The sequence below is a fragment of the Vitis riparia genome, chromosome 19, assembly GCF_004353265.1.
Source record: "Vitis riparia cultivar Riparia Gloire de Montpellier isolate 1030 chromosome 19, EGFV_Vit.rip_1.0, whole genome shotgun sequence".
Taxonomy (NCBI): Eukaryota; Viridiplantae; Streptophyta; class Magnoliopsida; order Vitales; family Vitaceae; genus Vitis; species Vitis riparia.
In genome coordinates, this window is record NC_048449.1 from 10173064 (window position 1) to 10245152 (window position 72089).

Sequence of the window (72089 nt, forward strand, 5' to 3'; positions counted from 1 at the left end):
AAATAATATGCCAAACACCCTTATTTTTCATAAAATATTAAAAGACTAATATTTATTTTTTAACTTAAAAACAACTTTCAAAAACAAATATCACAAAACATGGCCAAACAAGACCAACTTATTTAATATATTGTTCTCATTTGTGTTCTAGTTTTTATAATTGAAAATAGAAAAACTAATAGCATCTTTGTTCTTAAAAAAATTAAAAAAAAAAAAAAAAACTATATTTAAGATTCAAAAACCCGTCCGATAATGTGTTTTTATATATAGAAAATAATTTTTTGAAAACTTGTCCTAAAATAGAGTATTTTTTATAATATATTTTAATTATTTTCACTTATTTTGAGGACCATTTTAAAAATAATAATAATTGTATAAATATAAAAAAATTATTTAAAATAATATATATATATATATATATATATATATATATATATATATATATATATATATATATATATATATGAAAGTTATTTTTAGAAAATACTTAGAAATATTAAAAATAAATTGAGAATATTTTTTATTTCAAAACATACCCCTTTATTCTTAAAAACATTAGGGAAGTACTTTCAAAATAGTTTTGAGAAATATTTCAAAAGTGTTCCCAAACATGCCCTATGGATTAGTTTGAGACCTTTTTAACTTTAAAAATAAGTTTGTAATTTTTTTTTTATTGAAAGGAGTTTTTGGAGAATTTGTTTTTAAAATATATTTTTTTCTAGTAAAATTGAGGTGTTTGTAAGTGTTTTTTTTTATGGAATATTTCAAGAAACAATTGAATACATGCAGAATACTTTGACAAATTTTATAAATATTTCATATTTGAGATTTTAAATAAAATTCTACTCTTAAAAATAATTGAAATCAGTTAAGAATGGATATAAAAAAAATGTTTTAAGAAAAGTAATCAAAGAAGTTGTAAAATTATATTTCATTTTCGTTTCATTTTGGAAGTGCTTTCAAAATCTTCTAAGTACTTTCCTTTCAAAAATTAAGGTCCTAATTGGTAACTGTTTTTTAAAACAATTTTAAAAAGTAGTTTTTTTCATAACTATTTTTTTAAATTGTTCTTTAATATTTTATAAAAACAAAAGTTTGCTTGAAAATCTAAAATATTTTTAACATATTTTAAATATTTTTAAAAATAGTTTTTATGTCTAGAACTTTTTTTTAATCATTATACATGTTTGTATAATTATTTTTTAAAACAAGTGAAAACAACTTAACACAACTAAAAAAAAAATTAAATATCTCGTTTTCTATTCTTGAGAACAAAAAACAAAAAACAATTTTCTTATTATCAAATATATTTTTTAATTTTTTTATTATAGAAAATAAAAAATTGTTCTAGAAAACAGTTCGAACAAGCCCCAAAAGTAGACCAAAATTTTTACTTTAAAATGATTCTTTCACTAACACTTGATTGGTATTCTTTCTAAAAATCCTTTTTTAATCATTTCTAATCATGTTACATTTTAGTACAAATTAAATTTATATCCAAAAATTAGTTGATTCTCCATTTTTTTACAAAAGAAAAAAAAGATTGCTGGTAATAAAAGTGCTATAAAGAAATCATTTTCACCTAAATAATGATCAAAGAATCCTAAGTTACCATTCTTATTAAAATAAATAATTGCATGAATTTTTGAAACAAAAGAAGAGGAAAACTAGATAGATAAAATTTAAGAGAAAAATGCACCAAATATTATGCCTATGCATAGAAAAGGAGAGTAAGCTTGACTGCTTAGATACACGTCTTCAAGAGAAATTGGTAGAAATTAAGCTTAAGCAAGCATGCGTACCCTTCATTTTTCCTCTGCCTGTTCCCTCATTTGTCAAAAGAGTACTGAGGATGGCCATGGGGATTTACGACCATTTCCCACCAAAGGGCAACAGGCTCCGAAGATAAATGGAAAGTTGCTTCCATCAAAATCCAAACCTTTTTGGTTCCCAGCCTGGAATTATATTTGGCTTAGCTTTCAGATTTGACGCTTTACTAACATTTGGAATTTTTTTTTTTTTCTTGCATCAATCTTAGTCTACTTCATCGAGGTTCCATTTCATTTTCTTATTAGTTTATCATGAGTTTAACGGACTTAAGTCCATCTTAGAAATACTTTAAAATCTATTTTTATATAAATTCTCCTTTTTTTCATATTATTTCAATTAATAAATATTTTATCTAAAAAATTATTTTTAAAATAAATTATTTTCATCAACTTACGAAGTTTGTTTACACCTTTTTGGTAATAAACTTTAACAACAAATCATTTCTAATAAAAATTTTCAAAATATTTATTTTCTAAATTGAAAACAATCATAGAACTTCCACTTTATGAGATTTTGAAACTTTGAGAACATCTTGTCAAAGTGGAAAATTTTAATTCTTCAAGGATTCTCAAAAGAAAGTATTGTAAATCCTTGAAAATAAATTTAGAAAGGAATTTTACCTCTTATCTTCAAAATTCCTCGTGACATTTACTTTTTGTATTTTCATGATAATTTATTTCATTGAAAATTACCAAAAACATAACCTTTGGTAATTTCTTTATTGATAAATTATTTATCTTGATTAGGGATGGGTGTAATAAAGAAATTTTTTTCCTAATTTACATTATTCCAAAATTTAATAAATAATATTTTTTTTCAAATCCAATTTTCATGAAAATCTATTTCCATTAAGAATTACTAAAAACTTCTAGAACTATTTTGATAATCATTTTAAAAATAAATTATTGAGGAGAGTTTTCAAATTCTTTATTCATTTCTATATCAGAATACCTGTGTTAAAAATATATTGTTTTCTTATTCCTTTTCAAATTGTCCTTATCCAATATTGTTCTTTTTCTCTTGGGAAGAAGAGTCTCAAGAACTTTTGGTGTTATCCTCCTTCTCCCATACAAAAGTCCAAAGGACCACCTAAGTATCATTCTTCTTTTCTTAAAGAAGAAAAGTTGAAGAACCACCTATCTCAAACATAAGGATTGTTCAAAAGAAATGTTTAGCAAACTTAACTAGCAACTTTCAATTTTCAATAAATAATTTCTCATAAAAATTTATTTTTCATTAAGAAAATCAAAATAGAGACTACAGTGCACTACCTTCTAATAGGAGAGATAATTTATCTTATCCATCGAGATGGGTTCCTATGGTGAATGTACTAGTGTGTATAGTTACATATTGGACATGACCTACAGTCAATCATGATGTAATGTTGTTAGTTTTCATGATTCATTAAGATACTATATTGCATGAACTTTCAATCTTGAGAAGATATTGAGTATGTGTTAAACTATAATGAGGTTAGATACCCTTACAAATTGGGTCATTGTTGATGAAGACTAGTAGAAATAGGTTTTTTCAATAAAAACACCATGATATTTCACGGGATTGGGATAGTACGTCCGCTTGGGTGAACCAAAGGATATGTGATCTGGAAGACTATGACCATAACAATTCCTTTAATGGAATTCGACATATATTCCTTAGAGATAGAGTATTTTAATTGATCACATATTAGGAGAATCTATAACTCAATGATTGGAAAGGTAATTTTGATAGATTGATAGCACTATCTTGATAAATTACGGGTGTCAATTTATAAGAAGTTTGCATGCAGTGGATAATAGGTCATAGACTTGAACTTCACCTCTTTGTAATTTCATAGGATACTAAAGTGCGGTTGATTTCTTTAGTAGAATGTTGAATCAACTTCAAATTTGGATTTTAAGAGAACCAGTATTTTATTATGGGTCCCAATGGTCTTCGCTTGAGAGCCTAATTCATGGTGGCACGTTTTATTTTAGGGATTTGGGTTTCTAGTTTATAAGTGTGCATAAGGGAGTTTTGGTAAAGCGTAATGTTGAACTATATGTTATGAATTATCTTTCTAAACTTAACTAATTAATTAGAATCTAAGAATGATATATTAGGTAACTTAAGCTTAATTTTGGCCTCAAGTCACTTAAGCCCATAGAGAAGCTTATAAATATCTCCTTAAGAGTTAAGGCTCTAAATTTTTCTACACTTTGTTTTCCAAAAAGATTTTTCCAAAAAAAAAAAAAACACCCTAGTCTCATTCAAGGAGGAAGAAAAGCCCACACTTCTCTTGTGTGTCAGGATTTGTGTGAGTGTAGATTGGGAAGAAGAACATCAAATAGATGAGATCTACAATTTTTTTTATGACTTCGGCCATTAGATTCAATTTAGGAACATCCAAATCACAAGTATACTCACTATATCTCTAGATTTAGATCCTCATATCGTTTTTGATACTATGATTTCCATTGTATTGGATCTAGAGAGACTAAGGATAGATTCCATGCACCCTATTCAATTCAAGAACATATTATAGATTAGCAATCCAAGATTCCCAACAATATATACCAATTTGAATTTGAGACACTTTTCAACAACAATTGAACTACAAATTGTAAGTGCACGTGGAGGTGGTTATGACAAGGGTAAAAGAGAATACTTTTTATGACAATTATGTCTTATTTTCATAGTATGATCCCTATTAACTTAAAATTTTATAATGATAAAAACCATGAGATCAAAATTTTCACCCTTGATGCTCTAAAGCTTCTAATCTTGCTGGAACAATTAGAGTTGGACAAGAACTTTGTTAAGTAACAACACATAAAAATTAAAATGAAAATTCATAAGACTTCTATCAAATATTAAATGGAGTTATAATTGACAAAAGCTTTTTAAAATTTTTCCAAATACTAATTCATCTTTTAATCTATTTTTAGAATGAAAATTTAATTTCATTATTCTTATTTTTTCCTTATACAATTTTTCATTTTGTCTTTTTATTAATTTTTTAGAGTTATGTTTTAATATAAATATTTGTCATCATTTAAATCTTTTATATTTTAATATTAAATTTTGATTTTATATTATTGAAATTTCAATTAGAGTTTGAAAATAGAATATACTCATAATACTTTACTATTTTATAAAATAAAACATTTAAAAATATTAAAATAAGATATTTTATTGTCACATACATTCGCATAATAGAGTAATACAGAAATTATAAAAATTAAAACAAACTTTAAGTTAAAATAAAATAATAAAAAAATTAATTAGTTTTTTAAAAATAATTAATAATTAAGTCAAAATAATTCGAAGGTTAGAAGGATAAGAGAAAAATTAAAATAATAATTTTATAGAAAAATTTCAAAAAAAAAAAAAAATTATAAGTGAAGAATACCATTTTCTAAAATTTAATTATCATTTTGCTTTTAATTCTACTGTATTTTTCTATTTTATTTATTTTTTGCCTTCTTGTTCACACTTGACAATGAATAATGTTTCTATTCAATTCTCGCCCTATAATATAAAAGGAAATTATATATTAATAAAATAATTAAATATTTAAAATAATTCTCATTTTTATCTCATTAAAAAATTAGATAGTATAAGATAAGTACATGAAAAAAGTCGTCTCATTATTATCTCTAATTAAAACCCAATATTGACAATGGAAAATGTTAAGGTGTCCAATCGATATCTACTGAAATTTGAGTCCGAGCTATAACCGATATATTAACAAAGGCACAAACATATGGAATTAAGGTAAAAATAAATGAAATTAAAGGATAAGGAGAAAGTATATTTGAGCTAATTGTTGATATCTTTTTAATAAATGGATACGTGAAAAGTACACTCAGGATGCTACGGCACGTTCCGGCAGCAATATCACAATCGAGAAGTATCAAAAGTTGAGGTTGAAACTAACTTGAAAGAGAAGGGGGTTAGACTGCCAACCCCATGAAACGATGTAGATCTCTGGCACTTGGGGGGCGTTGGATCAGAATTTCCCAAATCCAGAGCTATGGCTTGATCTTGAGACTATGAATACTTCCAATTCACTAAATGGCCAAACATATCAAATAGGTACGAAAAATTAGGTACCCTTGTCATTTTGTATTCCTTAAGTCTTGGTGTTGTAGCATCGATCAAGGAAATTTTGGGGGCCAAGACCATGAGTTTGCTCAAGAGTTCCAACTTCCACAGCTATATTTAGTGAGGAAAGGTTAGATTTCTCTACCTAACTTTGGAAATTTAGGTACATGTGGGTATAGGGCAGACCTTTTTTCAATTGGAAATTTGGTGCAAAGTTTCATTACTTTGGACTAATTATCAAGTTCGGTGAGGAAACACATCCATTAGCCAAGTTGCTAAAAACCATTTTTGATCATGGATTCATTGCACAGAAAGGAAGGAGTACCTCAAAATTAAGGCACGAGGGACTGTTCATTCACATAGAAAACAAACCACATTCAGATATAGGGGTTCAGAGAACATGGACTGCCCGCATTCGGCCATGTACCATCAAAAAGCTGAGCCGCAGGATGTTGAGGGGTCCCATATGTCCACTGTGTCCCGTCGCATGTCTACGCTAAGGTAAGTGACTCCTTTTCTGTATTTAGACTCCTATTATCTAATTAATTTTCATGATACAAATCAAAATAATATGCAATAATATAAATAATATTTTGCAATATACGAAATGATCGTATGCAATTCTGTAATCCATCTTCGTCCTATGCTTGGATTAGTGAGATTCCTAAAGAGAAATTGAAGAAGATATAAACTCAAGTGGTAAATTTTAATATGACTTATCAACACAATTCCAATTTAAAATGTTTTTGGTGGGTTTAAGTTGGATATAATTATGTTTAAATTCACGTTGATTCATATAATTTATATATTTAATGAATGTCTGGTAAATCAATTTAATAACTTAAAATGATTTGATAACTTAATTTAAATTATTAAATAAATTAAATTTATTTGATAAAATAACTTAATGAAATAATTTTAAATAATAAAAATAATAATTAACTTATATTTAAGTTCACATTTTTTTTTATTTTCTTATTTATATTTACTCTAATTATTTCCATGATCTCTTTTATTGTTCTATGACCTTTATTGTTATTCGACTTCCTTCACTTTAATTATAATTTATGATAATAAATAAGTCATTTTGATGATTTAAAGTAAATTTTAAAAAGTTAATTTTATCAAATAACCTTAATGCTCGAAATAAGAAGTAAATAATAAGTTTTAAATCAATAACTTAAAGAATAATTTAACTTAAGTCATTAAATAATAAATATTAAATTTTACCAAATACTCATTTAATAAATAAATAGTTTTTGGATTAGTCTGTAAAAGTCGAATTTAATATGAATTTATTCATTTAATAATTATATTGATTAACCTAATTATAACTCTAAATTATTTAACATATATTTTGCTTATTTTAAATTTGTTTTTGGATAAATAGATCAATTAAGTCATAAATATCTCTAATTGTAACATTAATTATATAGACTTATATGAGACCTAACACAACCCGATTATTAAATAGAAGAACATAATTATTTAATAGGAGTCTATTATTAAATAGGTTGAATATTATGATTGAGTGGAACGTTCACAAAATGGCCCTCGTAATCTCATAATTAATTTCGTCAAAATACGCATATAAGAGTTGTCAAATCCAAAAGCTTCTTACGTTCATCCTCTCATGGATAAGTGTGTCGCGCAATGACAATGATAGGGAGATTCTTTAATTCCTTCTCATTTTTCAATGGGTGGCGATGTTCAACACACCCACGTCTTCTATAGTTCTATCTTTGTCCCCATCCCATTGAGAAAAATAAAGAGAGGTCGATGTCGAAAGAGAAAAAAAAATGATGAGAATGTTCCCGAGTGTAATTTAAAAACAGTTTTTTTTTCCGTAAAACAAAATTTTTTTAAAAAAAATTCATAACTGTTTGTTTGTTATTTTCTATTTTTAGTTTTTAAAAATAAATTAAAATAGATGATAATTTTTAAAAAATAAGTAAAAATTATAGGTTGGTTATTATGTTTTTTGAAATTTGTTTTTTTATTTTTTTTAATTAAATAACAAAAAAAATAATATTTTATAAAAATAAGGGTGTTATGCATATTGTTTTTAAAAACAAATTTTAAAAATAAAAAACAAAAAACTTGTTTTGATAAATTGTTTTTAAAAATTATTAGAATTGTTAATGAATCTAACGTATTAAGTTTTATTTAATTTGAAATTTATTTTTCATATAAAAAATCAAAAAATAATGATTTTATGTAGAAGAAAAATAATAAATTTATTTTAAACTAATTTTTATCCATAATTTTTTAATATTAATTATTTTATTATTTGAATTTTAAGCTATTTTTAAAAAATTAGTAGACTACATTAAGTCTAGCTTAATTTGAAGTATATTTGTCTAATAAAAAAATTTGTAAATATACATATATAAGAATAAACTAACCTAGTCACCTAGTTATTTATACTAAATTTTGGTTTATGACTTTCTAAGATTATTGATTTCTATAACTTTTTAGTAGTAATTAATTTAATTTTTAAGTTTTTAATTATTTTTAAAAGTTAATAAATTTCATCTATCAATTACAGTTTGATTTTGAAATTTATTTGTTTAATAAAAGAATTTTAAAAAGTTAAAAGAAATTTATTTGAAGATTTTTTATACTAGTATTAAATCGAGGAGAGTGAAAAGGAATGTTCAATTTTATTTTATTTTTCTTTTTTTATAATTTTTTTAAAAAATTATGTTTTCCTTTGTTTTTAAAAATAGGTGAAAATAACTTTTACTTATTATCTAAAAACTACTCTTTATTTCATTTTGTTTTTAAAAATTATTTCTAGAAAACAACAAATAAGTTGTGTTAGAAATTTTTAAAAATAAAAAAATGTTTTTAAATCACACGACTAAAAAGACTTAATTTTTTGTTACAACTTTTTAAAAACAAAATAAAAATAAAAATAAAAAAAACAAATGAAATTAAACATGATATTTTCTTTTTTCTCTATCCACTACTCAATATCAATTCTGAAAATCTTCAAAATGAACTTCTTTTAAATTACACTTGTTTTTTTTATAAAAAAAAAAAAATTCTTTTAACTTCTCTAAAATATTTATTAAGTAAATAAATTTCAAATTAAATTATACTTAATACATAAAATTTATAAATTCAAATTATACCAAAAACTAATTTGATCAATACAATAATCTCATAACATTCAATAAGATTAGAAAGTCATAAACCAAAATTTATTTTAAATTTCAAATATAATGATATTTTGTTGTAAAATTTTTTATTAAACAAATAAATTTCAAATAAAGCAAGATTTAATGTCTTAGATTCATCAATAAATCTAATAAATTTTCAACCAACATTAAAAAAAAAAAAATTATAGACAAAAATTGGTTTAAAATGACTATCATTTCTTTTCTATATAAAACCATTTTTTTCTAATTTTTTCACTTGATGAATAAACTCCAAATTAAGCAAAACTTAATGTGTTTGATTTATTAACAAGTTTAGTATTTTTTTTACAAATGTATGGATAAAAATAAGTGCATAATGATTTTATTATTTCTTTTCTACCCATAATTATATTTTTATAAAATTTTTCACTCAAGAAATGACTACTCCAAATCATGTGACAATTTATGTTGAATTTATTAATAAGTTTAATAATTTTTAAAAATAATTTAAAACTTTAAAAATGATTAAATTAATCATATATTAAATCAAAACATTCAAGAATTTTTAATAAGTTTAATAATTTTTAAATATAATTAAAAACTTAAAAAATGAATAGATTAAATAAAGAAAATTCTAGAATATATAATTGAGCACTAAATGTATGCATATAATAAAAAGCTTGACTCATTTATGTATGAAAATTTTTATTTTTTTTAATTCATTTTAAATAAAATGTTATTAACAATTATCATTATTTATTTTAACAAAAAAATATCAATTATTCTTGTATGGAAATGTTTGTGAAAAATGGTTAATTAAATTTAGTAAATCATCCAAAGGGTGATGAATGGTGGATTGGGTGTTAAAAACTTTTCAAAATTAATCAAACTAAAACAAAATAACAAAAATGATTAAAATGATAATAAATAAGTCAGGGTAAGGAGAAAAAATGTGCAGACTCTTTTATAGTGGTTTAGCAATCTGCCTACATTCAACCTCTTCAATCTACTAACTGAATGAGAGTTTCACTATCAAGGTTTTCGATGCAAACCTTTAAGCTTTACAATTATATTCATGAGTTCCATTAAACAATTACAATCCCTTTAAGTACTCCACCTACTTAAAAACTTTTCACTCAAAATGAGTAGATAATCAAATTTTTAATACTTCCATCTAAGTATAAGTTTAGATCACAATACAAGGGAAGTTAGAATGGATTTGAAATGTGCACTAAGGAATTTGCAAGTTGAAAATCAATGCACTTGTAAGAAGACCTTTGAATATGAGAAAAAAGAGTTTTTCAATTGAATGTTATCGTTCTCTTCTTCATAAATATAGCGGAGCTCTTCAATTTATAAGTTTTCAGCTTAGGAACCCAAAAAGCCACAAAGCATCTCAAATCGACCTCTGGTTTGATCGTTTAATTAGTCGTTAAACATTAAATGTTTTACAGGTGACCATTGGAGTTTTTAAGCTCAATCAGATTTTTGATTAATCAAGGTAAAGTCTCAACTAGCTATACACCTACTACTAGAAAAGAGAAAAGAAAAACTTAGAACCTCGATCAACCCTTAATCGGTCAAGCCCAATTGGTTGAGTTGGCTCCGTAGTCAATTCAACTAGTTCTAGGCACCCTCAACCAGTTGCACCTAAAAGTGCCTAAAAAGACTCAATTTAAGCTTTGAAACTTCCAATAACTTGTGTAATCCTTTTGAAAACCTTTTGAAGTTAGTTTAGAAAGAATTTGACTCAAAATTTTGAAATAAAATAAATATTCATCCATATTTGTGATTAAAAAAAAAAAAAAAAAAAAAAAAAAAAAAAAAAAAAAACCTCATTTTTTAAATTAAGTGAGGATGAAAACTAGCTTTTTAGTGCATAAATAAATAAATAAGCATAAGTGTACCAACAAATATTATCTTACATATTTGCTTAAGAGACTTCAAGTCTTCAAGAAATCTAAGCCTTTGTGATATTGACTGCCTTCCATATTTGTTTAAGCTTTTTTTAGATTTTTTTTCATTTTAACCTAAAATTTTTCTTGAGTTAAACTGTTAGTTAACTTAATCTTGTTTTATAATAATTAAAACTTGATTAGGAGAACTCTTGAACCGACAATGTTAATATCCAGATTATACTAAAATAGTATTTTTTTTATATTAAAAAATATAATTTATGATTTTATTATAATATCATTATTCATATTTTACTAAAAAAATTATTTATTTTTAAATTTTCTTGTAATTTCAAAAAAAAAATATTTTTAATAAGTATTGAATTAAATTTAATTAATATTATATAATTAAATTTATAATGTTTTTATAAAATCAAAATAGAAAATTATTTTTAAAAATAATTTGTCCAAATAAGCTTTTAGTTTTTTTTTTCTGGAAATTCTTTTTAGAAATAATATACCAAACACCCTTATTTTTCATAAAATATTAAAAGACTAATATTTATTTTTTAACTTAAAAACAACTTTCAAAAACAAATATCACAAAACATGGCCAAACAAGACGAACTTATTTAATATATTGTTCTCATTTGTGTTCTAGTTTTTATAATTGAAAATAGAAAAACTAACAGCATCTTTGTTCTTAAAAATTATAAAAAAAAATTAAAATTAAAAAAAAAAACTATATTTAAGATTCAAAAACCCGTCCGATAATGTGTTTTTATATATAGAAAATAATTTTTTGAAAACTTGTCCTAAAATAGAGTTTTTTTATAATAAATTTTAATTATTTTCACTTATTTTTAGGACCATTTTAAAAATAATAATAATTGTATAAATATAAAAAATTATTTACAATAAAACAATATATATATATATATATATATATATATGAAAGTTGTTTTTAGAAAATACTTGGAAATATTAAAAATAAACTGAGAATATTTTTTATTTTAAAACATACCTTTATTCTTAAAAACATTAGAGAAGTACTTTAAAAATAGTTTTTGAGAAATATTTTCAAAAGCGTGCCCAAGCATATCCTATGGATTAGTTTGAGACTTTTTAACTTCAAAAATAAGTTTGTAATTTTTTTTTTTATTGAAAGGAGTTTTTTGAGAATTTTTTTAAAATAGATTTTTTTTATAATAAAATTGAAATGTTTGTAAGTGTTTTTTATGGAATATTTCAAGAAACAATTGAATACATGTAGAATACTTTGACAACTTTTATATTGTTTGTTCATATTTGAGTTTTTAAATAAAATCTTACTCTTAAAAATAATTGAAATCCATGTTTAAGAATGGATATAAAAAAATGTTTTAAGAAAAGTCATCAAAGAAGCTTTTAAATTATATTTTATTTTCATTTTGGAAGGCTTGGAAGTGCTTTCAAAAGCTTGTAAGCACTTTCCTTTCAAAAAAAATTAAGGTATGAATTGATAACTAATTTTTAAAACAGTTATACAAAATAGTTTTTAAGAATAATTTTTAAAAAATTATTTTATGATGTTTTATAAAATAAAACCTGTTTAACAATATGAAATGTTTTTATCTTATTTTTCATATTTTTAAATATGTTTAAAAAATAAATTTTATATCTAGAACTTTATTTTTAATCATTATAAAATATTTGTATAATTATTTTTTAAGACAGTTTTCACAAAATAATTGAAAACAACTAAAAAGATCTAAAAAATCTTCTTTTAAATACCTTATTTTTTATTCTTGAGAACATAAAACAAAAAAAACAGTTTTCTGATTGTCAAATGTATTTTTCAATTTTTTTATTTTGAAAAATAGAAAATTGTTCTAAAAAAAAGATCTCCAACAAACCCTAAGAGTTGACCAAAATTTTTACTTTAAAATGATTATTTCACTAACACTTGATTGGTATTCTTTCTAAAAATCCTTTTTTAATCGCTTCTAATCATATCACATTTTAGTACAAATTAAATTTATATCCAAAAATTGGTTAATTCTCCATTTTTTTACAAATGAAAAAAAGATTGCTGGTAATAAAAGTGCTATAAAGAAATCATTTTCACCTAAATAATGCTCAAAGATTCCTAAGTAACCATTCTTATTAAAATAAATAATTGCATGAATTTTTGAAACAAAAGAAGAGGAAAACTGAATAGATAAAATTAAAGAGAAAAATGCACCAAATATTATGACCTATGCATAGAAAAGGAGAGTGAGCTTGACTGCTTAGCTACACGTCTTCAAGAGAAATTGGTAGAAATTAAGCTTAAGCAAGCATGCGTATACCCTTCATTTTTCCTCTGCCTGTTCCCTCATTTGTCAAAAGAGTATTGAGTATGGCCATGGGGATATTCAGATTAATGACCATTTCCCACCAAAGGGCAACAGGCTCCGAAGATAAATGGAAAGTTGCTTCCATCAAAATCCAAACCTTTTTGGTTCCCAGCCTGGAATTATATTTGGCTTAGCTTTCAGATTTGACGCTTTACTAACATTTGGAAATTCTTTCTTCTTTTTTTTCTTGCATCAATCTTACTCTACTTCATCGAGGTTCCATTTCATTTTCTTATTAGTTTATCATGAGTTTAACGGACTTAAGTCCATCTTATAAATATTTTAATAAAAGTTTTAAATCTATTTTTGTAAAAATTCTCCTTTTTTTCATATTATTTCAATTAATAAATATTTTATCTAAAAAATATTTTTAAAATAAATTATTTTCATTAACTTACTAAGTTTGTTTACACCTTTTTGGTAATATACTTTGCCAACAAATCATTTCTAATAAAAAAATTCAAAATATTTATTTTTTAAATTGAAAACAATCATAGACCTTCCACTTTATGAGATTTTGAAACTTTGAGAACATCTCGTGACAAGTGGAAATTTTTAATTCTTCAAGGATTCTCAAAAAAAGTATTGTAAATCCTTGAAAATAAATTTAGAAAGGAATTTTACCTCTTACATTCAAAATTCTTCGTGACATTTACTTTTTGTATTTTTATGATAATTTATTTCATTGAAAATTACCAAAAACATAACCTTTGGTAATTTTTTTATCGATAAATTATCTATTTTGAAAGTTTCTAAAAGTTATTGATTTTCTAAATTAGAGATCGGTGTAATAAAGAAAATTTTTTCCTAATTTACATTATTCCAAAATTTAATAAATAATATTTTTTTCGAAGCCAATTTTCAAGAAAATCTATTTCCATTGAGAATTACTAAAAACTTCTAGAACTACTTCGATAATCATTTTTAAAATAAATTATTGAGGAGAGGTTTCAAATTCTTTTTAAAAATGTATTGTTTTCTTATTCCTTTTCAAACTGTCCTTATCCAATATTGTTCTTTTTCTCTTAGGAAGAAGAGTCTCAAGAACTTTCGGTGTTATCCTACTCCTCTCATACAAAAGTCCAAAGGACCACCTAAGCATCATTCTCCTTTTCTTAAAGGAGAAAAGTTGAAGAACCACCTATCTAAAGCATAAGGATTGTTCGAAAGGAATGTTTAGCAAACTTAACTAGTAACTTTCAATTTTCAATAAATAATTTCTCATAAAAATTTATTTTTCATTAAGAATATCAAAGTAGTTTACTTTATACTAAACAAATGCAATTAATAGAAATAGCACAAAATAAAAATGAGGAAATAAATAAATATTTCTCCATGGTCTTTAGATATTCTATCACAAATTTTGTTAATCATAATTTGGAATCACAAAAATTCAAATTTTATCAAAATACCTTTACAACCAAAAATAAGATTATGAAAAAAAAAAAAAAACCCTAAAATGCCCTGAAGCTGTCAATCTGCTACTACTAGGAACACTTAAGCACCAAAAGTGCATGAAGGCCACCACTAGAACCACCTTGGAGTGCTTGAGCATCCCACTCGAGTATTCGATAAGATTGCCTAAGCACTAATCGAAGCACTTAAGAGTTGTCGTATACAATTGTGCAACTAAGGACTTTCCTCCATCTTTTTCGACTACTTTCCATAAAAAATCTCACCTTTGCTGACTGGTTTCTTCACTAAGGAGGTGATTGGAATGCAATCTCTCTTCTTGGATTACTATAGATGGATAAAAAACCTATGCTCCTCGAAAACAAAGCTTACAACCCATCTATGAACAAAATTTGGTTTTTCATTCAAATATAAAATCCTATATTCGTAACCGTTAGGCTATGTTTGGTTTCAGAAAATTTGAAAGAAAATGCAAGGAAAAGTAGAAGGAAAGAAAAATAAAAAAAATAGATTAAAAGTTGATAAATTATTTTTTTTGTTACTTCAAACTCATTTTATTTATTTTAACTCATCTATATAGAGATTAAATAATTTAAAAATACATAAGTTTTTAATTAGTTTTAATTATATTTGATTTTCTTTGATATTTTTCATAGGACACTCAAACATGAAAAAATCATTTTCCTTTGCATTTTTTTTCTTTCCTTAGTATTTTCCGGGAACCAAACATAACCTAAAGCTTTTAACCTAATATAAGAGAAAGAAAATACAGACATCACATCTATCCATATTTATATAAATTAGCATCCATGCATACATCCTTCCGGGTCATAGGGTGAAAAGGAAAAACTCTACAATCTAGAATGGATATAACGTGTTTTTCCCTAACATAAGGTTTTGATATCAGTTATTGGAATCTTTGGATTGTTGTATTCGAAACCTTGGACCATTAGGGTATATGCAAAAGTTATCCTAAGGCTCTTTAGATGTACCCACAATGGAAAATATGACAATAAAAAATTAATAATAAATAAATAACACCATAGATCTAAAGATAAAACTCATATTTGTGATATGTATACTTCCAAATCTATTCCTGTTGATGAAGAGATTCAAGCACACCTTATGATGCTTGTGTGAATGATATACCCATGCAGGTTGCCTCCTTACATGACATCTCATAAGCACGCCTTTCTTCCTTGTCACCATACCTCTCACGTAAGCATGAAAATTTCGCAGCCAAAATTTTGGATATCCCTAGCAATTGATAAGATATTTCAATGGAAAAATCAACTATGCTAATTTTTGTCGATTTTCCTTATATTTTAAGAATTTTCATCTTTTTTAAGTTTTTTATCAATATTTCAAGATTTTCTTCAATTTTTCAACCCCCATCCTCGTCCTCCAACATAAAAAAAAAAAAGCGTCAATTACTCGGACTAATACACCTTTATCAATTGGGTTATTTGATTAAAAGGGTCTTCCCAAATTTTAAAATTTATTTCTTTATTCTTTTTTAGTCTCATTTTGACAAAAATACCCTCACTTTTTTATTGTAGAAATAACATTTTCTTTTAAAACATACATGTAAATACTTGAAATGATAAAAAACATTTATGTCCAAATTGGATTATTTTTCTAAAAAAATGGGATGGTTAAATTCAAAAATTTAGAGATTATTTTATTTCTTTTAACCGATTAATTCTTATTAATTTACATGCTAATGTTATAGATACGGTAAAGTCATTTTCTCTTATTTTAATAAAAAAGAAAATTCTAGAAGTGAATATAGTTTTAATATATTCCTACAAAATAAAAATAAATATTGAAATAAAATGTTAATAGTAAATTAATTTTAATTATCTTATATTGGAATCCCAATTATTAAAAATTTAAAACCATTATCATAAATTTTTTAATGAGTCTTTCTTTATTTATTTTTATATATTAATTAAATATAAGATAAATATAAACTTGAAAATAATATTATAAACATTTAAAAAAAATCATGCATATACCTTTTTCTTTTGTACCTTCAAATACATTAGATATCTATAAAATGTATTTTCAAATTCTATATATCTCGAAACAACGTTTTGCAAGGATATCTTACCATGATGTTTACATGCAACAATCTCTACGTTAACTCTCAATTTCTAAGCCATGTGTGCAAATTAAAGAAGATAATTTATAGTCTGCGACTAGTGTCAAGAGCTTGGTATAATGAATTTTGGGACTTTCTAGTGTCTCATTGCTTCATTAATTCTAAGTTTGATCCATCATTATTTATTTACATACATGGAAAAATCCATTCCTTTTCTTCTTGTCTATATCGATGACATTCTCATTATAAGTCATTCTAGTGCATGAACCAACATTTTATGGGTTATTGGATAGTTATAAGATATGTTCTTCTCTACCGCAAAGTTACCGTGGATCACTAACTTCTCATTTGAAGTGCCTATTCGATCAATGCTAACTAAGCCAAACGATTTAAATAATTGCACTTCTACATCTACCCATATTGTTTTCTTTGGTGCTACTTTCATTAGTTAGAGGTCTAAGAAGCAAAAAAAATAATCGCTCAATCCTCCTTTGAAACTAAATACTAACACTAATTAAGCTTAATTGGATTCAAGAGTTGTCACATGAGCTTCATTTTCTTGCTCCCAACCTTTGTGGATATCATCCACACTTGGGCATTGGCTTCGATATATATTGTAACAACTCATGTGGCCTTGTAATTCTCACTTGTCACAATCATGACTCATAGAAACTTGTTTGATCCGTGTGTGATACATTCTCTTTCATGATAGACAATTCATGAATTTTGATACCACTGATGATAACGGCTTAGGCGGTTCATGTATATGATATACTTCCTATAGTAGGACTTCTTTTAAATATTATTTAAATTTGGGATTTTTTTTTTTGTATAGATATGATCCGGAGTTAGGAGTCATCTCTGAAAGGTGATTGAAGTCTACACACTATCAATTGAACCAGTAAGACCTCATATTTGTTTTGCAATCATCACTCAAATAATATGAGACACAAGTATACGAAGGGGTTTGATGAGGTTTGAACCACACCCACAAAGTAAAACCAAATTTGAACCATGGAAGCATGGAAAGAAATTGTGGCCTCCACCACTTCGCAAATCTTAATACGTTGCAGAAGCACCATATTCTAAATTTGTGTGCTGATTCTGTTTTGCTTGTTTATTTTCTTCCTTGGGTGGGGGCTATTCTTGGGTGGGAAGATTCAAGTTGAAAGACGGATGGACCATGTCGGGATAAGGACAAGCCCTTGTAGACATACGTGGATTGCACCCCAAACAAAATTGAAGGCCAACATCAACTACTTGTCGCACCCCGCACAGGTCAATTGCCTCGTATGTCATCGCCGATGCTTCTTTCTTTCTTGTCCTTGCTTGGAAGAAAAGTCCCTAGCTACTGTTCCCATATGGCCCTTATCAAAGTATCAAACATCCTATGGTTTTCATATTCTTAAGTAATTTTTTAGGAGTAAACACTAGTTTAAGGTAGGACAAAGTTCGGCTTACCGACACATCATCGATTTTTTAAAACCTATAACCCTCGTTCCAAAAATTAAAAATTAAAATAAATAAAACAAGGCATGGCAATTATAGCAATTTTTCATATTCTTCCATTTTTTTTAAAAAAATATTTTTTATAGTGGTAATACCAAAATTAGGTACGTGTCACCTAGGTACCCCTAGAAAAATGCAACTCAACCCGATACCATAACTAAAAGCATGAAACCCTTCCAATATCGTCTACCAAGAAGTATATCTCTATGTTTTGTATCTTTCTGCATCACCTGACTATCGATAAAATCATACTGATAGGACCACACCCCCCATTTGGCATTTAACTAAAAAAATCTTACGAAACATCTTATGGTTATCTTAAAGTTTATACATAATATTAATCTTATATATAAAACATAAAGTAATGCCTAAAAAAATCAAGAAAACTAAAAAGATGACTTCTGTATAGTATTTTACAATTTTTAGGAGAAATAATTTTTCTAATTTTATCTATTAAAAAAATAAATTTAAATTTTTTATATAGAAGTGAAAATATTTGAACACAATTAGATGAAAAGAGAAGATCATATTTCTCTTTAATTCATTTATTTTTATCCTAAACATAGAATGAAGAGAAAGCCTATATATTTTGCTACCTAATTTAATTTTAATTTTGTATTCGAATTTTATAAAATAAATATTTTCTAAAAATAAAAAAGTGACATTTTTCAAATGACAACCGACGTCAAAAAGAAAAATGGAAAAAGGGGTACCTTGTAGCAAAAACATCATAAAAGAAGGGAATAAAGTCAATTATTGTGAAAATGTAGAATATGATTGCCTTTTATAACACTAGATATCTTCTTTGCATTTGGCATTGAAGTCGTTTTCCAAGGGAAAGTGGAGTGGCCATGATAATGATATTAAGATTGTGTTTGATGGTAATTCTAAATGTCATAAGATAGCGTTATGCATGTTTTAATAAGGAAAAATGAAAATTATCATCAAATCTTAACAATGGACTAAGAGTACGATTGTTTTATTAATTTTTTTAATACTTAAAAATTCTTATCTTTAAAGTATTAGAAAGACTAAAAATAATTGTTAAAATCATTACCAAACGCATTTTAAGAATATGTTTGATAATAATTTTATGAAATATTTTTAACTTTTATGATACTTGCAAGATAAAAATTTTCGAGTCTTAAAAAGTTCAAAAACACTTCCTAAAATTACTACTAAACACACTCTAAATATTACCATATTTTTTATTTCTAATTTAATTCAATTATAGTCTTAAATCAATATCAATTGAAAATTTTGACTATATGTATAATTTGATTTCAATTTAGATTTCATTATTTCATATTTGGATTCAATTCTTTTATATATTTCTTTACATTTATTTGTATTTTGGTCCAGTATATTTAATTCCCTATTAAATAATTTATATATCATAATACACTTTCAATAATTGAAATTACAAGTTCCATAAACACCGAACTCATGAAAATAAAAAATAATTGTACTAGAAATTCAACAAAATTTTGTAAATTATTCCATGTATTATTTTAGCATTCCTTTTAGCAAACTCTTACATTATTGGGGGGCTGCTTTTGAGTCTCAACCAATAATTAATTCCTACAATGTTTCTAACCAATGAAATTGTTTTCCTTATTTCCTTAAATCTAATCATCTTTGTTCGAACTTATTATGGTTTGAAGTGATAGCAACGTTTGAGGTTATTGTAACGACTCACTCCCAATCGAGAAAATATTGTCTGCTTTCAAACCCAAAAGGAATCTTACGACTTTAAAACACGTCTACTTGATTAAGAGGAGTCTCTACATATATAGCAGTAGGAACTTTCTCCTTTATCCGATATGAGACATTACAATTATAGGATTCGAGACTATCCTGCTTCTAAGCTTTCTTTACTTTCACGACAAGGTCATAACAACGTTTGGGGTTATAGAATCTTTAAAATAAATTCGATTGCATGCTAAAAATGAACGAGAGACAAATTAGGGCAACAGATAAGTAGACGAACAGAGCCCGTCAATCTATAAATTGAATAACACAAGAAGGAAATCTTCTAGACGATTTCCCATTCTCAAGACTAGTATTTTTAATAAATAGATGCTATTTACACTAATATTTTATTTTATTTTACGTGGATGCCGTCTACACGAAAAGGACAAATATAAATACATATCAACGATGCTTTTTACATTCTAATAAAAGGGGAGATTGTGGTACGCCAGTACCTCGATTTCACTATTAAACCCTTGAGATATTTGTTTATTGATAGATGAGGCCACTTTTTTTTCAATTTATATTTTCTGTAGGGCCTCAACTCAAAGGGCAGCTAATGAAGGAATGGCTTCTGGAAGGCTTCCCACGTGCCAATCCCCCACATATTCCACTGGAGGAATTAAAACCTTCTTTGGTTATTTGAAGGAGACATCGAGTGAAGGGAGGACCATTGGATTGGGGTCAAGGGAAAAGGACAAAGGGCTTCCAGAAGCCCTCATACGTGCCAACCACAGGAGTCCAATAAATGTAGGGGTCACCCGGTCGTTTTCCTTATATAGTACAAGTATTCTAGATGCTCTGAAACGTGGCAACCAAGTCACTAAAAGACGTCCTCAGCCGCGTATTTGGAAAAAAATGTGTTTTCACTTCTTTTTTTACACTAATTAATGATAAAAAAAATTAATATTATTGATTTTATTATTTTAATATAAAGTTATATAAAACAAAAAAACCGACATTAATAATATTGATAATTACCAATATATAAAATTAATTTAATTTGTATCATATTTTACTGTTTAAAAAATTATATTTTCCCCAAAATCTGGGCCACAGTGATGAGTGACCCCTACAATAATATCCTATTATTCTATACAAAACTAATGGGCTTCTAGAAGCCCTAGCGCGTCCGTCAGTTCACCAAAGCCCTTTGCACTAGGGCTTTTGACCTCTGCCCCTGGTAAAAGTGGTCACGATATTTTCTAGGGTTTTCACTGTTGGATTGCTGTACCTTCTAGAAACTCTCCCACCCCACTCTCACCCCCTCTTTTAACCGCGGTAAACACGCCTAAATTACCTTTATTTTTAACTTTCCACAATTGCAGTAGGTAAAAGTGTCATTTTTTTTTGACACCGTGTTTGGTTACCAAAAAGTTTGTGAGTTTTTCATAAATGAATCCTCCAAATTAAAGGAAAGCAGGTAAAATCGGGGAAGAAAAAACGAAGGGAGCACACGGTTTGTAGTTTTTACCGGAACCAAGTACGTGTGGGAAACAGCTAGACCGGAAACAAGAAACAAGTAGGCGCCCATGGTGATTGGTCCCCACTGAAAATGCCCATTTGACCCTTATAAATACCCCCAACCTCATTCCTTCAGTATCCACATATGCCTTCTCAATCTTCCCTAAAATGTTCCAAAGCCTTTCCTCTTCCTTTGCCCTTTCCTCACCCCCAATCCATTTTCGCGCCGGATCTGCTCCTTCAATGTCTTGTAGCCGGAATACCTGCCACGCCTCCATGCCAACCTTGGTGGAGGCCACCAGAAAGCCCTCCAGTCTCTACGAGGTGCTTAGGGTGAAGCAGACGGCGTCTCCCACGGAGATCAAGACGGCGTACAGGAGCTTGGCCAAGATGTACCACCCCGACGCGTCGCCGGTGGATTCGGATGGGCGTAACTTCATCCAGATTCACAACGCCTATGAGACGCTTTCCGATCCAGCGGCGAGGGCCGTGTATGATCTGTCGTTAGGGTCGACGGGACGGCGGCCGTATGCGTATGCGTGTTCGTCCGGGGGGGTCCGGGGTCGGAGTGCGCACTATTCGACCCGGAGATGGGAAACTGATCAGTGTTGGTAGGATCCGAAATGCTGTATATTTTGTTTTTAGTTTCTTAGAGAGCCACATGCGTGTGGTGTAGGGGGCAGAGAATTGTAAAAATCCCACGGCCATTTTTGTTGCCAGGAAATGAGTAAATATCCTTCCTCCTCTTCATCAATTTCACTTCTCTCTTTTTTCTCTCTATTCTTTGACGTTACTTCATCTCCTCCCCAGTCTGAGTTTCTCATAGAGGAGAAAAAGGAGCGGAAAAAACAATTTTATGTTTGGTTTCCGGGAATTGAAGTTTTCTTAGTATAATTTATGTAGGAATTGAATTTTAAAAATGGAATTATTTGAACTGGAAACTACTCAAAACCACTGTGACACATTTGGAATTACTATTTTTAGACGCATGATATCTTGAAAACATCTGCCTTCTTTAAGGCCAGTTGACAAACACGGTAAATCCAGGGGAACCGTTGTTGTATTCCGGAAGAAATTGCAATTTGGAGGTACGTTGTTGTTGTTATTTTGATTTTGGGGCATAAATTCGATTCCATAATGAGACTTGAGGGGGAGATTGTGAATTTATGGGTAAAGTAACAGAAAAGGCCATCAGAAGTGATGAGTCCAAATTTTGAAGAGACTGAGGGAGAGATGGTGAATTTATGGGTGAAGTAACAGAAAAAGCAATTAGAAGTGATGAGTTATGAGTGGCGACTATACAAATGGAAATTACAACTTTTTGGTTGCCCACCCATCTATCTAATTGATGAGTAATAGCATTATAACACCAGTTAGGGAGTCGATTGCCATGACAAGCAAAATTAATGAGTAATGGCATTATATTATAATGCCAATTGGGAGCCAATTGCCATGACAAGCAAAATACTGTCAGTTACGCAACTACTTGTAATTCATCAAACCCCATCAAACCCTTGTGACATTCGGATGCCAACCCAACCTAAACCTTTGTCCCTCCCCCATCCATTTCTAAAGAAAAGCGGGTTTTTAAATTGCCAAATATAAAATTTAAAATAAAAAACAAAAATGCACAATTCAGCAAGGAAATTACAAAATTTCATGTTGGGAGAAAGCTTTGACAATAAGACATGGAACTAGAAATGAAAAACCCCTGAAATCCCAACTGAGCTATTTCACAAGATTGAAGGATAACCGACTGGCTGACTCTACATGGATTTCCAAACCCAACCCCCGCAGGGACCCCTACAACTTTTTACAAGCCTTTCCTCTTTTACATCAACACTTCTCATGTTATTTACCCTGCAGCAGGGGCAGGATGCGACAATCATTTACAGGTCATCAGCATGGAGTTGATGACATGCATAAGAAGGCGGATGCTTTGACCTTGGGAACTGGTTGTGGTGGGTAGGGATCGATGATGGTTTAGTATCTGATAGACCTGATCGAAGATGGGCCGCACATGCATTGCGATCATGGGGTCTCCTGGGTTTATGACTACTGCCACATCTGTCATCCATCCCAATTTTCGGGGTGTATCCTTGTTGATGTCACACGCCAACTGCTGCAGAAGGGAGAGCAGTACTCCTTGGCTCAATGGGAGAGGAACCATCGACAAAATCCCTTGCAGATCAACCTGGCAATGACCATGGACCAAAGTATGCACAATTTTCATCAGCAAATCTATGCCACACATTTGTCATACATCATAAAATTTTACAAGTTTGAATGGCAGTCCCCAACAAATTAGATATGCAAACAGAGAAAGAAGGAATGCAACCACACAGTAATTTTGGGTTAAAACTCAAAACTCTAATCATCAATTACTGATCAAAAATTAATTGGTAGAAATTAATAGGTTAACTTAAGTTTAAAACTAAAAAATAAAATAAAATAAAATAATTTTTAGTGATCAAAGATTTAAATAGACTTTAACATTTAGTGCAGTCTATCTTCAGACCTGATCCAAAGTCTAAAACCATAAATCATGAGGCCATCTATAATTGCAACAATGTGATATTATGATTATCCCACATCATTAATACGCATGCTTGTGCAACGTGTACAGTGTGAAAACTAAGCTGGTCGCCCAAGCTTTAATAATATCTCAACCCTCTGTTTAATGAAGGAGTGCAAACTCAAGAGAACACCATGAGTCCGCATTTGAAGCCCCTAAACCATGTTGTAACTATTAGTTGTATATCACAATATTAGTCAAGTTTTGGTTGAGACCACAATATTCCTAAATGCATATTATTCAGAAGTATTTTGCATGCAAGGATTCCCTATTTGGAAAGGCAAATATCATATGGGGGTCTCACTTTCAGTTAGACCATAGAGATACTACATAGTAGCCAATCTTGGCTCTTCAAAGGAATAATAACCCATCCCTGTTTTACTATGCCAGAAACTTAAAACTTCATAAAATGGTTTATTTACATTGTGAAAACCAAACACTCATTAAGGAGAGTGAGGGGGAAGAGGGTAAGGAGAGAAAAAGAGACACCAAACTGAGTCTCTAGTTACTCCCAGTCATGGTAATCACCCACGTAACTCTGGTTTCTGGCCATGTGTATTTTATGTATTGTTTCTTAAATGCTGAACAATAAAGCATACCTGAGAACACAACCATGACACGATAGAGACATCACTTCGTTGTAGGGCTCCATTGAAAGCCTCTTCATATTTGCGTTCAGATATCAATCTAGATAGCTCCTTTGTTGGATCCAAAGGCATCTCAACCTATTACATGGATGGTGAAAATCCAAAGTTAGAATAACCAATAGAAAACCTTCTAAGATCCTTATAATATTTAACATCTAAAGATCAAACTTCGCAGGTCAGAGCTCTTTGCATATTTGCGGAGAAACCAAGAACTAAATAAAGGAAATAGGACCAACCTTGTCATGGAGACCACCCAAAGGTCCATTACTCAGTTGAGTAACCAGGGGATTCACTGATGTAGGGTTTGCCCCTGCAGCTGCAAGAGCTAAGAGCTTTCGTTGACCATCAGCCAATTCTCCACTTAAAGTTTGAGTCATTGATGATGCTGAATTAATGGCATCCTGCAAAACCAGGTTGACATCAGAACTTGGCAAAAAAATATAAAGTATGCAATGGATTGTGAAGACAGCAGTAGACAGATGAACAGGTAGATAAACTGTCATGTTACTCAGTCTCCTATAGCAGCTTATTTAAAAGAGATGATACTGGTGGCGTTATTGATCTTAATCAAGAAATATTATAAGATTATTGTATTTAAAGATTCTTGAATTTAAAAGCTTTAAAAAGAAAAAAAAAAAACACACAGACAAAGGTAAACTGCTTCATAATGCATAATCTAGTAAATGAAAGAAGGCATACCCTTAAAGCAAGTGCTAAAGGAGAATGGGTGGATTCAAATTGCTGCTGAACTGTAGTGGCATGCTCAACCATTCCTTTTTGAAATGTAGAGTCAACTTGGTCAAACATTGCTTTGCATGACATCTCAAACGCTGGGACCACTGAAGCTTCCAGATTGGATTTTAATGCATCCTATACACAAAGATATGATTATTCATATTGTTTGAACAGAAGTTCCATACATTTTCATATAAATGGATTAAATTCCATGTAGTCATATAAATAGAACTAGAAGAAAACCCCCAATTGTTGAAGTTATTAAACAAAGATTACATGCATTCATCACACCTAGTAGAAGAGAAACAGTACAGTATGAACTTATATTCAGATACAAGCAACATCAGTGGAGAGTAATTAAGCTTAATCTTACATTTGAAAAATACACATGAAAGTGACAAATGGACAGCATTCTTCTACTACGATAAGAAAATGAGAACAAAACACAATAAAAAATAATGTAAAATGTCTACTTGTCTCACAGATGTTTTCTATCAGTTATTTCAACAGCTCTAAGAGATACTGCAAAGGAGACTCTCTTGATGGTAGACATGAGGCCCCAGGCTAGCTACCCAAAATATCCATTCTAGGGTTTATATATATATATTCCCTAAGCAAGAAAAGGATTATGCTACATTCTTAGAGTTTTTGGGCTGGGAGTTGAAGTGTCAAGAGCTTTTGTAATCCTGATCATCATCTGATGGTGGATCTGACTTGCCTTCCCTCTGAATATGTAGACACTGCCAAACCACAAGAATCTTGTGTTCATTGAATGTACTCCGGCTTTTTTTGTTGTTTTCTTGTTAAGTCATGTGTGCATACTATTCAAGTCACCAAACAAATATGTCCAACTATAGAAAACAAAGAATAAACAAGCGCTACCACCAAGATGAAAACTATCATTTAGATAAAAGAAAATGCCTAAATATGCTAGATCCCAAAAGGACTTACTTGAATTAAAGAATTGTGCATTGACATAACATGTTCTCTTTTGCCATATCTTTTCAAATGCATCAAAACACATATACCTTAATCAAGTGAATCTTGAGTTATTATGTCTTGTTTCAACTATTCATTTATGAATCAGCTGAGCAATTTACATTGACAGAGCTAATATAAGCACATTGGGTGTCGATTCTAACTGACACCTACCTGAAGAGCTTGTTTGCCAGAAGTTTGAAACTGTACTTGAATTTGCCTAGCAACAGTGGCTTCAAGTTTTGAATTAATTGATTTCTCCACTTGATTCAATGCCTTATCACCAACTCCTCTCTGCAGTACAAAGCATCAGTTATTAGATCCAGTCAAGAAAACTTTATGGTATAGATTCAGATTTTTAGAATTTTAACCTGGAAGGCCTCTGTGATAGCCGAGGAAATTGTTTTCTCAACAACAGGCGTAATTGTGCGAGCTACAGCTGGTACAACTGCAGCCATTTCCTTTTTCACTGTTTTCTCCAATATGGCTGGCAAGTCCTTGTTCAAACTATTAGTAATCAAACTTGTTATCTGCTGTGTACGATCTCGTACTAACTTCTCATGTTTCGCATTCTCTTCTAGGATATTAGCCCACAAAGCATCAGCATTGGCCTTGACAGATTTCTCCATACTCCGTCCTAGAGTAGCCTCTAATCTTCTACCTTCTTTGGTAACTGGGACAGCAACTAATACTGATATCTGCTTCTGCATTTCTTTTTGCATGGACAAAAGCTGCAAGAAATAATCAAATATGTGTCGGTTAGAGATGTATGTGTAGCAAGAGACAGGCAGAAGTTGCAAGTAATACAAATGGCAGCAATCAAATATGACAAATAACATAAATCTTACTCTTTGTGATATTGGTATATTGCTCAATATAAGATTATGAGAACAAAAACCAGTACAGGGATTGAATTAAATAATGGTTGCATTGCTTTAGAACATGATTCAAAATTGTGATATCGGTCATTAACTTGGAAGGTCTTGAGACGGATCGGTCACAGCATTTCAGATTGATATCGGGCAATAAGCACAATGTACTAATTACAATCTCAAAAAATTGTTATTAATAAAAATCAAAATTGTACAAAAATAAATATAATTAGATGGACTCTAATGAATTAATAGAAAACAGCTACCACATTTAGCATTGTTTAAATAACCATAAAATCATAAATTAAAATTAGTCTATAATAATATTAATTAAAAAATAAATATTTCAAGTATAATTATTTTCTACTAATAACACATAATAATAGTCAATTCCACATTGAATAATGTGAAGGCTCAAAGTCATCATCATCAATCATATGATGGGTATATAAATTGAAATGGTAATTTCATGGTAAGAACATGGCTGAAAGAATAGTCTAAAGCTTGCTTTGTTCACAACTCATTCGTGCAACCTGTGTTGCAATGTTGCGGTATTGCAACTTACAATTTGCTTTTAGACTCATTCATGACTTAGTTGAACCAGCTGATTCAATTTCGAAACAGAAAATTTAAGTAACATGTTTTGAACCTGATGTGGTGAGGGGCATTCCTCATATGACTCAACTGAGTCATATCGAACTCAGCTGATCCTTTGAACCATGCCTTAGAATAGCATTTGACAATGGTGTCCAAAAATGAGTAACTTTTTCAGCAAAGTATGACACAAAAGACCAAAATTACCAGGCTGAATTCTCAACTCCAAGTAAACAAATGTTAAGGAGTTATCAACATCCTTTTAAGTGCTAAGTTACAAAAAAAATGACTACTCTCTTTTTAAAATAGAAACAAATCATGTTTTTTAAAAAAAGAAGAAGAAGAAGAAACAGAGGAATTCAGAGATTAAATAATACTCGATGAAAAAAAAAATGTAGAGTGTGACTGAAAATAATTAAGATATTAACTAGCCTGAGGTGTTATTACTAATTTTTACCATTATTGCAGCAAGCTAAACCATTGTGCAAGAAGTAAATGTACACAAGGAAATTTTTATAAGCCAAACCCAAAGCACTCACCTGATTCAGTGTCTCCTGCATAGCCAGAATATGGGGAACAGCAGCTTCCACTGAAGGGCTACTCAAATTTGCACCTGCCTCATTGGAAGAATCGGTAGAATTGAAAGCAGTTGGAGATGGGGATACTTGAGAGTTTTTCCCCTTATGCTTTTTCCCTTTTGTAGTTGGTGCTGGTGATTGAGGAACTGTTGTAGGCATGGCGGAATCAGCTACTTTTCCAGACACATCTTTTATAGCATCAATCACTTCATCCTCACCTGCATTTGAAGGCCGGGCCAATGCCTCCATTCTAGCACCATCAACTTGCCGAGATTCCTCCACAACATAAGTTTCAGATGATAATGCACTGCACTCTTTGGCCATCTCAATTCCAAGATCTGAAGCCTGGGAGCAAAAGGCTTTCTCCTTATTTTCTAAAGCAAGATTCTGAGATTCTCCTTGCAAGCCAAATTCATCATTCTGAGTTGATCCTGTTTCACCCACAACTTTAACCTCCACCTCAACATTGCTCACATCACTGTTGATAGAGACATCTTGAATATTGGCCTCTCCCTCACTCTTACTCTCAGTGCTATGGGTAGCTTCAGCAGATGAAACGGCCATGAATATCTCAGAAGGAGTAATCAGATGTGTTGGATGTTTGAACATGACAGTAGGATTTAGAATGGTAGAACTGTCATCTTGTGCAACTTTGTTTTCATCATTCCTTGAATCATCATCTAAAGAAGGCAAATCAGAGAGGGTTGTACAAACAGTATCTATTTGCCTGTCAACTGAATAATCAATAACTACTTGGTCACTATCGCCACGATCGCCAAGGGTGGGACCTGGTTCAAAGTTATTTGTTGGACTTCTAAAACCAGACAACTTTCCTGACAGCCTTGGACTCAAAGGAAGAGGTGGTGATGGAATCGAAACAATATCATTGTCATTATTGACCAAAGGTAAAGCACTAGGTTTAGATTCTGGACTCAAAGTGGCAGACTCAATAGAAGCAGAGCTCACAGGAAATCTCACACCAGGTTCACTCTCAGAGCTACTTATTAGCACAGTTGATTTGAGTGCAGAACTAGTTAAAGGCATCTCAGTAAGTTTACTTCCAGGAGGCTCTAAGGTGCCAAAACCTTCTGCATTAGTCACGTCATGTGAAACACCAGAGTCAGACTTCTCTACCCCTACATTTTCCGGCAACAGTGGCAAACACTGGGATAAGTTCAAAGCATACTGCTGAATAGCTTGTGTCTGGAAACAATATACCTGAACAACATGTTCACCATGTAATAATTCACTTGTCCCAGTAAAACTTAAAATAGGCATAGTGACAGTAAACTCTGCTATATAGTCCATGCAGGTTGCTGCAGGATTAGAACCATACTCCAAATGTACAGCATATATAGCATTCTTTTTGGCATTTGCAAGTAAGAGAAGGCCAGATTTAGACAATGCTAACACTTGATTAAAGAACGCCTCCTCAACACAAGGTTCAGCTGAACTCTTCAAGTCCAACGTCTGAGTACAATGCCATGATTCTGCATCACTAGGCAGCAGCCAGCCTTCTTCACTTTCTGTGGCCCATAGCTTCACTTCCCTATTCAGTGGGCCCTGCATTTAGATTTTAAAAAATTTAAAGGACTGGAGCCAATAAAAAAATATTTATTAGACTGCAAAGGTTAGATTATCCAAAAAGCAAATAAAAAAGGAAAAAGGAAAAGAAAAGAACACTTAATGCAATATTAATCAAAATTTAAAATCAAATTTGTGGATGCTTGAATCAAACCACCACACCAGTATTAAGTCAGAAAGAGCTTTTGAAGAGATATATCACAAGCTACCTTACAAAGACTGATACCAAATTTTGAGGTTTGACAAGCATGATGAGAAAACCTAGTGAACAAAAATAAAAATCATAGAGCATGTACCGCAGTTATGAGAATAATGTGATCCGGGCGGTGAGGAGCAGTCAGGAATGTAGCCGAATTGACAGGATGGCCATCATGTGGCCTCAGCACCAGAAGAGGAAGTGTCTTGCGGTCTTCCCAGATCTTTATCTGTTTGCAAAATAAATTTTAGAAGCACCAAGTTAATAAATTTTCTTATTATGAATAAAAAAGAAAACAGCATAATATAAAAGAAAATAACTACCAAAGTACAAGCATGCTTGTGTCATTGGACATATAGACATGTAAAAACACGACTAAAACAAAGAAGTTCAAAAAACATATTTTGTATCAAAAAAAAAAACAAATTCATTAAAATAAACTAGTAAATACAATGAAGGACAATATACCCTTCCAAAAAAATTATTAAAAAAATGATATTAGAAAGATCAAATGGATGAACCTACAAAATCCAAATGGCTGAATACCTGTCCTATCAAATGATATATCAAGGTTCAAAGTCTCAACCAAGATTGGTATGTGACAATATCAATACCTGAGTTGAATATCTTGCTAAATTGCGAAGCGACTCAGATGATTCAAAGATACATCAGTCATCTAGGAGACAACTCAAAGATGACTTCGAGACAACTTGAAGAGGAATCAATTCCAATGAAAAAACAAAGAAAAACCACTTTTGTGCCACGAATGTAAAAAAATAGAAAATAATTTTCTTTTCTTTTTTTTTTTTTAAAAAAAAAAAAAAAGGCCTTGTACCTATGATTCCAACCCATTGTCTACAAGCTCTACAACTATAAGATCCTCCGATGAAGGTAGAAGCTCCACAGCTAAGATGAGGCTGTCTTTGGTGGTTCGGCTCAACTCTTTGGTGAGTCTTCTTGCAATGCAAGTTGCAGAAATATGAAAGTGGCATTTGGGTTTATAAAGATTGTGTATATGTTGATTCAAATAAAAATAAAATTGAGATCTTTAATTTTTCTTTTTTTCTTTTTTATGATTGCTTTATTTTGCATATATTTGAAAGAAAAATAAAGTTAATTCTTCAAAGATAATTAAAGTGTTTTAAAAATAAAAGGCAAAATTAAAAACTTCAAAAGTTTATTCTTTCATAATCTTCATTTATTAAAGTGTTGCAATTTTTAACACTTAAAAAGTAAATTTTGAAGTTTTCAATATCGTCAAGGGTGCTTGTAGATATGAGCTCTAATTCTCTTGTTAGTTTCATTGATTGTTTAGGCTCTAAGTACAGGCAGGTAATGTTTTTTGTTTCTTTCCCTTTCCCTCTTGGGTGAGCCTTTAGGCTTCTACTGTATACTTCCTGTATACTTAAGGACGCTGTTTTGGCATCTTCTATTTATATATATACTTTTTGATCTTACCTATCAAAAAAAAATATATTAAAGTTTTCAAACTTATTATTTTCAATTCTTTTTTCATCTTTTATATTTTGAAAAAAAAAAATATTTAGCAACCTACAATCCCAACATATTTTATACCATTTAAAAATTGGAATTGGGTATAAAAATGGATACAACAATGTTCTAATAGGAAATGGGAATTGATATTAGTATTAAGTCATTGGTTCATATGTTAGGTAATGGGTATTGGGTGATTAGAATATATGATCAAATAAAAAAAGATTAATGATATATGACTACATTATAAACCAACTGAACCATGTTTTTATGACTATTTAAACAAATATTTAAATGTGATAAAAGTTTATTTTTTAATTCTTTGAATTCATCTAACCATATTTATTTTTCTGATATTTTTCATAATTATTTTAAAATTCTTCAAGCTTTTTAACTAGCATATTATGTGCATCACCCAATATCATCCAAGACGCTAAGAGAAATGATTAGGACCTTCCAAGTCAATGATTGATTGGGCAAATTTAAAACATGGTTATAGCCTTAGGTAGTAAGTGCATGTCTAGTTGTAGGCTTGTTGAACCACAAACAGATACAATGATATCAAATATGTGTTTAAAATGTCCAAAAACTAGGTTAAAAATCTATTTAATAAGGTTTTCAAAATAAAGGATTGACTTGTTAAACATTTTCTTTAGTAGGTAAGCAAAAAAATGATACTAACAATACCTAGCAAAAGGGTGCACCAACGTACACAAAGGGCACTCTAAAAGCAAAGATCAAAAAGAGAAACAAAAAACAATTCCTACCTCCTACAAAGCATCTAACCAGTCAACAAAAACTACCATAAACAATAAAATCTCTACTATGGACTTTCTAACCCAATCTAAAAGAGCACACAAAAACAAGGATTTGAGAGTTTGGTCCACAAGTTTCACGTCCTCAAACAACATTTCATTTTTCTCTTTCCAAATGATCCAAAATAAGCACAAAGGAGCATCCGTACACATTTTCTTTCGCTTCTTTCCTAGCAAGTATCCATGCCAACTTAAAAGAGTATAACCATTTGAAGACGACATTGCCCACACTACACCAAAAAAGGAGAAGACAAGCTTACATAAGACCCTTGTCTTAGCATAATAAAGAAGGATGTGGTCAAGTGATTCTTCTTTCCCTTTATACAAATAACATCTATTCACCAATGTCCATCCTCTCCTCTTTGACTAATCCAACATCAGAATCTTCTTCTAAGCTGATTCCCAAGCAAAAAACCCCCAGTCATTGGAACCAATACATTCCAAATAAAATCTATAGGAAAATGTTCCAATCCCCCTAATGCCAACCAAGAGTAGAAGCTTTGACTTAGAAGATTCCATCCTTCACATCCATCTAGACTGCTCTAACCTCTACATCCCTTCTCATTGTACTTTCTGGCAATCAGATTAAAAACACTTCAACATTACCCAATCCATAATCACCGAGCAGTCTTATGCAGGTAGTCCAATGCCCCACCTCAGCAAACTGCTCCACACACATCCACTACCCAAGCATCCTTTGAGATAGCTATAGCATATGTCAAGGGAAAGAAGCACTCGACATTGAGTTACCGCTCCATATATCCTTCCAAACATTTACTCTCCTTCCATCAACATTGAAACAAATTCTACTTATAAAAACATCCCACCCTCTCCCATTGTCAAACATCTTATATGGGCTTAATTATAAATAACAAAATGGTGGGTTTCTAGACACCATAGCTAACAATTAATGCATTTAAAATGAAAGAACTCCACAAGCCCATTAACAAATCCCTTATTATGAGATAAAGGTTCTTTTGGAACCACTCTCCATGACTCTGCTAATTTCTTTAGAAACCAAAATCTGAAACCAGCAACCATCTGCAAAAAATTTCGGCAACTATTTCCACTTATAGTTATTGTTTGACAACTCTCCAGCCACTTATAAGGCTGTAAAAAGGTACACAGTCCTTTTTTTTTCTCTCCTTTTTCTTTTCCCTTACTTTCTTCAGTTTCTTTTCCTCCTCCCTCAACCAAATATTTGCTCCATAACAGTAACCATCATATGAAATGTGTACTTTGAGGATCTTTTGCTGCGTCCATGTAACAAAGAAAATCTAATGCCACTACAAGGAAAAAAAGTAGTGAAAAGCACACCTCACACCAATGAAGAGGTTGCAGATTCAATACCATTATAACAATGCAAAGACTAAAAATAAAATAAAATGAGACCAAATCACAAGTTCAAATTTACCTTAAAGAAAAATATACAAATATTAAGACCAATTTTCAAATCTTGACACAAGTCACAATGTAACTTGATCTAATCCGTACATGGGGATAAAATAAAAGACCAACGTGCATGATAGGAATGAGTGGATGCATGCTAACCCTCATTTTAACTTGGCTCCTGTCCTAGTCTTTTGGCCCATTATACATCCAAGAAAACCATACAGTTCTCAGAAACTGTCAGCGGCTTCAACAAATCAGAGTTCAACCACCAGGCTGAACCAATCTCTATAAATAAATGACAGCTTTATCTAGTTGGTAAGTTCTTTTCCCGTATCTCTATATATAAAACAGCTTTATATGATGCACATTTTTTCCCATGATCCTTGATGATAATCATTTCAAAAAGACTTCAGATACAAAGAAACATCAGAATATCAAGACAGGGAGTGTATCAAGAGGAAACAAACCGTGCCATCCGTTGAAGCAGAAACTAAACGAGTGGTCATCCATTGGCACATCGACAGATCAGTCACTTCTCCATCATGTTTCCCAATAAATTGGACCCCATCAATAAGCTTGTCTACTGGACAGTTGAGAGGTTCATCTGCAGAATAAGATTCACCCTTTCCAACTTTCGTAGTGTCAATCTTCAGAATACGTTTTCCAATCCCAACAACCAAAACTTCCTGCAAGTTGTGGTATCCATTAAATAGCAAATTACAAAGAAAATTTTATGGGCCAGAGGAATAACAAAAAAATCCACAAAACATCGAAGAGCTATAACTTTGATTTAGATTTAGAGATGAACAAGAAAGAATGTATTTACTTGTTTGTGACAGTGCCAGCAAACTCTTGGATTTACAGATTCCCCCTCTCCTACTATTTGAATGGCAATCACAATCTTTCCTGTAATTTGTGGCTTATCTTCCTCATCTGGACCTTCAGAAATCTTCCAAACATAAACACGTCCATTGATGCTTGCACTGCCCATATGCATGTTAGAATTACCCAAAAACTAAGTAGAAGGAATTTATTACGAAAATCAGAGATAGAGCAGTACCTAGCTAAAAGATGAACATCCTCAGCAAAGAAAGCCATGTCAGTCACCCTCTGAAAGAGAAAGCATCACTTAGATGGATAGAAGAGAGGAAGAATATACTAGTCCAAAAAAGATGGTCAGTTTTTTCCCTTCAATAGAATTGCATCCAGTGGATTGACACAAGATAAATTAATGACAATAGATACTATAATTCAGGTAGCCTAACTAAATATCGTTGAAGTACTTCAATACACTATTACCCCTTAGCTTCTCATCTGCTCATAATGATTTACTATGGCTTTGGACACACTTTGGGATAGCATTTTCTTCAAAGAAACAGAACTATTGATTCATTTTCCTTTCTTTTTCTTTGAACTGTTTGGGAATCATTATTATAAAAAATAAAAATAAAAATCTTGATCTTATGCAACTACAATGTGATCAACTCATTTCTTAGCCTCTTAAAGTCGCAATTGGCCCTCATCTAGGATTTGAAGCTTATCGCAATTTACAGTTTGGACCCATATTATAGTTATATTTATATTGTCCTTCCAACGTAGTTGAACAAAGAATTCCCTTCTCAACCATCAATCTAAAACTATAAATTAACATCTAAATACAAATCAGGCGCTAGGATATTGAAAAATTAGTCACATGAATCCTACTACTATTTCATTCATCAAACAAAATCAAGCTAAAACTGAAATCGTTAATTGATGTTCATAAACTTCATTGCAAACTCACGTCACATTGAGTCCCATACATTCAGTGCCCATTGAGTCCCATACTTTTGGCACATTTACAATTTGGTGGTTAGCACCTAAAGTAGGCTACCTTTAAAATTATTTTACATTTTTCATTTGCATAGCATATAGAAATGTTCCAAGCACCACAATATTGAACCATACATTGGATTAAATGGATGCAATATTTTTAGGCAACAAAATATAAAGCAATGCCCACCAGAGGAATGGCTGCTGTTTTTCTTTTGCTTGCCTGTTTTATTTTGGTGACAAATGTATACATTGTGTGTACTTTGTTGCGCTTTTTTGCAGGTGTGTGTATATTTATATATATCCTTACTTTGAGCTAACCCAATTTACAGAGCCTATCATGGTCATGGAATAATCATCAACATAAGGTCTGACCCATTCCAAAAAATTACTCATAAAACAATGCTGTTATTCCCAGGAAGCCCAAAGGCAGAATGGAATCAATGCAATTTAAATCAATTAAATCAACAATATTCAAATTGAATCTTTAACTGCCGAATAACTATAAACTAGACAATCTAGTAAAAATCAGTATACCTGAGCATGACCTCTGAGCAAATATCTCAGTGCGGTGTTTATATTAAGCACCCGAATCGCCCCCAATTTCAACCCGTAGCATATATAGGTTTTATTGACAGCAATCTGTCGTCCTAAAACGAGGCCAGGATCGGAAACATACTTGGTGATCGGAGTGACCTCAAGCTGAGGCTGCACCTCGCCTTGCAGCCTAACATCCACATCATACACCACATTCTCACCCACCAATCTCCGCCCTTTGGGCAACTTACTGCTAGGCATCCGCACAGGGCTGGCAGCGACAACAGCAGGATTCGGTATCCCTGGCGGAGGGGCAGAAGGCAGGATCGGAACATTGGGAGAGGCCGCAAATTCGGAAACCCCAGAAGCTGGCTGCTGAATTGGAGCCACCGGCATGGCGGGCTGCTGCGTCAAATCAAGATTGGTGGTCGGAGGGCTGAGGAGAGCCATCAATCGAGCACCGGGGTTAGGGTTTGGAGGAGCAAGGTGGTGAGGCGGAGGTTGAAGAAGAGGAGTAGGATAAGAAACTGAGCGCTGGTGGTGCATGTTAGAGAGTTGCTCTTGAGGGTAGGGGATATGGTAGTGATGTTGATGGTGAAATGGGGAGGTTTGAGGAGGGTAGGAATAAGGGCCAGAGGGCGGAGGATAAGAGGCAGAAGGCGGTGGAGGATAAGAGGAGGGTGGAAATGGAGAAGAAGAATTGAGATTGTTAGGGTTTTGAGGGCTAGGGCTTGTGGGTTTGAAGAGTTTGTGCATATCAAACGCTGCCGCTTGGTTTGGATTTCCAGGGGACGCCATTAACAGCGGAGAACAGATGCTGATTCAGTTTCAGAGCGAACCACCGCAGATCCAATTGAGCATATATATCTTTATATGCGGAGTCTCTAGAGAGAGAAACAGAAGGGGTAGAGGGAGAAACGAAGGCAGAGATCCAATGAAGGTGAGGGTTCAAGGCCGCACCAAAACCCAGAAGACTTGTGATATGAACTCAGCTCAACCAGTGGCGCAATAAAATATTTACTGTGAAAAGTGGCACTTGAGACGACCCCGACTTATACATAAATCATCACAAAAAGACTATGAAATTTGAATATTCCTGCGATGCAGATTAATCGGATGATAACATGTATACAACTTAAATCGATCTCACATATTCAACTTAGATCTTATTATTTTATTCTTAAAATTGTATTATATATACGAGTCTTTTTAGTTTTTACCTTGATCTCATCTTATTGTACTTAATCTCGTTTATTCATACTTTGATTTAGTTTTATTTATTTATCTTTACTCTCGTTCTTTTAGGAATGGCAATGGGGCGGGTATTTTCGGGTACCCGCCCCGCCCCGCCCCTATTGGGACGGGATTCAAATTTTAGAAACGGGTTTGGGACGGGGTTGGAATTTTTTTTTAATACCCGGGACGGGTTTGGGACGGGTTCGGGTATCGCCCCATCCCGCCCCGTCCCGCCCCGTTTATAATATATGAATATATGAATCTCCGCCTCCAGTGGGATTTTCCGACAAGTTCGTCAATGAGTTTGTGGTTTTCGGCTTAGTTCCGGTGAATTGGCCGCGTTTTGAGTCGCGAATCTTGTCGGAACACCATGATTCTTTTCGATTGGTTCTATGGACTTCTCGCATCTTTGGGGCTATGGTAAAAAGAGGCAAAGATCTTATTTTTAGGGCTTGATAATGCGGGAAAAACGACGTTGCTTCATATGCTGAAAGATGAGAGATTAGTTCAGCATCAACCAACGCAGCACCCGACGTCCGAGGAATTGAGTATTTGGAAAATTAAGTTTAAAGCCTTTGATTTGGGTGGGCATCAGATCGCTCGAAGAGTCTAGAAGGATTATTATGCCAAGGTGGATCAGGATGTTGTGGTGTACCTGGTTGATGCGTATGACAAGGAAAGATTTGCCGAGTCAAAGAGGGAGTTGGATGCCCTCCTTTCTGATGAGTCACTGGCATATGTTCCATTTCTCATTCTGGGAAACAAAATAGACATACCCTACGCTGCCTCTGAGGATGAGTTGCGTTACCACCTGGGCCTGACCAACTTCACAACTGCTCGGGGCGGGGCGGGTATGGGAATTTATCATACCCGCCCCGTCCCGCCCGCCCCGTTTAATTTTTTAAATGGGACGGGGATGGGAATTATTTTAAATAAACGGGGCGGGGTTGGGATGGGGGCGACCCGTCCCGAACCCGCCCCGTTGCCATTCCTACGTTCTTTTATCCTTTAATTTAATTTGTTTGTATTTTGATGTCATATATTTGCATCTTCATTCAATGAGACCAATTTCATCATATACCGCTAATGACTTAAATTCAATTAGATTCAAAGTTCGATAAATACTAATATGATACTTAGCATTTTTTTCACAAAAACTTAACATACATAAAAAGGAAAATATGGATTTGGGACACCAATTAAAAATGAAGATGTGATATTATGATTTAGTATCATTTCGAATTTTTCATTCGAGCCCTTCAAGTGTATAATGAATTATTGATCATTAAATAATATATCAACATGCATATAAATCCCGTTACTTGTTTATGTGAAATCGATATCAATTTTCATTACTCTCAACTAGAAAGGAAAATGTGGTATTGCGAATTTGGTATCACCTCAAATTTCTAATTGGAGTCATTGAAGTGTGTAATGAATTATGGATCATTGAATGATGATATAAACATGCACATAAATCTTTTTGCTTGTTGATGTGGTGTTGAAGCAATATCAACAAGCAATATTGCTTGTTGTGTAATAAATAAAAGAAAATGAACATAAAACTTTATATTACATAACTTGAAAAACATACTTCAAGAAATGATATCTTACAATAGAAATGATAGAAAAGCAAGATAACAGAGTTGGCCTTTTGTTATGATAATGGAGAGATATATTATGTTGTGCGAGTAGTAGACATCCATCAGAAACCCATTTTGGAGCTTTGTTGATGATGATGGTATCTGCAAACTTCTTGTTCATCTTAAATCCTTGTATTAGACCTAAAGTCAGCTTTCTTCCAAAATTAGTTGTTTGATTAGGATTTGATGAACCAATCCATAGTTTAAGAGTAGCATTAGGGCTATGATTAATTCTTCTTCTCTATAAGAGATACAAATTGACTTGTAATAATGCAAGTCCAGGCAGACAAGATTGATTGTAAAATTCTTGTTACACTTGCAAAATAGTTGTTTAGTACCTTGCTGGTAAAGAAAAGGATCTTTAATAATTCTACAAAACTTAGAATTGTCAAATTTCGTATCCTTAACCAATTGTAAACCCGTGATGCGCAATCCGGGGATGGCTAAGAGATAAATATGAAGATCTTGAAGATAAGTGGAAATAAAAACTTGTTTTTCTTCCATCATGGCTTTAACACTTTCTTGGATCAAAAAACATACATCTTGCCTCAAGGAATTCAACATCTCTTTCTCATGAAAATACATTCTTATCTTCAAATTGTTCCACTTATCCTCACTCAATTTTACTTCATCCACCAATGGGGTGAATTGCTTATTCTCACCAATTTCCAGTGGGGAAAAGGGGGTTTGATTCTTAAGGACAACTTGCTAGCCTTTGAGAAAGCCAACCATTTCTAGTTTTCTTTCCAAAGTTTTACATCTTTCCTACAAATCACAAAGACTTTTGAGACAAACAGATAAAGGGTTAGTATCATTCAAAAATGGATTTGTGTGAAAGGAATCATCCACAAAAGGTGGAGAACTCGAACTTGCTCATTTATCCCTACTAGGGGATGAGGAAATCTTAAGGGTTTCTGAAGGTAGTAAATCTCTGGACAAGCTACAAGAACCTACAACCTCAAAATGTTCATAATATAATGGCATGAATTTTTCGGAAATGACTTAATAGGTTTTCTTAGAATCTTGGGATTTCTTAATATGCTTAAGAGGTTGTTTTTCTTTTTTGGGGGTCATGATCTTGTGAATCCTACAAAATATGCGTATAAGCTATATTCATAACATCCTTTTGCAAAACTGATTTTGCTAATTTGCAATCAACTTTTAATAAAAATTCTTGGTTCAAAATATCATATTAAAATTTTGAAATATATAAAACAATGCTTAAAATCTATTTTATGATGGTACTGTAATTGAGTTGGGCATTCTTCTAAGTTCATGAAGTATACCTAACTAATCTCTCATGGTTATCATCTTTCTGTTTAAGGATCCCACCATAACCTATGTTTGAGGCATCAATCTTAACAATCTTAAAGGCTTTAGGATCGGCTAAGGCTAAACATGGTAGAGTCATGACTCTAGACTTGACGGTCTTGACAATCTTAGTATGTTCCTCATTCTAAGGAACCATATTCTTCTTAAGTCTTTGTCTTAATGAGGCACATAGCTAGCTTATGTCCTTAAGGAAATCTAACACATAATTAAGGCTTCCTAAGAAATGTTGCAATTGTTTCTTATGCTTAATCTCATCAAGAAACTTATGGCAAACTAGATTGACCTTTGAATGGGAGTGATGGTTTCTTGGTAAATATGGTAACCTAGGAATCTTATCTTAGTCTGAAACAAATTAATCTTAGTGGCAGATGACCAAAATTCTCTATTGTACCAAAATACTTTGCCTTTTTACGTAGTAACTCTGGTCAAGAAAAACTAGAGAAAGAGTCATTACGACTTTTGTAGTATTCCGAGTATCGTCCTCAAGGACTGGCTTATGAAAATTGTCAATACTAGAATAAATAAATTGTTTTTGTTTAAATCCTAAAGTGAAAAACAATATGTGAATAATGCAAAACTAAGTAAAAGAAATTAAATTAATAAAAAAATGAATATTGATTTTAAATTCAATTGATTCAAGTTTGGGGTTTTCCACAATCCAACGTAGGGTATAGAAATTAGAGAAAACAAGGGTCTTTTACGTAATATGATCTTAGGGTTTTGGGATCCTTGGCCGCTCGCGATCAAGTTGAGTTCTATAACTCAAAATTGCATCTAAAACCTAATTTTCCTTTTTAAAATAGATTCATAAAACCATCAAATGAATGAGATTTATTACCAATTTAAGATTTGACTTTTTAACCCTTCCTACTCCTTATAACTTTGTTTTAGGGGCAAATAACGGTAGGGAAGATGAGGATAATTAATGATCAAGAATTACCAAGAATCACTAGTATCAAGTAATAACCTACCGTATTATTCCCTAAATGAACTCACAAGGATAGGATAAAAAAAAATGATAAATTATCATCCAACCAATAATTAATCTCATTGTTATAATAATTTACTCATTGTCCCTATAGGTTTCCTAGCCCTTAGGTTTTCATGCTTCAAGCCTCAAGTTGGCTCTTAGCCTCTCATGGGGGTGATGTCACATTCACAATCCATAATAGGGTAAAAATTCATAATTTGAATCAAAAGAAACTAAAAACAATATATTTAATAAAGAAGAAAAAGAAAAACAAACCAAAGTTCTCGTCTTCTTCCACCTTCAATGTCAAAAACTCCAGAAAAAGATCCAAGATCCCGAAAACCTAGAATTGAGAGAGTTTATATAATATCATTAATTACCTAACATGTGGCACACTCCCATTGACCACTTATTACAAAATAATTTCCTAAAAATGATTAAAAAAAATAATAAAATGGTGATTTCTAGTCATGTGGGGTCCACTTAGGGTGGATGAAGAGCCCTAGATGCAATTCCCGAGGTAGAGGAGACGAAATATCAAAGTGGTAGTGGGTAAATTCGAAATTGGTGTCATTTCGAAGTGGATTTCGAATTCATAAGTTGAATAGATGAATTCTCAGGGTACAAGAGGCGGAACATCAAAGTGGCAGTGGGTGAATTCGAAATTGGTGTCATTTCGAAGTGGATTTCGAATTCATAAGTTGAATTTCGAAATGACCCTCCAACTTGGTGCAGTTGTCTTCAAATGGCCATAACTTTTTCATTTCAGCTCTAATTTGCACACTGTTTGAAGCGTTGGACTTTTAACTTCCCAAGCTTCGAAACGATATATAGTATGTATACAATGGACTCCAAGAAGTACTCTAAATTTTCCCTCAAAATCAAAGTATATAATGCCATCAGATTTTTGAGTTCTAAATTTCCATGCAGCTGAATCTTGCTTCATGCCTCATTTTCCACGCTTTTTTGTCTCCTTTCTTACTCCAGAATGGTCATTTCTCATCTTCCAAACTCATGATATCCTCGTCTTGCATTTCCTTACGTTCAATGAGTCTTGACTCACTTATTTCTTCATTTAGTCATTTCTCGATCTTTCAAAATCTAAAGTCATTCAATTTGCACCATTTTCTTCCCTTGAACCTGAGATAAGTCTCCAAAGTACAAATTAAACTCATGGCTAAGGCCTTAGCATTGATTTAGGTCAAGTTGTGTGATTTGAATGTCCTTTGGTGCACAAATCATATCGAATATGTGCCATTAGAGCACATATTTTGGCTCCAATCAGCAGACAAGCTTAAACCATTATTCTTAACAGTCTAAGCGAACTTATTAAGATGTTTCCAATGTTCCTCTACGGTAATAAAGTAAACCAAAACATCGTCAACGTAGACAATGATGAAATCAGAAAACTGGTTAAAAATTTCATTCATTATGTTATGGAATTCTGAAGGGGCATTCTTAAATCCAAAGGGCATTATGTTCCATTCTAATGTCCAAAGGGTACCACAAAGGCAATCTTATACCTATCTTTTTCTGTAATCTGTATTGGCCAAAATCCTGATTTCATATCAAACTTAGAAAAAACCTTATACTTAACTAACCTTTAAAGGTCGTCTTTCTTATTTAGAATAGGATGCCTAATCTATCTTAATGCATCATTAAGAGACTTGTAGTTGATTACCAGTTTAGGTGTTTCTCTTTCTAATTCAACTTGTTTTTGGACATAAAAGGTTGAACAACTCCAAGGAGACTTAGACTTTCTTACCAAATTCTTATCAAGAATATCTTATATCTCTTTTTCACAATAGCTTAATAATTCCTTATTCATCTAGATAGGTCTAGATTTAGTGAGAATATTTTTCTTACTAAAATCCGGTTCATAAGGTAATTCTACCCCATGCTGCTTCTTGTGCCAAAACGCATTAGGAATGTTAGAGCAAACTTCTCCAACGATCTTATTCTTAAACTTTTCTACTACATCCTGAGTTTTCTTAATTTTTAAGTGTTCTTCAATTCTTACAAGATGAATCCTTTTTCTTAAAAAATTAACTTGATTTTCCTTAGCCTTAATCACCTAATCCCTTATAGTATTTATATTCCTTTCATCAGGTAGGTTAGTGAATTCAAATAAAATTTCATTATCTAAGAGTGTTGTTTTTAGTCCTTGATCATTTACTTTAATAGGGTAGATAAAGTTTAAAAATGGGACTCCAAGAAGAGCCTTTTCCTTCAGGTCTCTAACTAGGATGAAGGTTTGCTTAATAAAAATGCCTTGATTACAAATGTGAGCATTTGACAACTTATAATTAATGGTAAGTCTTTTACCATTGGCTCCTGAAAGCGTTTGCTTAGTTTTCTCATAAAGTTAGGTTGGTACAAGGCCTTTTTGTAGGCAATTCAAAGCTGTTCCTGAATAAATCAAAGCAACAATATTAAGGACAAACTTATCCTTGATTACTATAGTTAAGGAGACTTCCCACCTTTGGAAAATAACTTTGCTAACAATATTCAAGTATGAATTTGTCGCTTCATCATTGACTTGTGAAGATTTTGGAACCTCTTCAAGGTTTTCTTGGTTATCAACAAGGTTTTCATGGTTAACAACAATCTTGTTGATTTGATCTTAGAGGTCTGTAAAACCTAAGCTTGTGAATTGTCTTAAATCTTTAATTTCCTTCTTATACTGTCTTATTTCTTCCTGAAGATCCTTAATGGTTAAGTCTTTGAGAGACTTCTGATTAAATCTTGTTAAGATTTCATTTAGGTTATAAGGGTTTACTGTCTTCTTAATTTATGGCTTATGGATAGATTTCTTAAAGACTTCAAAAAGTTCTTGCTTAACTTTTTCATCTTCTACTTTTCTTAAAACATCTAAAACTAACTCTTGTTCCTGGCTTATGACATTTATAGTCTTAGGATGACAATCACAATTGCCCTTAATGCAATCTTCCTGGCTACTAGATGTTTGACTTGAAATCTCTTCATCACTATCTAGTTGATTAATATCATCTTCATTATCTGAACCAATCTTTGATTTAGATTTTGAGGAGTTTAACATTACTTCGTAAAACATATCTTTTAAATCTTCTGAAACATTCAAGTTATTAATTTTCTTTCTAACCCTACAATCTTTCTTATAGTAGTCTACCTTACCACACTTAAAACAAACCAGGTTAGATTGTGAGGGGGTTTCTAACTTTTTATGGGCTTCTTTGTTCATCCTCCTTTGGATGTGTCTTGATCTCTTGGTTTCATTCATTCTGTACTTTCCATGAGTACTTCTCTTGTTATGATAAAAAAATTTCCTTACTAGTTTTTCTTCCGACTTGTCTTTTCTTACATTGCTTAGAGAGAGGCTTGGTTTCCTTTTGACTAAATCCAAACTGGCTACAGAATGAGCCAAACTCATTCTTGTAGATCTTTTGTTCATTTTTCATCGGTTGCTTAAGCTTAAAGTCATTTCATAGGCCTATTCTTTCTACTGTAACAATGCTTGTAATTTCTCCAAATGTTAGCTTATCATAAGGGATTTGACCATTAAATTGTTCCCTTATGTTAATCCTAATCATTTAAGAGAAAAGTCTAGGTAGTCCTAAGATGAATTTTTCTTTCCAAAAGGATTGATTACAATCTAGTCTTAACATGACTTTGGTTAGGAAAACATCTCTATACCATCTGAAGTCATGAAGTTTGGGATACTTAAGGTTGGTTAAGAGATCTGTAGCTTTATTCTTAATCTTTATAGGATCTTCAATGAAGTGTTTTGATATAGAAGAGATTAGAGTAGCCACTGCATCCTCTATATCTTGTCCTTCTTCATTCTTAACAACTTCATTATCCTCATTTATCCTATAAGTGTTTAGGATATCATTCCTATCATCAAATGTAAGATAGTTACCCCACCATCATTTTAGCTGACCTATAAACCCAGCAACTAGCGTCTGAGTTACAGCATGATTTGATAGTCTATTGTTTAACTTATAGGTTGTGCTAACCATGGTCATTTCTTGAAGCTTAGTGAGTATGTTATACTCAGTCATACCATCTATGTTTCATTCATAAATGGTCCTATTAGTGTAGAAAGCTTGAGTATATTGGTTTCTCTTCTCATACTGCATATCAAGAAAGGTTGGCCTAAGGTAGAAATTCCTAGTTTTAGGGGTTTCTTGGTTATGGATAATCCTTAAAATTCTTTGGTTTGGTGGTTCCTCAAAGATCTTGATTAGTTTATCAACCTCTGCTTCAGAACTAATATCTTCATTAATAAAATTAATTCTCCTATGAAACGGCTTAGGTGTCTTAGAGGCAATTAAGTTATCTTTTACCTTTTGACCAATCCTTTCTATTAATTCTTTATTAACATAAGGATTTTCTTGGAATTTTTTTAGAGAATTCAAACGGCTTAAATAAATGCTTATTATCATTCTTAACAAAAGATGTCTTAATATGATCTTGGGTTTCAATGATCACTTCAACCCTGTTGAGTTGATCACCTAACATCTTAAGAAACATATTAGTATAGTTGTTTTGTTCCATGATTCTTCTAACATCTGCTGCACTAGCAGTTCCTTTATCCTCAGGCTTAGTCTTAAAAGGTGAAGCTCTTATTATCGTATCATTAATATTTTTATCTATCTTAGCTTCTGGAGGGTGAATGGATTCTATGATAGTGTCATCACTAGTTTTCCATATCTTAGTTTTTGTAGATGTGTTGTTACACATTTACTTGGGGAATTTGGATATTCCTCTTGTTTGAAGAGTTCAAACTAGATCCAATACTTAACATTTTTTTGTTTTTGTCTTAAATACGTGTAAAATTCTTTTTGGTAAATAGTTCTAAGGACTTTAAGGGGGTGTTTGGTACACGGGAATAGGGAGTGGGAATAGACATCTCATTCCTTTTCTCCCTTATTCCTATGTTTGGATAAATGTTAAGAAGGCGGAAATGAAATAAAAAATTATTCCGGCAAAAATCAAATTCAACTTATGAATCGGATTTGCATTCATTAAAAGTAAGTGGTATTCTGATTCATTAAACCTATTTGATAATATAAAATAACCTAAATTACTATTTTACCCTCTTATTTTGTTCTTCAAACCCGATGTTTATCTTCTTTGTAAAGTAGAAATCCATTCATCATCCACTTCTTATCTTCTTTACAAAGCTAGAGACTCACTCATCATCCAATTCTCTGCAACAAGTGATTCTTCCAAATTGAATCAATTAAACCTTCCACGATATTTAAAAAATAAAAAAAATCAATTTCTAATTTATAGGGTTTTGGATGTTCATTTTGATTGTTGGATCTAGGATTCGTCATTGTTTGTTGCAACTAGGTTCTGAAAACTCCCTTCTACATCTTCGATCAGGTTTACCTTATTTTCTCTTTCTTATTCTACTTCTTTATATGTGTTTCTTCTTCTCTATAAATCGATTAATTTTTTTTTATTAATTTATGTTTGGAATCTTTGATGTTTCTTTATCTTATATTAATGGAAACTAGAGAGAAAAATTGAAATGGTTGGAAAAAAAATTTTCGATTTCACGTGTTTACAATATTGAAAATTTTTAATGGTTAGGAAAATAATAAAAAGAAAAAAAACAAACAAAAACAAAACTTTTGGTTTTTTTTCCCCTTTGTTTATTATTATCGGCGTCTTCCTTTCTTAGTTAAAGTTATGGATTCTGCCGTCTCGCAGAAAATCTGCTGCGTTTCCGGCTCATTTTGGAACTTTAGCATGGGCCACAGTGAAGATCTCTTCATATCATTGCTATTTAACAGTAAACAAACCATTAAGCACCGAGAAACCAACATTGATTAATTTTTTTATTCCAGCTGCTATTGATCTATATCAGCCCAACTTTAAGTTTGATGTAGACAGCCCAAGGAGGTTTGCATGATGCAAATCTCCCGACCTAAGCCACATCACATCACAACACCAATGCCAATAAAACATGATTTTCATACCTTTCCAGATCCAATAAATTAGATTACCAGAATGACCGACTGATGGCACATAGAAAGATTCAAGCAACAGTGTAATAAAATATTTAGGTGGGGTTAAATTAAAATCTGCAACTTCAAGAAAAAGTCAAGACGAGCTCTGTACCATTGTCACTACTGATCTTCCCAGGCATTCTGTTGTGGGCATCTGATTAAGGCAAATTATGGACATTATTTAAACAACCAATAAATTTAATGATTAAAAAACCCATGATTGTGAGGTCAAACATAGAATATTTAATCTTTTTAATATTTATTAGTTGTTTAAGGCATATTTGCCTACATTGAAACAGTAGCCAGAATAAACGGACCAAAATTTGGGATTAATGATTCAAGTAACAATAAATTTAGAAGTAATGCCTACCATGATTGTGAGGACTACCATGATTCTGACCATATACAAAAATGTCAACAGAACATATGGTTATGTTAAATAGATTAATTTAATTTTTGCTAGATTTCCCAAGCAAGAGTATTGTAATGATAAATTTTGCCTATTTGTATGTGCCCCACTTGCCTATTTTTTTATTCTGTTAAGCTACTAACTTTCTTAAAAGGTATGAAAATTAGTATTAGTTTGGTACAAATGAATTTACATATATAAATTTTTCTTTGCTTATAGAAAATTAATAATGAGGTCAAACATGGAATATTTAACATTTTTTTTGTTCCTATTAAAAACACAGAATGTTTTTTTTTTTTTCCTCCTTTATGATTAGGACTCTTGCACAGCCATGGACCTCATTGAGATGGAAAGAAGAGAACAACTTATCATGATTCTATATATTTTAGTGAACATACTTAATATGCTTACTGCACTTTGCACGACTACAAGGAAACGTTATCAGAGGCGAACATTGATGGAAAGACCTGCAAATAGAGAATTTTTGCGAGTTGAAAATCTTAATCGATTGATTTATGGGAGTGATGTAGCATGTATGGAGCAACTTAGGATGGATAGACATACTTTCACCATGTTATGTTCTATGCTTCGTACTATTGGTAAACTAAAGGATTCAAAATATGTTAATGTAGAAGAAATGGTTGCATTATTCTTGCATATTCTTGCACATCATGTAAAGAATCGAGTTATAAAATTTTGATTCTTAAGGTCTGGAGAAACTATTAGTAGACATTTCAATGCAGTATTGAATGCAGTCATTCGCCTACAAGGAGTATTACTCAAAAAACCGGAACCAGTCTCTAAGAACTCCACAGATGAGAGATGGAAATGGTTTAAGGTATATAAATTATAAATTAAGTTTATATAGGTTTAATTATTTCATATTATAGAAATACTAATGCTTTTATTTAAATAGAATTGTCTAGGAGCTTTAGATGGAACTTACATTAGAGTGAATGTACGTGAGGGAGACAAACCTAGATATCGAACAAGGAAGAATGAAATTGCAACAAATGTCTTAGGAGTTTATTCTCAAGACATGCAGTTTATTTATGTATTGCCAGGTTGGGAGGGATCGACCTCTGATTCTCGAGTGCTTCGAGATGCAGTTAGTAGGAGAAATGGACTGACAGTTCCACATGGTAAATATATGGTTTTTATAAACAATTGATTTCTTTTTAATATATGATATATTTTTAAAAATATGTTTTGGAATATTCATTTTAGGTTATTACTATCTTGTTGATGTTGGCTATACAAATGGAAAAAGGTTTCTTGCCCCATATAGAGGGCAAAGATATCATCTCAATGATTAGAGAGAGGGACACATGCCAACAACCCATGAAGAGTTTTTCAACATGAAGCATTCTGCAGCAAGAAATGTTATCGAGAGATGTTTTGGTGTGCTTAAACTACATTGGGCTATACTTAGGAGCCCTTGTTTCTATCCAATAAAGACACAATGCAAAATCATTCTTGCTTGTTGTCTTATTCATAATCTCATTAAAAAATAGATGTCTGTGGATCCATTGGAACAAGAGTTGGATGTGCAAGACCACCAAGTTGTAGGTGAACCAATAACTATAATTGAACCATCGGATCAATGGAGCATTTGGCGAAGAAATTTAGCAATTCAAATGTTTAATGAATGGAGGGCATTATAGTATGTTGTTTATTTTAGGAGAAAAATTGTGTTTGATGTTTTAGACTTATCATTTGCAAATTTTGAATGGTTTGTATGGATTATTATATGATGAACTAGTTTGAATTGAATTTGATAATGTTTTTCTATTGTTGAATTTGAGATATAATTAGACATGTGTTTATTATAATTGTCTTCATATTATATTTGTTCTTAAAATATAGTTATATAATTTGATATTTTTGAAACATAGGATGGATTCTACATCAAGTGGTCAAATAAGGGGATGTGGAAGAAACAAACGAGTATGGACTCCCGGTGAGGATGAAAAATTGGTTGAGTGTCTTGTTGAGTTGTGTGTTTCAGGGAAGGTAAAATGTGACAATGGGTTTAAACCAGGAGCATTTTTACAAGTGGAGAAGATGTTAGAGGAAAAGCTTCCAAATAGTGGACTTAAAGCAAGTCCACATTTTGAATCACGTGTGAAGACTTTAAAAAACAATTCAATGCCATAATGGATATGTTAACCCATGGTAGCGGGTTTTCTTGGGACAATGAAAAGAAAATGGTTTTATGTGATCAAGATGTATTCGAAGGTTGGGTAAGGGTAAATATATTTACAATACTTCCTATCTTGTATTTTTATTCCACAACATCTTGTTAATTTAATTTGATACATTGGTATATTCTTTTGCTTTCAATATATTATGTATTTTATATGAATTACATTTTAATGCATGATATATTCTTTCTTTTTTAGTATCTACCATTGATGCTTTTAGGAAAATAATTAGGAGTTATAGTTGGAAGTGATCATAAAAATTCAAATAGACCCTATTCTATAATTCATTTCATCAAAGGAAAGACATGATATATATTCTTAATCATTTATCTTGTCTTCAAACCAATGTGGCATGAGATTAATATTTCTTTAAGTTAGTAACTTTTATTTTAAAGATGCTAATTATTTTTTGTATATTTTATAGGGGCATAAAGATGCTAATGGTTTGAGACTCGAGCCATTTCCACATTTTGATGATCTAAGTCTTGTTTTTGGTAAAGATCGTGCTAATGGAAAAGGAGCAATGTCAGCTACTGATATTTTGGAAGAGTTAGATCAAGTTGAAGCAAGCAATGACATTGGAGTTGATGACTTAGAAGCCGAAGTTGATGTCTCTCATACTAATACAGTTGCATCCACTCTAAGTAGAATGGAATGTTCATTACAATCTCGTAGGAAAAGAGCAAGGAATGATGACACAACTTTAATTAATGTGATGACAAGAACATGCAATGCATTAGAGAGCCTTGTTGGTAACTTCAACCAACAGACGGAAAAGGAAAATAGAGTGGTTGGTGAGTTGGAGAAACTTTCTAATCTTAATAGATTGGACATATTGAAGTTAAGTCAAATTATTATGAGTGACCTAATGAAAGTCAAACTTTTGTTCAATTTAGATGAAGATCTCAAGGTTGAATGGGCGAAACAACTTCTTCAAACCCCATAAATCTCCATGTTGCATCCTTGTTGATTTATTGTCTTTAGGTTGGATTAATAGAAATTTTAGGTTGGATTTTGTTTCATCAATTTCCTATGAACTTTTTTATTGATTTGATGGCTTAATTTTGGAGGATATACTAGTTGTAGATTTTAGTAGATATGGTACTTATATTGAGAACTAGAATGAAGTTTGTGTTTTTTTATTTCCTTTTTTGCAAATAAGAAATAAGTATTTGGTAGCTTTGACAATTTATATGTTCTTATATTTTTTTTTTCTCTTTTTTTTTCTTAATAAAATATAATTCTATAGCTTTTTTTGCATGACAAATTATTTAAAATTTTGATAAAAAAAACAAATATTTAAAATTTTTTAAGGTTATGGATTTTATCGGATATGATACTTGTTGAAAATTAGAATAAATTTGAATTCTTTTATTTCCTCTTTTGAAAATAGGAAAAACATTTGCTAGCTTTGAGAATTTAAATATTATAATAAATAATTTTTTTAAAAAAAATATAATTTTATAACTACTTAAGCATGACAAATTATTCAAATTTTTAATAAAAATAATAATTGAATATTTGTGCATTAGGGTTATACGATTTTTTATGGTTAATTTTTTATTTATTGAGTATATATATATATATTTTAGTCTTATTATTTAATAACAAAAAACCTCTCAAATTTTATTTTTTTAAATAAAAGTAAAAATAAAAAAATATTTTAAATTATATGTAAGGATATTATTGTAAATTTATTTCTTTTTCATTTCTATTCCTATTATTATCAAACATTGGAATGGAAACAAATAATCATTCCAATCTTGCATTCCTAAGTTCATCCAAATGCTAGAAATGGAATCATCAAATTCATTCCATTCCACTAAGAAATAGGAAAGGAAACAAAATATTATTTTCATTCCCTATTCCGACGTACCAAACACCCCCTAAGGACCTTACTAAAGAATCAATCTCTTTTCTCCTTGTTGACCTCATAATAGAAGTTTTATCTTAAAAGATCCTTGTTAATCTCAAAATCCTTTAAATCTAAGCTTATGGTGTTAATCATTTGTGAATATGAGGGAGATATATCCGGTGATTCATCATGTTGCGATCCTTGGGTAGACTCATTTTCCTCCATATAAAAAGGCCTAGCTAGGTTGGTGTGACTCCTAACACTGATTAGCTTAATGTTCTTAGGATTCGCTGAAGTGGATCCTTCTTCTATCCTAGTGGTTCTTACTGGGATAGATGAACTTGATGCTCTAGAAGGTTCATAATATGAAATTCTAGGGTTACTAGAATGTTTGAATGAGTTGGAGAAGTTTATTTATATTCTTTAGTGAAGTTTATTTGCTTCTTATGCTAATAGGACAGAAAAGTTTGAGGTGAACTTAGAAGAAAGTTATCGATTTTCATTTTTGTTTTCCTTTCTTTTGTATCATCCAACTAAATAAACTATGTTATTGACTTCATTTAGAGAATGACTAATCTAAACGAAGAAACTTCATATTCTTTTGTCTCATTTCAATGTTCCTTCTTTCAAAACTTTTTTTTTTATTAATGTAAAGACATTGTAATTTAGTTATACTTTCTTCTCACATTCTCATTGTATGATATTTCAACTCTCTCATACAATAACTCATCAATGGAGGTGAAGAACTTCAAAACCTAGTTGTTCAATGCCTAATTTCCAACTTGATATTTTTCTTATTGCCACTTGTATTTCAATAAGACCTATATAAAACAATACTTTTGAGAGCAAGAGAAATTATTATCTTAGTATTGATTATTCAATAAATGAATAATTTATTAATTTATCAATAAATAAATATTTATTAATTTATAAAGAATAGTATGCTTCTACTATTCATTTTTTTATACATATATAACTTATAAAATTAAAAATAATGGGCGTGGTAAAAAGTTAATACATAGAAACTTGTGAGACTTTAAAAATAAGCTAGTTATTAATTATGAAAGATAAAAAGACTTTTAAAAAGAAGATATGTGGTGTTAAAATTTAATGCCCTCAAAAATAAAAGGTTTCAAGTATTTAATGATTACAAGAATAAGTGAATCGAAAAAATAGAAGTTATAAAAAGTTAATACTAGATTATGAAGGTACTCTATACATACATGCATGCATATATAATATACTTCATCAATTATTAATTTATATTTCCTTGAATCTTTAAGGATTTTTAAAAATATTATTATTTTATGTATTTAGCGAGGTTATTAATTTGGTACATTGGCTCCAGTTAGGATAACAAAAAAAATTATTATTTAAATAAGGTTATTAATTCATTCAACATTCATTTATCGAAGTTTTACTATACCTTAGTGTTCATTCTAAGACAACCTTCTAAGTTTCAAGTCAACTTGATTTTGGTCCTTTTTTTTCTTTTTTTTAAATGTATCTACCTCCATTTGAATCGTTTGTTTCTTTCTCATAGATCTAAACAAATAAAAAACAATATTGTATTACAAAGATGCTTAAGCTTGTAATTACTATTATGATAAACTTGTACACCCTTTCCAAGAGAATCCCCCAATGATTAAAGAGGTATTGCAACAATTATAGTAAAACCTTATAAATAAAACCTTATAAAATAATACACTTGGAACCAAGAGAAATTCTAATTTAAGAGAGATTATTAATTTATTGATAAATAAATATTTATTAATTTAAAAATAGTGTTGTATTTCTACGATAAGTTCTTGTGCATGTATGACTTATAAATCCAAAATAATGTATAAAACCTTAAGACACTTTAAAAGAGAAGAGATGGGTATCAATGGCAAAAGATAGATTCCTAAAAGGAAGAAATGTTATATCAAAACTTAATACCCTAGAAGATAAAAAGGTTTCAAGTATGAGATGGTTTTGAAAAAGAAGTAAATTGGGAAAAATATAAATTGTAAAAATTTACTCAGTATTATATTATTAATTTTTGTTTGTTATTTTTTTTTTGTGTTTCATCAATTATTACTTTATTGTCTTTTGAATTTAGTGAGGCTATTAACTTAGTACATTGGCCTAAGTTGGGACCCAAAGATTTTATTATTTAAGTGAAGTTATTAATTTATTAAGCATTTATTAATTAGGGTTTTTCAAAAGTTGGCAAGGTCTAAGACCATGTAAGGACTCCTTAATTGTATATATCTTGGTTTTTCAAAGTTGGAGACAAAGAACAACAAAGGTAGCATATAGTTAGCAATAAAGGAAAATTAATGTACTTCTGGAATTTGAGGTTGAACCATGGCAAGGCATTGTTTTCAAAGGTAGATTTCATACTTTTGGAACTATGTAATAGGATATAGTGCCTAAAGATGCTCACCTTGTCCCCCAATAACACGACTTTACTTATGTTAATGGTTACTTATCATAATGACGACTAACAAAAATGTCTTGAATGCATGGATAAGTTCAACTACTATGAGATGCAACATATCTACTATCAAAATGAAAAAAAAAAAAAACCTAGTATAAAAAAAGCATATCCTTAACAATTCTTATATTAATGCTTATCCAAAAACATCATATTTACTATCCCAAAACCTAAGAACATGAAATTTAAATGGTTAATCTTGTAAAGAACATGGAGGCTTCACCCATTTTATAATTACTTAAATTTAATTAAGGGTTCATTTAAGTTTTCTTAATCCCTTAATGAAGGTAAATGAGTTGGTTAGTGAATTGATTTGGGTTAGGTGAAAGCTTCAAATTACTTTTCAGTCAATATATAATTGTTAGGTTATGGAAGTGAACTGATAAAGTGAGTATATAGTGTGAAAATTATTGGTTTATATGATTATATCTACTATTGTTGAGTTAAATTTGTAATTATATTGGATTAATAACCTTATGATGTGCGAGATGTTTTAAGAACTTGTAATGTATATTGTTAAAGTTAAACCCTTCTTTACCGAGTCTAGCTTATTCTTCTCTTTAAAATTATTTTCAGGTTAAGTTGAAAGAATTCAAGAAGGAAATAAAACGTATATGTAGTGAGGCAAAGAATACATGTTTCTTGTTTCAAAGTTTTGTAATATTAATAAAAAACAAAATAATGTAAACGTTTGTAAATGATATTTTTGTTTAAGCTGGAACAACTTGTACAAAGTATTAATGATATATATATATATATATATATATATATATATATATATATATATATATATAAGGATAATTTTCTAAAATAAAAGTAGTTTTTAGTGTTTGAATTTGTTTTATAGTTTGTTTTTTGTTTGCTTTGTGGTGTGTTTAAATAAAAAATTTAAGGTGCTTTAATGGAGGAAAAAGTATATGTAGAATTGAGTTAAGATGTTGGAGTTGAGTGAAGCTAAAAACATAGAGGAAGAAAGAATTCACAAGTGAGGTGTGTAATTGGAAGTGCACAATTCATAAATGCACAATTTGGAAGGTACATAAAGTGTTTAAAAGTTGAGGTACAAAATTTGAGTTAAGGTGTACTATTTGGTATGAGGTGCATTATTTGAATGTAGTGCATGGTTAAGTACGCTATTTGAATAAGGTGAACTATTTTGTTAAGTGTGTTGGAAGTTCATAAGTTGGGTTAAGTGTGTTGAAGGTGCGTAGGTTATGTTAAATGTGTTGACGGTGCACTTGAGGGAAGTACGTTGGATTCATGCTTATGTAAGAGTTTGCAATTTGAGTACAAGTTAGAAAGATGTGTTTAGTAGTCCATAGGTTGGGTTAAGCGTGGTGCATATGTGTCTACATAGTTTTAACTTTGCACAATTTTATTTACTTTGTAAAATTTTATCTCTATTTACTTTAAGTTTACATATAATTAATAGAATATCTTCCATTTGAATTCAATAAAAATACTTTCACAACCTAATTTCATGTAAATCAAAATCTCCCAATTTTAGTTATAAATTGACAACTTTTATTGAATTTCTTTTAAAAAAAAGTTTGTCTAGGTAAAATTACCAATGATAAAATTCCAAAAAAAAATATATATATTTTGAATATTACTAACATAAAAACAACAAAATCCGTCACTTTTTATCTTAAATTTTGAAACCTTTAAAAATGACTTATCCACGGTTTCCCTTTATAAACAATGAAGGAGCATGCGTAATTAAAAACAAAAACTACAAGTGCATTAAATTCAAAAAGGAAAAACACGTAATAGGCTATATGTGTTTGTGTTCATTGCATCCCTACTAAATGTGTTTAAAATATGGTGAGAATGGGTAAGTGTCTGATTACATGGAACGAAGAATTATGATAGTATGAACTTTGGATTCTAAATGTAAAATGGGATTTGCATGCAGGAGGTTGTACGACCATGTTGATGCATGCAATCATGTTGTAACCATATATATATAAGTCCAATGTGTTGGAAGTAAGCATAAGCCACAACACCAAAACCAACTTGAACCTAGTGTATTGGAACCATATATAGCATTTTGGTCTATACTTACTTCCAACACACTGAAACCCACTAGAATGTGAAAGATATATATGCATGAATATGTAAAAAAATAAAACCTAGGAGAATGCATGTATGTATGTACATATAAGTGTAAATAATGAATAAAAATAAAACCCATGGAAAATTCAATTATAAGGAATAATAGTGATTTTGCATTTTTTTTTTTAGACACATTAGATGTTTTAATGTATTAGAATAAATGGCAAATGTTCCTTTTCTAAATTTTATATACAAAATTTATTTGAAGACCAAAGGGAAAATATAATATTTGTATTACTCAATCTAGTTTTTGTCTTCAATTTTAAAATCCTTCCCCCTATTGGAAACCAACTTATTCGTATCCATTTACTATTTAAGTTATGTATTTATTTATTTATGTGATTGTTCACTTTTTTTTTTGTTTAAATAAAATATTTATATGTAAATTTATATAGAATGGGATTACCACTAACCTAGGTTGCTTAAGCATCTACTCATTCATTGTTCCATCACTTATGGCTTGATTATCAAGTTATTTGTTTATATTTATTCCTTCCACCATGTATTTTGTTGCTATATTCGTCTTGTATGCAATTTTGATGAAATATCCACGCTAATTGGTCAAAACCAAACTTCTCTTATCTCATTAATAAAGGCCGAGTGAAACTCAAGCTTAAAAGGGTGTCTTTTGGCCTTCTTAAAACTCTCACGACCCTTGGACTAGATGTCAGTTTTGCAATCAGAGTCTTACTTTTCCTTTTGGAGTTACTTAGGGTTTTAATTTTATTATTTGATTTTTTTCTTAATTATTTCATTTTTCCCTTAAAAAAATAAAATAAAATAAGTGATGACTTCACATTTTCCTTTAAAATTGAATAAATAAAAGGCATTTTTCAAATAAAAGGGGTTTAGTTAATGAGTGAGTCTGCACCCTGAAAAATGCATGTCTATAATTATATAAAATGTTTTTCAAAATAAAATATGTCAAAATAGGGGGTTTTTTCACTCAATTTTGTAGGAATTGAAACAAGATTACTTAATAAATAGTCACTCTAAAAATAATGCATGAAATTGGTGTGAATATGAATGTTATAAAAGATTTTACCTTTATTAAATATAAATTGACTTGGATGGTCTAGATTGAAACACAAAGAGAATCAAAATATCTAGAATTTCAATCATTTTTAAAGATAAAACATTTCTAAATGCCTACAATTTTGCTAAAAATATTTTTAATAAGAATTTTTTTGTCAAGTCGTCTCGAAGGGTAATAAAGGGAATCTAATACCAAGAATATTGAACATAAAAATATCCAAATTCCATGAATTTCACCAAAAATGTTTTCAACCTGATTTTTTATTTTTTTTAAGAAGTCACTTTTAGTAATAAACTGTGTTGGGTTGAAAAAAAAAAGGATTTTTCAGTTGTATTTTCTAGTCAATAAAAAAAATTATATATTTAGTGATTTAATTTTTAGTTACAAAAATGTTATACGGATGAAATATTTCTTCTTTGAGAAAAAATATTATTGATGAATATATCCAATGATCACTAATTTAATCGGTGACATTGTTTCTACTATCATATTGTGATGAAAAATATTTATCACCAAATATGTTTAGCAACCTGTAGACTCCAAAATTTGTTCCAATTTTATCTTTTTACATTAATTTTGAGTCTAATTTTAAATCTCAATTACAAGTACTATTTTAGGCCACTCACCCTTCAATTTTTCGTTTTCATTATTTTGTAAATTATTTTTATTTTTATTTTTATTTTTTATTTATTCATTTTATTTGCTATTGTTATATTATATTATATTATATTTTATATATATATATATATATATTATTTTTATTATTATTATTATTTTTCTTTCTTCTCTCTCCTCTCTCCTCTCTCTCTTCTCTTCCTCTACCTACCCCCACCTACCCTCGTGCCACCCCCCCCCCCCCCCTGGAAACACCACACTCAGTCGAAACCCCCATTTCTCAGCCTTTTCTCCAAAAAAAAACCCAAAAAAACGTCCAACAGCCGGCTTCCTATTTCTTTTCCGTTTATTTTATTTCATTTGTGTTTCCCAAAAAGTCATCCACTGTTGGTCGACAAGATCGCCGGCGACCCCCTTCCCATCTCATCCGTTCCGTTATTATTATTATTATTATTATTATTGTTATTATTGTTATTTTAATTTATTTTAGTAGTAATTGTTGTTTAGGAAATTTGGATTGTTGAATTAAAATGAAATTTGGGATTAATTTGTTGTTGGTATATTAATACATAATTTGATTTAATTTATTGTTAGTGAATTAATTTGAAATTTGTTAATTTGGGTTTGTGAGCATATTATATTTAGTGATTAATTTGAGGATATTTAGATTATATCAATTGCATATTATTTATTTGGACTTGGGCCTATTATTAAATTGTTATTTGTTTAGGCTTATTGGATTGAGCTTGAAATATTGTTTCTCTTGACCATGTGTTTTTTTTTTATGCGGGCTTGTTAATTGATGTGGATTTTGGGGCCCATAATGTGGGTGAGATTTGTTGGATTATTTGAATATTTGATATAGGCTTGACCAATTTAAATTGTTTAATTTGGACATAGGACAATTGTGGTGTATATTAAATTACGTTTAGATTATGAAATATTAAATTTAGGTATAGTAGAATTTATTTTAATTTATCCCATTTTAGGTTTGGTTGATTGTGTTTTTATTTTTTGTTATTAATTTGGACGTTCTAGGTTAAGACCTATAGTAATTTGGGCTCATTTTAATTGACGAAATTCATGGGACTAATTTGAAATTGGAATTTGGGTTTGAATATTTGTTTGGGATTTTATACATCTCTAGATATTTACATTTGTGTTATTTTTGTTTTTGCATGGACTCGCTTTGCAATCTTGTTGGTTGAGTACGAATTGATAACGCGTGGAACTTGTTGTAAGTTTATTTGGGTACATATTTTATTTTTATTAGTTTGTATAAATATTCGTTCACATGTATTTATTGAGTGTGTACAGAATTAAACATCGAACAAACTAGAAATTTTGTTTAAATGAGAGGAAGAAGTTAGTAAATGTGTTTTAATAAAACAACAATTTTAAAATATTATTTTTAATAAAAGAAATTTTTTATTTTATTTTATTTTATTGGACGGGGTTTAAATTTAATAAACGGGTTTGGGACGGGTATGAGATTTTTTTTTAAAATCCGAGGCGGGTTCGGATATTGCCCCATCCCGCCCTGTTTCGATATAAAATTAATTTTAAATTAAATTTAATTTAAATTTTAAAATTAATTTAATTTAAAATTTTATTTTACTATTTTTAATATATAGATAATAATAAAAAATTAATAAAATAAGTTATAAAAAATATAATAATTTTATTATTTATAAAATATATTTATTTTAATGTAATTAAAAATAAAAAAAAATAAAAAAAAAACTAAACAGGGCGAGGCAGGGCATTTCCCATACCCGCTCTGCCTTGCCCAGTTTAATTTTTTAAACGGGACGGGGAGAAGAATTGTTTTTAATAAATGGGACGGGGTTGGAATGGGGGCGACCCGTCCCGTTGCCATTCCTAATAGTTTGCAACATCTATGGCTAAAAAAACTTCTTCTTGTCTTTTTAAAAAGATCTATTAAAGGCTTCAATTTTGTAGGCATTGGGTCTACGTGAATTAGGGATGCCTCCATTCTAGAATTACTTTAATATTATTAGGGAAAAGAATAGAATGAGAGATGCACCAAAAGCTAAAGCAAGTAAATTAGAAAATTTTGAAAGTAGTAAACAAAACATTTATAGTTTGGGTTGATAGATTATTATCCTTAAATTTGTTTTGTCTTTCTTTGAGATTGAATCTTGGTACAATAAGACAACAAGGGCACTTTATCTCCAGGATTCAATATTCATTAACAGGAAGATTGCTTTTGCCACTATTAAAGACTTGGGAAGAATGGTAAAAGACAACACTGGCAATGAACAGTCACTTGCATATAAACAGGAAGATTGCTTCCACATAGTAACAATTGTGAAAAGAGAAAAAGAAAAGGAAGAAGATAGAAACTCTCTAATAGTAATGATTGCTTATGCAATCATGCAAATTACCATTTTCTTTTTCATTTTGTCCCCACATGCATTTAGTAAATGTTAGATATTGTCATATTGATTAGATAGTTCATACTCTTCAAATGAAAAGAAAAAATTGGTAATCAAGTAGCAATGGCTACAGACACAAAAATAATCCTTATTTATCAAAAAAAAAATATATCCTTAATCAATGTTTATCACTTAATAAAGTGATACAAATTCAAATCAAAATGTAGAGGGAATAGATTAAAAGTCTTTTTGGTGAAACGTTTTGAACTTAAAAAGTACTTTTAAAAATCAAATAGGTGTTTGACAAATTTTAGAAAACATTTTTAAAATTATGAAAAATGCTTCAAATGTTGAAAAATTATTTATAATATTTTTTGAAAAAAAAACTTTGAGAGATGATTCTCTTCAAAACACTTTCAAATAATATGTTTTGACTAAAAATACTTCAAATAGAAACACTATCAAACACAGTCTAAGAGACGATAGTATATATTTTTAAAGTCATATTTTATAGTTTTTTATAAATTTACAAATTATATTGTAGAAATCGAAAAGTAATGCTTTGGTGATCAAATTGAAGACTATGATAAGCCTTATAACATTCTATAATCAAACACACTTATAAATACTTAAGTAATACATTAAAAGTATGTTTGATAATGATTTTATAAAATATTTTTAGTTCTTTATGCTTAAAAAATAAAAAAAAATTAAGTATTAAAAAGCCTTTTAACACTTTCTAAAATTACTTTCAAACCCATTTCAAATATGATTAAGTTGGTTGATTACGTATTCCTTTACAAGGAATATGGATGATAAAGGTGAAGTACGTAACAAATAAGCGTTGTTGGCTTCTCCTTGACCAAATTCTTATTACTAATCATCACTAGTAAATTTGTCTGGTGATGAAAAAGGTGACAAAAGAATATTTATTTATTATATTTAAATTATTTTTTAACCATCAAACGGAAAAGGTGGTTTGCAAGTAACGTTTCGGTATTGGTATTATATTTGAAAATATTTTTATTTTATTTTATTTTAAATAATTATCCGTGGGTTGAGGCCGTTTCAAAATTGGAGACAAACCAGAGTCAGCCACGTAAGCAATATTCTCGCAACATAGGCTTTCCATGACCATCTTTCTTTCATGGTAAAAAGGGGAATGTGTTTACACTTAACGGTTATGATACAGATTCCAGATAAAGGCGAGTCGAAAGTCCAAACTATACTCTTCTTCTTCGCCAACCAACCTCTCTCAGATCTGAGAGAGAAAAAGCCAAAAGCACTCCCATTTTCACCAAACCACACAGCGGACTACAATTTTCTCGGGATCCAGGCACCAAAGGGAAACGAACAGGATGTGCTGTGGAGGTAAGATGTGCATGCTGTGCACATGCCTGATTCTGGTGGTGATCTTGATCGGCTTCTTGTTCGGTTTTGGAGTGTTCAAGGATGGGTTTCACAAGCTCAAGGATACGTTCCATGACTGCCAAGTCGATTCCAATGCTACCCATTGTTCTTTCTCCGCCAGGCCCTTCTTGGGGTTCGCTGCGCCTCCTCCTTTTTAGGGTTTCCCTCCTCCTCTGTTCCAGTACTGTTGAATTTTAGGTTGGATTTGTTTTGTTTTTTGAATGCAATGGTAATATTGGGTTTCTTGTTGGGATTTGTGTTTGCTTTGTTTATTCCCATTTTTTTTCTGGTTGCCTTCGTGTGGCTGATTGCTGAGAAAAGTGAATAGAAAAGAAAAGAAAATAACCTTTTTCTGAATTTTATGTGTTTAACTATTTAGCTTAAAAAGTGGATATGACGCCACAACTGAGCTGTGCCTTTCCTTCTTCCAGTTTTCGGATAATACCAAATTCAAAATTCAAAAAATAATTTCCATTTTCTTGGAAACCGAACGCATCGGTTAGCCTTGCATTGCTCAAATTTGAATGTTGAGTCTTTAAGTACAAGAAATTGATGTTGAAATTTTTTATCATAAAGTATAGTAAGTAATCATGTGAAGTCCAACATATTGAATGGCCTAAGACACTATCTAATATAGTAATGAACCATACAGCTGTTTGCAAAGCTTTTACCCAGCTTTACCATTGAACATGATGAAAATGTTTCATTCATTCTTCGTATTGAGGCTGTTTGAATAAGGTCTTGTAACTGAGTCAAAGTCATATTGAAAAGAAGGAAATTGCATTCATGAACTTAATGACGGTTTCCAATTGAGAGGCTGACACATTTCTGTTTTCAATTGGGGAGCCTGGCGCATTTATGTGGTTTGTCTCGAATTCTCAATCTTCACCTAAAACCATTGAATAAGGCACAGGTACAAAAAATTATGTGAAACTTGATTGATGATGTTTTTTCGACAGACACCTCTTCCATCCATAAATGAGCCTTCAGATAATGATTTAGCAAGCAAACAAATCAGGGCATGTCACAGTCACATGACTCGAGCGCTACCTGTATTTTGCAAGGTGATAACATACATTGAATGCTGGGGGGACTTGTGGTAGTCCAATGTGACTTTTACAATATGGGCACCTAGGCTTTGGCATAACCCATTCAAATCAAGAATTGCAACAATCCAAAACGCTTTATAGTGTGTTCGTTACCCCTCCAAAACAAGGGGAAATTAACAAACATGTATACTCTTCGAAATGTCACACCAACTACCCATTATATATGTGCATGCATAGTAGTTGATACCTGACATAAAATGTAATTTCCCAATATGGACCAGAATGGCTAGGCCCTCTTATGAGGTAGGGTAATATCATGGAATGGGATCTTACCTAAAAATCCGTTGTGTAATTGGGCAAGCTCAGAGCTCTTACTGCCCGAGTCAATAACCTCGCAACAAAATTGATTACATGTACAATTTGGTATAATTGCTACAAGCTTGAGTGATGGAAGGAGTATGCATCCTCTAGACAAATCCATTGGGTATTTCTCCACTTCGCGCTGATCTCTTCTGTTGGTCTGCATCATAATGTGCAAAAGCAGCATCTAGAGCCTGTACCCAAATAGCCTCTTTTATGAGTTGCAGTCCCAACCATCAGACCAACTACAAACACCAAACCAGAATGTTCTATAGTTTAACAAGTGAATATCTTTTTCTATTTATCCATTCATTTCTTTTATTGTTTAAAGGTGGGGCGATCTCAAACAGCATACATGAGTAATAACAACCATGGGACAGGACTGGACAAGGCAGGTTGTGATTAACCAATAGAACAGTGTCAAATGCGGTAAAAGAGCCTGGGGGTTGAACCCACTCCATGATACCAATGTCCCAACCACTCACAACCAGGTGCGATGTCACTAGATACCATCTGGGAAAAAGCCCAGTGGTAGATTCCAGTATGATCCTTATTTCCTCTTGAAGTTCATATTTGAATACACACAAATAATGAAAAAAAAAAACCATGTTTTATTGAATATGAGAGAGAAATGCTGACCTGAAGCATTGGTTGAACAAGGAGGGAAACTTGATGCCTAAAATCAGACTGCACAGATTCCTTTATCTCCTGAAGTTTGATAAAGAATTAAGAAAAGAATAAAACTACATATTTGATGTGGCAGGTACAGAAACCTGGTGTCTGTCTATTGGAAATTGGAAACCCAGCACAGAAAATAAAACATTTAGGACTTGCAGCCATGTGGGAGACCGAATTAGCAAAAATTCCCCATATTTTTGCATAACAAATAGAGATGTTTTTCATGGTTCATACATTTCTATGCACATGCTTCCATCAAGGAATTTGTTGTTCAGCAAGATGTTATGGATTTCCTTTCTAATTTATCCAGTATAAAAATTTAGAAAAACCAAAGTGACTTCTTGAATAACAGAATATATGTCCTTACAAAAGTGCTAGAAAGATTCATTTTACGTAAGTGGACTTACATATATTTCTCAGCATCATACAAAAAATAATATTGCATTGGTAGCAAGTTGCATCTTAACTTGAGAAAATGTCAGCAAAAGGACCAAAAATTAGCAAAAACAGAATTGCAAGGACAAAGACGTATTTTAACTCCACCGTTAATGGGAAATAGAAATTTTCTGTTCACAATAAATGAATTAAAATAAAATTTGCTCAAAATATATTGATAGGCAATGAATAGAAAATTGGCTTTTGCTTAAAATAGTACCTGTAGCTTTGGATAAATTTGAGACATGGCATCTTTTAGCCTGCTTGCCTGCAAGTTAATCACCAGGTGAAATGACAACGTCAAAAGAATATGAGATCCATCAAAAATAAAAAAAAAGCTGAAAATTTTTTTCCAGCTATACATCTTTAATCATTCATTTTAGCCAACATGCATCTCAGGGAAACATTAATTTACCTATTTATGAATTATGAACTTTAAACAATGCCTTCACAACCACAAAGCTTCTTTCAGGAAAAATGCAGCAGGGAGATTAAATCCATTCTCATTTAAATTCATTTAGGATATGGTAATATTCATTCAAACATATTTCAGTGTCCTTCCGCACTTCCCACCCCCGTTACAGGAGCACAAAGTGAATTCATTTCACACATATAGCTCCACCATGGGCCAATCTAAAGGCACACCTACACATACAAAATTTCCAAGGTTTCCAATTTGTGTTCCAACATCAGTTTTCATTCATCTTAGATGAAATTGCAACATTTTGAGCACCATGAAAACTTTGGCAAAGTACCAGAGATTTTTAATTGAAAATGGCCAAACTTCTATTAGTGATTCGAAGCAGAACTACATGAAGTTTCAAATATCAAACTTTACAATCTTGCCAAAACTTAAATTGTTGGTTCGCAAAAGAAAAAATCACCAGCCTTGAATTTCATATTATATAGCATTAAAGGCACCTCATTACAGTTAACCAGCATTTACCTTGGTATAAAGATATGTAGTTGTAATCGGATACGACGACCAGAAATGTCTCAGTAATTCTTGAATTGAGGTCCAATGCTGAAAACAAGACAGCCGGTGGTTAAGATTATTGGAAAAATCAAAACAAAAATCCAAAAATGAAAAGATCTAAAAATATGAAAATAACAATGATAATAATGACACTAACTTGTTAAGTGTCATGCAAAACATAAAATCACTAACTTGTTGAGTGTTAAGTGTCAACTCACATGTAGCAATTCCTCTTTAGTAATGATTGGCAATCTATCCAGAACGCTTTCTTGAGGATTCTTCCCAAGATGGAACTTGGTACTTGAGATATTCTGGGTCAACCCATTAAGAACCTACATCATTAAATAGGGTCATTATTTTCCAGCACGCTGATTTTAATATGCCTGTTTCTTTCAAGCAGATCAAATAATGACAATGTCTCCAACAAGGGTGTCGTTACCTTAAGAGCAATATCAGGTTTAACTATGGGATCACTTAATCCTACAGATTTGATCTCAGAAATAAATCCTCTCAAAGAACCATATGCTTCCTGGGTGCTCAGGCTGCATTTTATTTGCTTTGATCCAGCTAGGGTGTCTCCCAAAGTTTTTAATGCATTCGCTTGTTGGGAATCAAAATAGTCACGAGGATCCTGATCCAAGAAACACAACATAAAATATCTATATTGATAACAAGAGTAGAAGAACAAGTAATACCTTAATGCAAAGTGCTGCAAATGGAAGGTCACGAGGTGCCTGAAGATCCTCAATCTCAGTCATCCGAGAAATCCTTTCTAATCTTTCCCGGGTTACACTCCCATCAGATTTTTCATTAGCTGCCTCAACTGCCAACAAAGTAGAACTATCAGTGCATACCCATATATTCAATTGGAATTTTAAAGAGACTGATCAAGATGGATTGAACAATAAAATCAAACTATTGCTAACCCCGTTTCGACTTGGCAAGAGCCTCTGCTACAGTTCTTGTGTCTTCCAACTCCACATCTACAATGAGGTGCATGAATTAAAATTTTATATTAAAAAAAATGCTATATATCCATCTACACAATGAGCAGATATATGGGACTTTGCAAGTTCAACAGAGTGCAACCTTTTACCTCATTTTTATCAGGCAACCAACTTACAGAAAATGAAGTTTAAATGAACCTAGAGCAAATTTGCCATTCATTGGCCTAATATCCTAACACATTGGAAGTAAATAAACTCAAGGAAAAATCTTAATACCTATAGGTCTTCCTTCAAGAACAACTGCAGCATGCCGATTAAGGTCTTGTGAAAGAGTCCTTCTATATTGCTCATATTGTGGGTCAATAATTTCCTTGCTACCATCACGAAAGATACCATGATCCTACATATTAACCAAGGATAACAGGATCTATGATGAGAGTTTGAACACGATATCTTTTAAGAAAAAATCCTGCATCAAGATTAGAGCAACAAGGAGCCATTCTCACTATAAATTTGCATCCAGAAACAGGTATGCAAAGGGTAGAGTAAGTTGTTTCCAAAATAAGGTCAGAAACCAAATTATTTACATGACAGAGAAGGAAGGGAGAACAAGTAAAATTTGTGGAACTGTTCCCACAAAACCAACCCAATTTTCTACGTATCTTTGGATAAGGACACATTAGAAAACAGAGAAAAATATTAAAGTAGAAACTATCCTTCATCTGTTCTCCTTGTTTGAGAGAAACAGGTGCATGTATCATGGTAGAGTAGAAACTAGCAGTATCCATAACCAGAAAATTTTTATATACACCATGCCCCAGCAATCAGCCTCTCTCCAATTCAGGCAAATGATATCATCCTGACAGCAGCTAATGAATTGGAGGGTTAACCTTCTATTTTAAAATATAAATAATGTTATTAACTTTATGATTGTACCCTCATCAACAACTTAGAAGCCTTGCAGTATTATCAACTAAAAGAATCTGAAAGTAGATATAGAAGAACATAGAACTTTTTGTCTTACATCCCAGCTGGGGGCTTCCCATACCCAAGCCTACCTCACAAAAGAAAAACAAATGAAGAAAAAAGTTCAAGGAAAATAAGAAATTCAAGTGTATGGCTTCTCTGTTGTACTACTTTGAGTCCAAGATCTAAAAGGGAAATAAAATTAAATTTTTTTTAATAATCTGTTCTAGCAAAAACTTATAAGAAGTTGTCTCATAAGAAATCTCCTGAAAAAAACAAGGCAAAAAATTTTAATTAAGTTCCATTCCCTTAAAACAAATCATAAATTTTCATCTATCTCTATGATTCATGATAACTCCCCTAGTTAACTTGACTTTGGTGGAACTCCCTTGTCTATATTTCAGTATGCAGAAGCAGCATTAAAAAATGAAAAGACTAAAAACTTAGACACATATATGTACACAAAATTTTCTTAGTATCAAACTAGAATCTCCTATTTAAAGATTATAGAAATAGTTTACAATGAGATTGTAGAAAATGGGTGTTGTTCAACGTACCGGAAGATGCATATAATCATCCCCCTGGTCAGCCTCCATGTCCAAAGTTGGATCAACCCGTCTGATCTGCAAACAAGACATATCATATAAAGAATAACAAAATATTTAAAATAGAGTAACTAAGTACCAGAAATATAGAGAAAAAAAAAATATAACAGCATTTTTCTGAACATTTTGGAAAACAGTATTCTTTGCATACTCTTGGTGAAGGCACTAAACCAATTCTTTGTATTTCCAATCATTCCTCAGAAAAATTTACAGAACACACACTAAATTTTCTTTTCACCATGTTTTTCAAAAGCAAATTCTCAAAAAAAATTGTTTTAAGTCCAAAATTTGCCAAATTTGCGTTTGAAGTTGGAAAATTGTTTTTTGTTTTAAAGAAAAATGTTTTAAAAAACAATTGCCAAGCAGGTCCTGAATTTTTCCAATATAAAATCCTAGCCTAAAATGAGGCAAGGAAGGGTACCTTCCGCCGAGCTTCACTGGCCAATATATCATCATGCTTCAAGAAAACAGCAAGTTCCTCATCTTCAGCAGCCTCTGCTGCAGCAGCAACTGTGTTTCTCGTACAATGAAGGTATTCGGCTCTACAATATTTGTTCCAGAAGTCCTTTTCTGTCATCTAAAACCCCAAAAAGGAATTACTAATGCCAGAAAGTAACTGATGAATTGAAAGTCGCCTCAGTTTGAGAAAGACATCCATTATAGCATAAGTTCCAGATAAAAGAAAAATGAAGGGTGATCTTCAGCATTGAAACTGCCAGAGCAATGGAGAGAGAGTGTGTGCGTTCTTTTTACCTTATTGGGAACAAAATTCAAAAATGCCTGATGAACAGCTGGTTTCTCAGCAAAAATCTGAAAAATAAATTAACCATCAATCCTGATGATGGCAAAAGTATGCAAAAGAATAAACTACTACAAAATTGCTTGTGAACAAAATTTAAAAATGCCTGATGAACAGCTAGTTTTTGAGTAAGAATCTGAACAATAAATTAAACTTCAATCCTAGAGGAGGGTGGCAAAACTATACAAAAGAAAAACTAATAATAACATTGCTTGTGAAGCAAGAAACAACAACCATCCATACAACTGAACCCAACGAGAGGAATTGCAAAATAACAAAACTATCAATAAATTTTATCTTGGAACTAAACATTCAACAAACATAAATATATACAATGCAAGGGAACAAGGTTGCTAGAGAAAATAAAAACTAGTACTGTGAAAAAATGAAAAGAGTAGAAGGAAACGGGAATTTCTACTAGCATGAATCCATTTCAATTAGAAATACATTCTGATAGAAATTTATATAGAAGAAACTAGGGAAAAAAAAATGGAAAATGAAAGAGGAAGTCATACCTGATGAATTATTTCTGGTGTCAAGTTAAATGTAACTCTGTTTGTCTGAGAAAGACAACGAAAAAAAAAACCACTCATTAAACTTCCATGCAAGAATGTTAAAGGGATAAAATAGCATAAAACTAGATAAAAGTTTACAGTAAAGAATGTATCCCATGCACTCTTTAGAAGGAAAAAAAAAAAGGCACAAATCCATAGTATTTGTTCTAAAAATGAAAAATCTCTTAGGCTCAAGTCTAGAATTTTTCCATTAAGGTTTAACTTGTAAAGCATAAACATAGAAGTAGAGAGAGACAGAGAGATCAATGTTGTACCCGACCATCAGTCAATGGTTTAAGATCCGATATCATGGCACTTTTGAATCCCACACGTTGTTTTGAAGTTCTACTAGTATTCCCATCCAGCAATTTCTGCACTTAAAATTGGTTGGTGAAAAATATGACTATTGCATCCTCCAGAACAATTTTATCCATAAAGAAACAACTGAAGGTAGAGGGCTTTCTATTGGAGAAATACTAAGGTCTTCAACCAATAGAGAGCCTTATAAATTCAAGCATTATATATCAAAAATGTACTCATAAAAGAAGCAACATATTTAAATAGTCTGGGGATAACTAACCTTCCTAGTTGCCCAAAATTCAGCTTCTGTCAAGACACCACTGAGTACAAATTGCTTATGAAGTTTCTGCAACTCACTGTGAGGGATAACTTTTAGTAATAACAACTAAACTAGAAGGGAAATTTATAATAAGATAAATGCTAAATTTAGCAACAAAAAGACCAGAATCACTGGAGTTTGAATTCAGGATGAAGCTGATATTCTCTTTTTGGTAGGTAGTTGAAGTTGATATTCTAGATATGCCTATTAAAGAGAATATTCTCACAAGATGTAGACTAATCTTCTCTAGGACCAACAAAACCAGTAGTACCTTAAATATGTTAACAAACTTTTTTACCACCCATCTCAACAGTTTGTCATAACTTCCACATTCATAATAGACCTGCAGTCCCATTTTACCTTTGAAGCTATTCCTGAATCAATTAGCTTCATGGCAATGATGGTTTCACCAAAAAGAGGCAAAATTCCTTTGAGCAAGAGAACACCAAATTTTTCTTCAGGGACAGAATGTCTAAGATGTATTTGGTCATCAATATTAGATACCAATTTTCAGTTTCAATTTTTTAAATAACTGTATCCAACACATTAAACACTTCCTTGTAATAGTTAATGCAAAATACATTGATAAAAGTTTGAATTTATACACCATATATTTGCATTACATTCTTTAACAAAAGTTCTCAATACACATGCATGTGCATGCACACATTGAGAGAAGGAAGAACAAGACAGATTGAGAGAATGCACACCACAAGGATAAAAGATGGAAATTCAACACACTTGAAAACAACATATATGAGCTCATCTGTGTGTAACAGAGCTAGTCAAAACCCATGGAAGTTGGATTCAAATCAAAGCAAAACTAGACCTTATCCCATGCAGATACATAACAGTGCAGCTGAACCACTACAAACAGGTTATAATGCTAATAAACTAATAATAACTTTCAGATTCGCAAGACTAGAAACGTATATTTACCTATCCTCTCGCATTAGCTTTATCCGGCGCTCCATTTCTATGGTACTAAGTTGCTCATCAAAAAGTTTAACCGCGGATTGTTCAGAACCAGCTTTTGAAGCCTCACTGAATTTTGCAAGGGCTTTGCCTGTCCAGGAGGCACAAGACGTGAAATCTTCAGGATAAACAAGTTTAACCAATACATGATGCAGATATTAGTAGAAGAACTGTCATGGAATATTCTAGATAATTGGTGTGGGGTGGGTGACTCAGACAACACCTTCAATCAAAAAGTGATAAAAAAGAAATGCCCAAAGGATAGTATTCAATGGTCACCACTAACCACTTCTAGTCTCAAATCTTTAGTGTTGCTTTTTCTAATAAACATTTTACACATTCCTTTAGATTATTTATACAAGAAACTGGTCTATGGATGCATACTCTTGTAGTTTTCAGTATAGCTTTGAACTTACATGCTTATAACTTCGTTTCCCAGGAAACCAGTGTAGAAAAAGATCTCAAATTTGAGACTTTCTACACCAAAAACATGATCTTAATGAAGGTATTTAAGCTTGGATGGTGGCTCAAGGTCAACCTTATGAAAAGCTTATAAGGGTTTTGGGTAGGTGGGTGGGTGGAGGGGTGTTGTATACACCTAGCAGACTACTTAACTAATGCTCATCTCCTTTTATTGGTAAACAAAAGTTCAATTAGAAGGCATCTTAAAAGAAAAAGTGGCCCACCCTATGTACAAATGGGGTTACACTTAACTAATGCATACTCTATGCAAAGCCATAGAAGAATTTCTTTCAAGCCCATTGAAACCTTTAATGCCAAACATCAGGCTAAGAAGAAGCTACACTGAAACAAAGAAAAACAATGATTTCTCAAAATGCTAGATTGACGAGTATTTTAGCCATCATTATTTTCTTCGATGACTTAGTAGGTTATAAACCAAAATGGTCCAGCTAGATTGTTGTTTGAGGCAATACTTTATTTATGCAAAGTGAATGTTTACGATCAGCATAAAGATAGATGTACAAAGTAAGTGTATACACAACCAAGACAAATACACACACACACACATATTGCACCAAT

General features: G+C 31.2%; 4 protein-coding genes across 6 annotated transcripts in view; 2 read left to right on the forward strand and 2 right to left on the reverse strand.

Moving 5' to 3' along the window:
- Positions 1 to 21710: 21710 nt before the first annotated feature.
- On the forward strand, positions 21711 to 22331 carry LOC117908522 (chaperone protein dnaJ 11, chloroplastic). Its single transcript, XM_034822154.1, has one exon. It carries the CDS (start codon positions 21743 to 21745, stop codon positions 22187 to 22189), a length of 447 nt encoding a protein of 148 aa, XP_034678045.1. The 5' UTR covers positions 21711 to 21742; the 3' UTR covers positions 22190 to 22331.
- An 835-nt stretch (positions 22332 to 23166) lies between these two features.
- Positions 23167 to 37408, reverse strand: LOC117908768 (enhancer of mRNA-decapping protein 4). Its single transcript, XM_034822487.1, has 12 exons — positions 36384 to 37408; positions 35095 to 35144; positions 34861 to 35017; positions 34502 to 34720; positions 30434 to 30562; positions 28515 to 30116; positions 26881 to 27240; positions 26684 to 26803; positions 25496 to 25666; positions 25033 to 25197; positions 24749 to 24874; positions 23167 to 23768 (listed from the first exon to the last, which is right to left on the reverse strand). The coding sequence occupies exons 1-12, from the start codon at positions 37179 to 37181 to the stop codon at positions 23460 to 23462; spliced, it is 4206 nt and encodes a 1401-aa protein (XP_034678378.1). The 5' UTR covers positions 37182 to 37408; the 3' UTR covers positions 23167 to 23459.
- Positions 37409 to 61856: 24448 nt separating this feature from the next.
- LOC117909305 lies at positions 61857 to 62442 on the forward strand. Its single transcript, XM_034823273.1, has one exon. It carries the CDS (start codon positions 62034 to 62036, stop codon positions 62241 to 62243), a length of 210 nt encoding a protein of 69 aa, XP_034679164.1. The 5' UTR covers positions 61857 to 62033; the 3' UTR covers positions 62244 to 62442.
- A 780-nt stretch (positions 62443 to 63222) lies between these two features.
- Positions 63223 to 72089, reverse strand: part of LOC117909337 (general transcription and DNA repair factor IIH subunit TFB1-1) — a 10903-nt gene continuing 2036 nt past the window's right edge. The window contains exons 5-20 of one of the 3 annotated variants that reach the window (XM_034823336.1): positions 71013 to 71139; positions 70035 to 70110; positions 69730 to 69825; positions 69416 to 69460; positions 68855 to 68911; positions 68523 to 68678; positions 68054 to 68119; positions 66807 to 66930; positions 66510 to 66566; positions 66279 to 66406; positions 66023 to 66214; positions 65802 to 65915; positions 65554 to 65631; positions 64828 to 64875; positions 64134 to 64202; positions 63223 to 63688 (exon numbers count right to left, since the gene is read on the reverse strand). In XM_034823336.1, the coding sequence (XP_034679227.1) occupies positions 63602 to 63688; positions 64134 to 64202; positions 64828 to 64875; positions 65554 to 65631; positions 65802 to 65915; positions 66023 to 66214; positions 66279 to 66406; positions 66510 to 66566; positions 66807 to 66930; positions 68054 to 68119; positions 68523 to 68678; positions 68855 to 68911; positions 69416 to 69460; positions 69730 to 69825; positions 70035 to 70110; positions 71013 to 71139 (1520 nt within the window). In that variant the 3' untranslated portion in view covers positions 63223 to 63601. Of the gene's footprint in view, positions 63740 to 64133; positions 64203 to 64544; positions 64739 to 64827; positions 64876 to 65553; positions 65632 to 65801; positions 65916 to 66022; positions 66215 to 66278; positions 66407 to 66509; positions 66567 to 66806; positions 66931 to 68053; positions 68120 to 68522; positions 68679 to 68854; positions 68912 to 69415; positions 69461 to 69729; positions 69826 to 70034; positions 70111 to 71012; positions 71140 to 72089 lie in introns of those variants that run through there. The other 2 variants (XM_034823337.1, XM_034823338.1) reach the window with 2 other exon arrangements.

Coding starts and splice junctions, on each gene's coding strand:
- LOC117909305 (XM_034823273.1), top strand. CDS start 62,034: ATGTGCTGTGGAGGTAAGATGTGCATGCTGTGCACATGCCTGATTCTG.
- LOC117908768 (XM_034822487.1), bottom strand. CDS start 37,181: ATGGCGTCCCCTGGAAATCCAAACCAAGCGGCAGCGTTTGATATGCAC. Junction 25,667..26,683: donor CTGGCAAACAAGCTCTTCAG/GTAGGTGTCAGT, acceptor CTTTGTGTATAG/GATGCATTAAAATCCAATCT. Junction 24,875..25,032: donor TGGGTGGTCTCCATGACAAG/GTTGGTCCTATT, acceptor TCCATGTAATAG/GTTGAGATGCCTTTGGATCC.
- LOC117908522 (XM_034822154.1), top strand. CDS start 21,743: ATGTTCCAAAGCCTTTCCTCTTCCTTTGCCCTTTCCTCACCCCCAATC.